The 65,204-nt window shown below is 37.0% G+C and overlaps 1 protein-coding gene across 1 annotated transcript; it reads right to left on the bottom strand.

Moving 5' to 3' along the window:
* Nucleotides 1-5,590: 5,590 nt before the first annotated feature.
* LOC140147268 (adhesion G-protein coupled receptor G7-like) lies at nt 5,591-35,148 on the bottom strand. The gene is made up of 15 exons (XM_072169047.1): nt 35,043-35,148; nt 26,180-26,305; nt 25,008-25,064; nt 20,838-21,071; nt 19,737-19,976; nt 19,298-19,414; nt 18,694-18,818; nt 18,109-18,255; nt 16,349-16,724; nt 14,975-15,144; nt 14,699-14,827; nt 9,935-10,059; nt 9,386-9,651; nt 8,924-8,990; nt 5,591-6,206 (listed from the first exon to the last, which is right to left on the bottom strand). The coding sequence occupies exons 1-15, from the start codon at nt 35,146-35,148 to the stop codon at nt 5,591-5,593; spliced, it is 2,901 nt and encodes a 966-aa protein (XP_072025148.1).
* Nucleotides 35,149-65,204: the final 30,056 nt, after the last annotated feature.

The following is a 65,204-nucleotide window of genomic DNA, read 5'->3' on the forward strand; positions in this document are numbered from 1 at the left end:
GAATGATATACAGAAGCTAGACGCTATTGCAACTATGGATCATGGTGCTTGGAGAAACATTGTAGTCGCTTGGTCCGCAGTGGAATGAAATGAAAATTGCTTACCTTCATAAAACAAGACCCACAGCACACATAACGCCCATGCTCTATGCAGGTACATGATGAATTGCAATAGATCTCTTTGTTGGGTATGTGCTACATGAAAGTATTCCCGCCAGGGAAAATGGTACGTCTAAACGGATTTCTTGGCTCCTGTCCTGTAGCAAGTCTTAATGTCGTCTGTTTTATGATACAAATGGTTTTATCACGCTAATGTTTAGACATGGTCTAAACCTGATGATCAAATGATGACATATCAAAAATACACCAAAACTAAATGCATAATCATTAAGGAAATATCAATGCTATGTTGACCACACCTGTATTTATTCGTCTACCCGAAGCTTCTAGACAGGTTGTGAAATCATTTCCAGGAGATGCGAGACGTGAAACTGACGTTATCAGTTTATCAGTTCATGCGATACATTTGTTTACACGTCATCAGCAGCCATTCATCGCGGATTTGAAAGTTAATTAATTTGCATGTTTAGAGAAATCAAGTTTCCTCGTTACTACACCTGCTTGCAGAGTTGAACTTGCCGTTATTTTGTACTTTTGTGTGTGACGTCACTTTGTAAACAGAGAAATACACAATACACGTTGCAATTGACATCATCAACAATCAGAATGAGGGGATTACTTGTTTTCAGCTTGTGGTTTTGTATTGGTCTTTTAATGACTGAACCTAGGTCTGTGTCCTCACCAACCTTCACAGTAAAAACTCCTGGTGCCTATGGTCACTATTTGAAAACAAGAATCCCATACTATAATAACTCTAGCTCTACATTTCAATTAAGACTGCTAATCTCGGGTGATGTTCAACCTAACCCAGGGCCTAATGAACACAATGTTAATGACATTGACTCTTTAATTGCAAACCCGAATTATTCTCACGGAAATAGTGGCAGAATCTCGTACACTCGAACTCAACTACTTAGCATGAACCAGGGTAGCTTACGAGTGCCCCTTGAACTTTGGCACAATCTTAGAAATTTGGGAATATCTGCTAAGAAACCCACCCATAGGGGAACCGCTGGTGGAAGAGGTTCATATGCGAGTAATCTCCATACTGGTGCTGACCATCACATAATGCCCTTTTCAGATGGTCCTGACAGTGATGCAACTCAACATACAACTGTCTCTCCCGACAGTCCCCGTCACAATTTTGAACATGAATCCAACCCTAATGCTGATATTGATCCCCCTTCTGCTGACTCCAGCATATATAAGAACCTGAAATGCAAAGGTCTGCACTTCCTGCATGTAAATGCAAGGTCCCTCCCCTTCAAGATCTTTGAAATAAGATTGGTTGCTCAACAGTATAGACCAGCAACAATTAGCATAACAGAGTCCTGGTTTGACTCTTCGATAACTGATAGTGAATGCAGAGTTGAAGGCTATGACGTACTGAGAAATGACCGCAGTCGTAATGGAGGAGGCACCTGCACTTACATCCGCAATGACATAGCTTACAATCTGCGTGAGGATCTTCAAAGAAAAGAACTGGAAGCAGTGTGGGTGGATATTCTACTGCCAAACACAAAACCCATTTTACTAGGGACAGTGTATATGCCATATAAAAGTCGAAAATTTGTTGACACTTTTGATGAGATATTATCTGAAATAAGTTCCACTCAAGAAATATATATAGTTGGAGATTTCAATATCTGCCTCCTTGATCCTAATTCTTCTGAATCATTGTGCAAAGTCTATAAAAGTTGTCTTTCAAGTGCTGGTCTAAAAAATCTTGTAAAAGAACCTACTCGTGTTACTGAGGACACAGAGTCCCTAATTGATCATGTTCTTGTTAATGATGCTAGCATGGTTTCTCGAAGTGGAGTTATCCATCTTGGTCTTAGTGACCACTTCATGACGTACTGCACTAGAAAGGCAACTAAAGTTAAATTCAACAATCACAACACTATAAAAATAAGAACTCTTAAGAACTACAATATAGACTCTTTCAGATCCCTACTTGCAAATTGTGACTGGTCTTCTATCTTGAATTGTGATAATGTTGATACTGCTTGCCAGAACTTTAAACAAATCTTTGTCAATATACTTGATCATGTTGCTCCCAAACGTCAGGTTCGAATAAAACAACGAACCGAACCCTGGGTCACTCCAAGTATTCTTGAAAGCATTAGAAAAAGGGATAACATTCGTAGAAAGTTGATAACTAAAACCCCAGGTATTGATTATCATGACTATACCACCTTTCGAAATCAAATCCAGAGGGAAGTGAAAGCTGCCAAAGCATCGTTTTTCAAGAATAAATTGGAAGAATCCATGGGAGATCAAAGAAAGCTTTGGACTCATTTGAAAAACTTGGGCTATAGCTCTAAAGCAAACTCTAAGGGTAAAATTGTTTTGGACATTGATGGTGAACTGTGTTATGATACCTTGTCTGTATGTGATTATATTAACAAATTTTTCACTTCAGTTGCTTCGGTCCTGGTTTCTAAACTTCCTGCTGGCTTGAACCAATATGACACAGCTTCAAACTCCTTTATTCAGTTCTATCAGAATAAAGGTGTCTCCCAGGGTGAATTCAATCTTAGACCAATTGATGAGAATTTTATTCTCAAGGAGCTCCGCAGTTTGAATGTTTTGAAGGGTGCGGGTTTGGATGAGTTAGACCCCAGATTTTTGAGGGATGGAGCTGTTCAAATTGCCCCCCTGATAACACATATTGTCAACCTCTCTATCAATACTGAAACTGTGCCTGAGGATTTCAAGACTGCCAGGATCACCCCTCTGTACAAAAAGAAAAGTAAACTGGATGTTGGTAACTACCGCCCAGTGAGTGTTCTAAATTGTGTTTCAAAGATCTTGGAAAAGAGTGTTTATGTACAGGTTAAGGATTATTTGACACATAAAGATCTTATTTATCAGTATCAGTCTGGTTTTAGATCAGGATTTTCAACAGAGACTTGCCTTATATACTTAACCGACTTTGTCAAATACCAAATTTCTCAAGGAAATTATGTTGGAATGATGTTACTGGATGTCCAGAAAGCATTCGATAGTGTCAACCATAGTATATTATGTGATAAGCTTGAAGCTATGGGCATCAGCTCTGGTTGGTTTCAGTCATATCTGTATAACAGAAAGCAACTTGTCTGCATTGATGGAATAAAATCATCTCTCCAAACTATAACTTGTGGCGTCCCTCAGGGTAGCCTGCTGGGCCCCTTGTTGTATTTGTGTTACAGCAACGACATGGAGATTTCAGTGCAGAACAAGTTACTACTTTATGCTGACGACAGTGTTATCATTGCATATGACAAAGACCCCAAGGCTGTTGCTGATATGCTTGGCTCTGATCTTAAATCCTGCAATCAGTGGTTAGTCGATAATAAACTGTCTCTTCACGTTGGCAAGACAGAATGTATACTCTTTGGCACCAAAGCTAAGTTAAAGAAAGTTCCTGACTTCTGTGTTGCCTATGATGGTCATGTTATCAAATCTCAGGAGAGTATCAAGTATCTTGGTGTTTCAATAAACAATACACTGTCTGGTGAAAGCATGGTTAACTCTGTCATCAAAAAGGCTTCTGGTCGCCTTAAGTTCCTCTACCGGCATTCTCACATTCTCAATCAAACTTTGCGTAAAAATCTTAGTTCTGCATTGATTCAGTGCCACATGGATTACTGTTGCACATCTTGGTATAGTGGCCTCACTCAGAACCACAAAAATAAACTGCAAATTACTCAAAATAAGGTTGCTCGTTACATCTTGAAACTTTCTCCCAGAGATCACATTGGGCAACATGAGCTAAACCTTGTGAATCTCTTGAAAATTTGTGACAGAGTTAAACAGCTGAGGCTTAACCATGTCTTTAACATCTACCATTGTCAAGGTGCACTTTATCTTAATCAGAATTTCACTAGAACATCAAGTGCTCACTCTTATGGAACCAGATCAAGTGAATCCAATTTCATTGTCTTAGGGTAAAAGGTATCGCCTCAAACACATTCTACTACAAAGCCATTTTGGACTGGAATGATCTCCCATCAAATATCAAGGGATTGCCTACCAAGTCTGCATTTAAACAAAGTGTAAAACAACATCTAGCCAGCAACTCTCTCAGTCAAGAGATGTCTGATTTCACTGTGTAGGCATTTTTTTGGTTTCCCATTTGTTCTCTCATCTTTTCTTGGGACCCCATCGGAAATAAGCTTGCCTTTTCTGCGGGCTTAATGGGTTATCCCGGCTTGTCATTTTTTTGTCCGTGTGCCTTGTTCCTAAATGGCTTTGTGGCTGATTAATTTAAGCTTTAAATAATTTGTCACATTGATGTACTTTGTAATGATTTTTCTGTCTCTATAATATGTTTTTGTATTCTAATGATATTGCCAAATAAAAAACAAACAAACAAACATTGTGGACCGACACACAAAACCTAAAAAATGTGGGCACTTTGTAGTAATTTAGTATCAACCTGTGAACACGGTGAGCCGAATACACCAGTACACCAGTATACACCAGTTATTAAACCGTTGACTTACTTTAACTGTGGAAAATATGTATTATTACACCAAACATATGAACAGGGACAATATTTTATCATTAGAAGATAAGAGCAAACGTATTTGTAGCAATAGTAACCGTTAACCTACTCAGAAACTTTTGTGAAGATTTCTGGATCTACCTTCATGTAAACATTATTCTAAGGTTTGCTTTTTTAGGGTTTAGAATCAGAGTTTGGGGTTAGGGATAGAGATATAAAAATTTCGTGATGTTTACATGAAGTTAAGATCTATTTTTCTGCTCTGTGTGCTCAGAAAAGCATCTGAACATGATTCCGTTTCAGTGGGAGTGGTCTAGTTCGTAGACACATAATCTGATTGGACAATCACATGATTTCGGGTGCCGTCTATCAGAAAAAAATGAGAAAACCTTCACTAGACTTTGATGTACTCCAAACGATAGTGCAAAAAGTTTGCATATTTTTCGCGTAATCACAATATTTCGCATTCGCGCACCTCTGACGCATTATTTCCCGCCAATTTACTAAGCTGTCTTGAGCCATGTGACTTTTTAGAGTTGAAAAGAGTGAAATAAATCAAGCAAAAATACGAATAAATATTAGCAAGTTGTATTTTATCAGTTTCAAGTGAAAGAATACATCTTAGTGTTGATAAATATCAAGAAATCTCAAATTCGGGCGTGGACGAATGTGTCTTCCTTACTATGGCCTTAAACTTAATGGTTGTAATGCGAGTAGCATTTTATTCTAAGCCGTCCCTATATAATTCGTGCAGTGTATTACGCGATTCGCTGAGCGCGAGTAGCGACCAAAGCTTTGTACGTAAATAAATCAGTAACGTCTCCCTCTGGAGTATAATGAAAAAGAAGGTTTATAAAATTGAATGCTATTCGTCAATATGAGTTGATCACAATGATATTAAAATTTAATAATTAAGAAAATGCAAAAAAATTGCACAGCAAATATATTTAAATCGAAATAATTCAAAACATTGAAAATTTTACGTTTCCTTTTCTTCGATGTTGTCATTAGCCTCATTGGGGTCAGAAGTTGAGAAAGCCCCTTCTTTCTTATGCATACCAAGCCTAAAATCATCAAGTGCCTCAGATGTTTCAAAATTATAGTTCAAACTTGACATAGGCACAGAAGCGTCAGCTGTTGAAGAACCATCTGTTGAAGAGAATCGTTTCTTTTTAGCTTCGCCGGCGTTGTCATGGTTGTAAGTTGGACGCACAATGTTCGGCATTTTCATCCATCGAAAATACGGTTTCAACGTTTTCCTCACGTCATCTGCTCTTAAGCAGAACAGCAGGAAAATGATTAACCCTTGGAATGAATTGCACAGGCAAAACAGCAGTTGAAACGTAAAAGTAGCTTCATCTATAGCAAGAAATCCAAACACCCACGTCAAACCTAGCAAGATTGATATAGCAATGGCGTTTTGTAATCTTTTGACTATATCATTCCTGTTGTTGCTCTTCACTTGGTGCGCCTTCATTCTTGGTTTCAGAATACTACGCATGATCAGGATAAAGGTAACAATGTTGTGTAACAGAATAAGGCCAATAGGAAGGAGAAGCCCGTAGTAGAGATCAGGACCAGGTGGAATAAAACAACTGAAATTACAATAAAACCAAAAATAAAATAAGGTAGTAAGCAATGTAAATGTGCACTGGTTGTTACGTATTTGCTTGTGATGCATGGTAGAAACAATGAAGACACAAATCTAAGATATCAGTACTTGAACCATTATCGGAAGCAAAACACTAAAACACTAAAACAAAAGCTGACTAGCCTAAAGTTAGTTCGGCTTAAATTGTGAAAGAATATGAGACTAAAATCATCATGTTTTGATATAGAATGCCGTGCACTCAGCTGGGCGCAGCACTTACTAGTTGCCCGTTGCGCTCGCTTAGGCCTGTGCGAATTGACTACACGATCGTATGTTGTGGTTTTCTTTTTGACTTTGGGGTTGGAAGTTGTTTTTTTAAAGCAAAGTGATCGTCCAGCACTATTTGGTGACAGACTAAATTTCAAGGATTTAAAATAAATCCTAAGAGATTGTTAGTAGGGACCAATCAAATATTCGATTTACAATTAAATCATACAGATTTACAGATTGTAATCTATAAGGTCAATTTTAAATTTAAATTTGATTCGTCCCTAATTTATTTTTAAATCCTTGCAATTTAGAGTGTACATAGGGAATGGATTTTAATCATAATCATTTGTTTTGGCATGACTGTCTTTGTTAGATGCAAGTCTAGCATGTACGCCTACATGAATAATAATACTTAATACAGTCAGAACCAATACCCCTTCTTTTGGCACCTGAAGTTTGATAGTGACGTCATATTTTGATTGTCACGTTACATCTTTTGCCGCTTTAAAACACAAGCCTAAGGGGCCGTCCATAATTGTCGCCATTTTAAGTTATACACAAAGCGTGTGTAAGAGGGGGATGGGCAACATTTTAAAAACAAAAAAAAAGGAGTGAAAGGGTATTTTCCAACATTTTATTTATACCTTAATAACCAATTAACCTAATAAATTTCAGTGGAATTGTTCAATTTGTTGTACCGTAACAAATTCTAATACGTCAAGAGTGATTTTCTATTTAATGTTTAATTCCGAGTCTATTATGCACAGCAGTTGCAAGGAGACCTTCACACCATTCTTAGTTTCATTTTGATTTATATAGTTAATACAGTGGGGTGTATGTGAGGGAGTGATTGTATTGACCATCCTCTATCAAAATATTGCAACTTTATTGACTCGCGCAGTAACAAAAACCGAACAATTTTCGCCAATTAAACCCGAACAAACTTTATACTGCTATGGGAAATGGGTTAGCAAACGATTCGCGACTTTGTAATGACGAACAAAACCAAGCAAGAAAGATCAAAACATCAAAACCGGACAGCCACTGAAAGCAGACATAAGCAATGAAGCATATAACATATTATGACATACAAACATCACATAACATAATATATATATATATTATATAACATAATATTTTTATATTATCTCGCTATAAATTGTTTTGGCTTGTTAATTTCTTTGTCATCATAGTACCCCTCCAGTAAGTATATCCATTCTAGGCTGCAGGTTGGTTATGCTGTTAATGCGTTCGCCCGTTTGCATCGTCCTTATTGCACTTTAGAACGGATTTGTTTTCTTATTTCTTGTCCATTTGTCTGTCTTTTATTTTATAGTTCTGATGAAGGCCTAGTGCCAAAAGCTTGTTGATATTAAAATCTGAACTGCAACATTCGTTGTCCTGGAAAATTTCTTTCGTCTATATATAACATAATATAAAATACATAAAACAGCGTAATTATGTTATAACAGCATGATTTATTACTCGGAGTTTCGAGCACTATCTTCAGCTGTTTTGATTAACTATATATTATAACATAATAAACTCCTCAACAAAAGTTTGGAAAGTTTTTTCAAGCATCTGTATCTCAAATTATTTGTGACATATTCATATCGTGTTGCATATCAATAGATAGCTACAATACTCCCTTTACAATGACACCCCATTTGAAACAATGGCATTTTTTACGGCTGAGTACACGCCTTGTGAATGTAGTGGGGTCTCAAACAGAATTTGCCAAATTGACCATTATCCTGTGCTCAAACAACGCTAGCCACTAACCCCAATCGCGGGTGGAAAAACCACAGGCAGCCACAATAGTCAGGCACCTTCTCCTCATGCTGCTCACCGACCTGGTTACACGTTACTGTGGGATGGCATTCCATTCTTCAACAAGGATTCATCGCAGGTCATTCAATGTGGTTGCATATGGGCGTATCTGGCACGTACAGCACGATCAAACTGGTCCCACAAGTGTTCAATCGGGTTGAAGTCTGGCCCCCGGGTCTGGCCTGATGGCAGGCCATTTTGGCTCTACTCCCGTATTCTGTAGGTAGTCGTTGACTACCGTGGCTCTGTGGGGCGAGCGGTGTCATCTTGGAGGATTGCATTAGGTGCCAGATTGTAAAGATATGGGATTGCAGCTTGCTGCACAGAATAATGGTCAATTTGGCAAATTCTGTTTGAGACCTCACTACATTCACAAGGCGTGTACTCAGCCGTAAAAATGTTATTGTTTCAAATGGGGTGTCATTGTAAAGGAGAGTATTGTAGCTATCCATTGATATGCAACACGATATGAATATGTCACAAATAATTTGAGATACAGATGCTTGAAAAAACTTTCCAAACTTTTGTTGAGGAGTTTATATATAGATAGACAGGATTTAGTGATATAGTGATAAAAAGTATGATTTTGAGAGCGGAATTAAAGAAGAAAACCACACTTACTAGTTATCACTGACATACTGATCATACCCGACACCAACCGTTATCCCTACGACCACTAAGGGGGATCCTAAGAAAGAATGAAAGAATAGGTAAAGAGTATAATGTTGAAGTTTTTTAGAACTCGTAGGATTTATTCTTACTGGGACTATAATTCGTTATGAGAAACAGGTATATACTGCGCCCCACGTGTCAGATATTGTGGCTGACGACGTCCAAGAGTAATCTGCATGAAAGCTTCCTCTAAGTAAGCCTTAAGCCTCCAGCATTGCCGCTGCGGCAAGCGGCAGGGCGTTTCAACCAATGACAAGCCTTGATTGTGTCCGTTTGTCTGCAATACGCGTGCGCCAAGCGGCAGGGTAGTATGAAACTTGCATTAGGTAAGCGATCATAGTTTGTGAGAAATAAGAATCGTAAAACAGGTATAAACTATGATTAATAAATTTAAAGATTAAAGTCTCTTACCCCACGCTATCAAGGAGGCAACTTTCATGAACCAATCTTTTTCCAGCTTCAAAATAGTCACCAATTTTGAATAGAGATGTCGAGCCTCAACGCCCATCCACATCATGGTTGATAATGTAAAGTAATGAATTAAAGCAGCAACTACAACACAGCCCACTTTAGATTTCACTGCCGTGTCTACCCCGGCGATGAAGACAACGTAGAGGAATAAAAGGGAAAAGCAGAAGTGGATCAAGATGATTCGCGCACGATTCGCTCGAAGCTTCCTGCAATAAAAATTTTATAAACTTTGTAACTGTTAATTTCAAGCTATTTTACTTTTCACAAAAAGCTGTTTTTAACGATGTAATAACAAAGCAAACTTCTCGATCGTGGCGACATCAGGATCAGCGCAGCAAGAACCGTTTTATCCAATAATGTGAAGTATTATTTTGTCACATAATACAAGACCATAAAAGAAAGGCCTAACAGACCAATCCTTCCATCGTTGAAACCGCCCATTCTTTTTTCTTTATGCTTCTCTTTGATATAATTTGCCTCTCAACTAACCTGAATCCAATGAATATAGTGAGAGTAATGACTAATCCAACCATCGAAAATGCACATCCGATGTATGTTATCCAATCTAGGGCTAACGTTTGTTTTCTAGTCAAGTCATGCCCCTTAGTGATGTCCTTGAAAGTAAACCAAGAGAAAAGAAGGCAGAATATAAGTGTCCTGCATGCGATATCTATAGCGTAAATTTGGCTAATACAGATGTTTGATGATGCTGAGGTATAGATGAAGTTAACAGTTGAATTTATCATTCGTGATACATTATACTGTACTCTATAGCTATTATCCAGATATGAGATATCTGTTACAAGCACTTTGTTCGATATCCCACCAGTTCAACTTGTGCTTAAGGGGTTGTTAGGAATGATAGGTGAGTCAGGGGTCAAAAACAACATTTTTACCTTTTTGACCTCAGCACATGTGTATGTATGATCTGCCATACAAAAATTAAAAAAACAATACCTCAAAGTATCATTTTTTAATGTTTTTGTCATAATCACGCTTTTCTACAAATTTCATCTGTTTGTACCGGGGCGTGTCTGTTGCCAGGTAGGCCTACATGACAGCATAGACACACGTTACAACCTTGAATAATAATACAGAATTGTGACGTTATATTCTTCTTAACCTATCTTAGAACTGCCTATTATTTCAATTGTTATACTGTTCTGGTTGGTTTATTGCATATACTGTAAAGAAATTATGCAATATGACGTCGAGCATGACAGAGTCATCTTCATTCAAATAAAATTCAGGTACCCGTAAGGTACCACGGAGCAATTCGCACGATAATACAATAAAACAGATGAAAGGTATGAATGGTTGTGGAATCGAATTGCAGACCTGTCCCTCTGTCACCTTAGAACTGCATCTCGTAGGCAATGGTAGGTAATAAACCAACCGGAACGGTATAACAATTGAAATAACAGCATGTCTTGGTCTCAATTCAAGATGTGCAATTTGGACACACCTACTCGTTGGCTGATTTATACTTCAACAGTTCCTCAAAGCTATATCAGAAAAGCCACTATCTCATTGAGCGTGTTTATAGTGGGAGCAGATGTGCGGTACATTGCGGTACAATTTCTACCCGGTTAGAGATTATCCGGATACTTGCCCACTATAAACACTAACAGTATATGTATGTACGGTACATCGATATCCTTCTAAACCGAAGGATATTGTTGCGAGATATTCCCACTATAAACACACCAGTATAAATTGTGTGCGGTATTACCGGAAGTGGGAGCTTCTTCATGATGCGTAGGATGCGCGCAGGACATTCAGAACGATTCTCACCCCCAAGAGTTATCAAAACAGAAGCTACATGTTCACCGCCATGATCATATTGTTGAATGGGCTGTTTATAGCTCGCGCCACAATATTTACACATTCCCCGTGTGACCGCGGGGTCATTGCAAATGTACGATAATGTTAGTTGGTATATAATTTGTGCGGTAACTGTGTCCCACTATAAACAGCAAGAGTATCGGTACATATACAAGGATTATCGTGTACGGTATACTCAAAATGCGGTATATTCACTATAAACACGCTCATAGTTCATTGGCCCGCAGTATGCGCTCGCCCCGGGGCACTCAACTTTAGAATTGATGGGTATATGTGCCTACAAGCGTCGCGAAGTAGGCGCATATCAGTACAAAACGTTGGGGTTTTTTTAATAAAAAAAAGGGTCATTATGTACAATCAAAATGAAAAAGGGGTCATTGGGTATAATATTTTGAAAACTGAAGGTGCCTGGTCATCGGGTATAGTCGGCTTCAAAGAGGGGCATATATTGACAGGCACATACCGTCACCTCTAAAGTTGATGCCCCCGGGTGCTCGCATTATATTTTGTTCATGGCTCGGCTTTTAAAACTCCCACACATCACAATAAGGCTATTGAAACGTGTATAGAATAGCTAATGATAGACCGGTCCCTGCGATTAGTCGCGGACCCGAGCGACAATATAGTAAACACATCGAGTTTATAACACAAGTGACACAAGTCGTGAATTATGGAGGGTTTCATTGAACTTCTACCAGCAAAATATGGAATAATACTAACACAAGACACCAATCGAGATGATGATACCAGCCATAATGGAAGGCTTGTATTTGACCTTCTTATGAATCCACTTTCGTGGCGAGAAGTTAAAAAGGTAATGTATATTTCAAGAAATTTGGGTTCGAAAATTCCGTATCAGCTCGTATCATCAATTCCGTAAATATGGCGTATAGAGGCACAGCTTGACAATAAACTGAACTATTTAAACGTAAAGGACGCACTGGATACACATAAATTTGTGTTTCCTTGCTGGCGGAATAGTTGCAAAACTCTTTTTGTCAAAAGTTGGACAATTTATGAATTATGATTGGCAAAATAGCGAAAGGAAATAGACTTTTCCAACCATGTAAAACTACACTGGGTTGTTGACATGGTCGACAAACATTAAGGCATATGCATGTTCCTAAAGTAGGAGGTAAGTACTATAATTAATTGTTTAAAGTGCTCAACATACCAGCAAAAAGTCATAGGGTCATCAGAGTACAGGGACTTTGTGAAATACTGGGTACAAAAAAAAAGTGCGTGAGCCGATATGCAACATCAAATATAAAAGCCGATTTACATAATTTCCCATGACCTTACAGAAGTGATCGTGCTCAAATATAAAACTATAGAGTTTGGTCCTTGATATGCACCATCCATTGTGTACTTGTGATCAATATTGCTAGGCAAACAATCACAGCAAACATGCCAAAATCCTCCCATTTCTCCTCCATTTACACACATATAAACCCATCCCTTAAGGCCCCGGTGCTCAATCTCGCCGATTAACTCTGCGGCGTCACGGAGCATTTCGATGGCTCTCCTGCGGCTTGCAGTTTCAAGCCGCAGTACGCCGACGAATTAATATAGCGTAGGCATATCCCTGGTTGCGAAATCGTGAGTAGTTATGGGCATCGAGTTCGCAACATCTTGCCATCTTTTTGTTCTGCGGTTTGTCATTCATTACTCGAAACCTTTATATTAATGTTTATTGTAGTACTTACTTGAGTTTAATCACCATGAGCAATTTGCGGATCAGTCAATATAATCCGGCAAAGAATCAACGCACTCAAGGACACTAATTTGTAAGGGTATTGTTGTCAAGTGTTATAAGCCGGTTGCGAGAAATGTAGGAGTTGGGCCGATCAAGCCGATGAATGGGTGACTGAATATGGCTTTTCATCGAGCAGACACACATTTTGTCAGTACATATCAACAGTGTTTTATTTTTCAGCATATGTGCATCGGCGTGGGTCTGCGGCTTAGGTTCCGGGCACGCCGAAGAGTTAATCGGCGAGATTGAGCATCCAGGCCTAAGCTATCAAAATATAATGACCAACGCTCTGCAGTGTCTATTGTTCTATTGTTTCATATTAGAGCGCTGACATATTGGAAGATGTTGCCGATCAATATTCATGAGAGTGTACATTCAACGTCCAGTTTGCGAAATTGGGTGAGTTGTGTTTGGTAGGTGTGAAATACATCTGACTGGGCGTTTTAATTACGCAACGAATAAAGGCATTAACATCATCGAATGGCTGCCCAGTGCTGTTATGTGTTTAGTTATTATATAGGCCTAATAATTATTATTAAATGTATTCATCATTCCTTTCTTTTCCCTTCTCTGTACTTATTCTTTCCTAGGTCTACACTTTATCACCCCGTCGCTCTCATTGTCCCCTCTCACCCTCCCTCTCTCATTCCCATCATTTTCCTTATATTTCTATTTATCTACTTGTCTTTATTATATCTTTTTATTTCTCCCTTCCTCCAGCCCTCTCTCATTCTCCATATCCCCTCCTCCCCCTCTTCCTCCCTCCTCCCTTCCCACGACTTCTCACAGAGGTGAATCTGCCCCTCCCCAACCCCCTCCCCTCTTTGGGTACGCCACTATTTCTATACTAATCTCCTTCTTAAAATAAAATTAAATGGACATTTCTCAAAAAACAACCTTTATAGGCCTATACTTATACTTACATGTAGCGATTACCATTATAGTGTAATATAGATATATGGACTGGACATGGCAGCCTTCATACATTCTAATGTGTAATCGATCAGCAAGAGCATTCAATTTATTTAAATGAAACGCCTAACGTCAGGTGGGTGGTAAAGATGATTGCATCGACAGCTAAAGCCTCCTTATAGACTTCAGACCCACACAAGCATACATTTGGGATACGTGAGTACAATGGTACCACTTTACACATGACTGCCCTTACACATGACTGTAGTGTGGTCACTTATTGATACTCGCCTGTTGTGTAGAGCGTTAATATGATGCCAGATCAGTGACCAATTTAATGGCGGAACCCTTTATTCGAAACAATGGTACCACTTTTATGAATAGCCTGTCGCAACTTCTAATCGGCATCAAACGAACAAAAGATTATATAATCTATTGCGACTCTATTTCTATATAAAAGCTCTTTGATAATGACGATCATGTGGAACAGACGAGCATGTAATGAATAATATGATATAACGTGATATCAATTACCATAAGAACTGCAAAGTTGGTAAGATGATTACACTGACACACTACTCTCTCCTTTTCTATTCAGCATCGAAGTGGTTACGTAATTCTCTTGGTTACCGGATCACGCTACTTTGGTATGCCTTCGAGTGCCATATACTTTATGTGGTGATCATTTCGATCGTGGTTCATTACTCTAGCGCGTGATCCCGTTGACATAGTAACATTACGTAACTTCGATACTGAATCCCAACAAATGTACATCCTTCAGTAGACCAATCACCAACACCATTTTGAAGCTCAAAATCCCAAAATACACACAGTGATGTGTTTGCAATGTTTTCAGTTAATTCTGGTATCTGTATATGAAAACAGTGTAATAAGTTCACACATTCGTAAGTACATCAGCATCTCTTTCAGTTTTCGATTTTTTACTGGTTCGATTTACCAAAGGCAATAAAAGTATCAAATTAACTTTGCATATTCAACATAATCATATGGGTTACCTGATAAGGGAGAAATTGAATCACGACAGGATCTTCTAAATTTGTAATATTATCTCCCAGCACATCTGCTGACACGACGGATCCAGCTATTGTTAAATTGAGCGCCTTCTTCTCCGGGGAAACAAATAGAGACGTCTCTTGATAAATCTTGAAGCTCACTTTATGACTGCCTAATAGAAGTAAAAATGTGTTTTCATGGACGTCATTTACTGACACAGTGCTACATCAGTTTAAGGCAGCTGTACACTCTCCTCAGACATGCGTGTCGTAAACTACATAACTTTGTATTAGTCACAAAAGACATATAAAATTATACCCTTTTTTTTAAAGGCAAGACATGAAAAAAAATATCTAAATACAGATTTAGTGGAAAAAATCACACCCCCACACAAATGTTTTGTTTTGTTTTGTTTTTTCTTAATCTTAAGACTCCAATCCAGAAGGTTTTTTTTAAATTCGATATTGGCCTTATTTGTTTGAGACATGGACCATATAAGGCATTAAAATGAACTTTTTAAAATTCACACACTCCAATCTGCATAAAATGATGCCTAAAATCGGAAATAGAAACAAATATTAGAAAACCCTTTCTAGAGCAGATCTTTCTCTTCACGATGATCATAATTGCTTACCTATAGATGCTATATTTTATTGAATTATCGTGTACCGGTACCTAACTCGAAATTTTACCGAGCAAATGAACATGGAAAATAATCGCCGTTGAAGTTAAGAGTCGTCACATTTTGCACTTTGATCGGGAGAATGCGCCAAATCTAGTTTTTCTCCCTCATATTACGTGAATATCGGGTATCTGGGCAAGTTTGATAGAAATCCATTAATAACTAATAACTTGCTATCAAAACGGACAAAAGAACTTGAAATAAAGGACATTTTATCAGCTAAAACGGAGCTATTCGACCACGAGGTTCTTGTGCGATCAGTGCTTCCGTTAAGTTGCGCTGCGCATGCAGATAAGTATCGCGTAGGCGTAACGTATCTGGGTGTTATTCGCATCTACGGGACGCAATGCGATGTTGCGCATGTGTACTCCTCTGGTTCAACAAAGAGTGTTTGTCCCGGGGGGCACTCGACTTTGGAAGTGACGGGGATGTGCGGAGAGCAGTTCGAAACTCGAAAGTTCGGTGAGAGCCTAGACACTTGAAAAATATGAAATTTTTGAAAAATTTTAGGAAAAAAAACTTAAAAATGGGGTCATTTAGTGAGAGATTATCAGAAATTTCCCCAAAAGTTTTGAAAAGAGGGGGTCTTATGGTGACAGGAAAACAATAAAGGGTCATTGGGTGAGAGGGAGTTCAGTAAAATAAAAAGGGGGTCATTGGGTGAGAGGTAGTATTTCGCCCTATATACATTTACCTGTCATCGACGCCGGAGACGCAAACAAGCTTTCTGGTAGTTGCAAAGTTGTTTCTATTTCTTCTGGCACATCGTTTACATTAGTCAACGTTTGTACTCTCTCCTCAGTGAGATCACCATTTTTCTTGTTCCCATCATTTTTCACTACAAACGTCAATCCGCCGATAATATCAACAGCAGATGAATTCAAAGTAAGTGCATCTACTCCAATGGTTGGATCTATAATGCGTAAGCTGACTAATTCTTGGAAAGTTAGTTCGATTTGTTGTTCCAAGGAACTAACAATACTTGAGCTAGAATTTGGCGAGTAGTTTTCTGAATCCGGACCGGCGTTCTCTAGTATGCTACCGACGGTCGCTACTACCGAAGATGTCACCTGTTTGAAAGATTTGTATAGATACGTTGATAAAATAAGTGGTATGCTAGGCACTAGAGGACACACAGGGAATACAAATAAAACTAGAGCGGTGGCTTATGTATTTGATGATCTCTACATGACCTCCGACCTCGAGCATATATTATTTATATTGTATTCTCACTTAAGTGCTGTTAATGACTTATTATGGTACCTAATGAGGGTAATTTGACCTGATAACCTCTGAATGACCTTTGACTCCTCGACCTATGATGACCTCCAGATTACATATGACTTCAACCATTGCAAATAACCTTACTTTTAAACCACTGCCTCTTGGCTATTAATAACCCTACATGATATTTGGGCTAGTGGTTCTTCTGAGAGCAGAAATGGCATTTAAAGTTTGTTCATGGAGTGACCCCTATCGGTGCCTAGGCTATATTAGTTTTGTGAGGATTGGGTCATCGGTTCTTCTTATATTATCATGACTGGTGGTCATAGCATGTAATTTAGAGCAGAAATTTCATTTTAAAGATTTTCATACACTGACCACTAATAATGTCTATGTGACATTTGACCCCTATCTTTGCACATGGCTTTTGAAGCTTGGGTCGGCGATTCTTCTGAGCATGTTAGGTGCTTGGAGAATAAATGGCATTTTAAGGATTTTCACAAAATGACTCAAGATAGCCCTAAATGACCTCTGATCCACATCTGTACTCACGTCTTGTGAATCATTATTGGCAGTGATTCTTCAATATGGTTGGTAGTCACACTGTTACGAGTCGTACTTGACTCAAGGCCAAAATCACCTTTTACCCGAACTCACACGAATGAACAACACAATTACACTGTATGATTAAGCTAACAAAATCTAAGTATGATTGGTACTTGATAACAACAATTGCATATACAATAAAATCACACAATTCTTGCAATGTTCTGGACGACTGATGTAATATATGTAATATATCCTTATTCACTTGTCCTGCGAAAATCAGCGAAGTCCATTGTACACTTGGGTTTATAAATATCCTTGCGTATGAAATCCTCACATGCCGTCGACGGAACCTTAAAGAACTCGAGGAAGAGTTATAAATTGTTTATAATGGGTGAGGTCAAATGTCATATAGAGGTCATCAAAATCAGAAGCCACCGCCTAACATTTGTGGCTCTTGTCTGGAGCCATTGATGCTCACTGTCAGCTGCTTTTTCAATGCGAAGACATATAGGCCTTTTTACAAAATTACCTCTAAGGACCACTACACGGTCTTCATTGTAAAAATGTGTACAGGCCAAAAGAAGCTGGGGTCAGTGCCCAACTTTGATTGAAATCGAAATAAGTCTGTGGCAGAAGAAGCATTTTTTAAAAATATAAAAGTATTCTCAACATTCCACATACCTCCTCGGATGGGGCTTCGACCGCGGCAATGTTTTCCAAAGTTTGAGCAATGTCATTTATATCCTCGGGTGATACTTCTTGAATGTCGTCGGTTATATTTTTAAGGGCATCTGAAACTTCCTCAACGTTATCTTCTACCACTGGAACCTGAATTCAAATTTTTTATTTTGGATACAAATTATAAACCCGATGACATATTTATTAAGTGGAGTCGATCTGACACTTATTTCTTACGGTTTATCAGGAGATAAAGATTGCGGTCCAAAGATAGCAATGACGTCATGGTTATTTGTGCTCATTTGTCGTCAGGCTTCATTGAATTGTTAGGACGTCATTGCTCTAGACAATTTCGGCGCGGGAATTTTGAATATCGCGTGTTGAGAGATGGCTGTTTTTATTCGTTTTTATGTTTAATATGACTTTGTTTTAAATAAAATCATGTGATTCGTGCTTGATAATTATTTTTCTAACGTATAAGACATAATGTTGTGATTGCCGGACACTTCCTTTAACATAATTAATATATGCTACATTTAGCTCAAATAATATACTAAACCGACAATTTCATAAAACGTTTACCCATACCTCTGGAAGATCCCCAAGATTAACCTCCTTTTTCTGCCCACAATCTATTCTTTCAACCATGCCCCATCTGGCAATGGCTTCGTTCTCATCAAAATTGCATGCTCTGTTGGCCACACCGTATCCTCCTATAAACATGATAAACAATACTTATTATTTAAAAGTTAAAATATCAAAGGTGATTTAAACCAGGGGCCACTGATCATTGACAATGGGGTATCAAGCGTGACCAAAGAAAAATGTCAAGGCAATGTACGTACGTATCATATCGTGAATAGAGAGATTGCGATATTCCAAACGCAGCACGTGGAACGTACGTTTTCACGTACGTTTTTACGTACGTTAATACGGTGTTAAATATTACTAGTCTCGGTTCCAAACTGGACTGTGCTTCATTCGTCACGAAGGAGAACAGGTCAGCTGCAATGAAGACTATAATATTTGATCTAATCTAATCTAGGTCGATTGAGGTTAAAAACTTGTTGGGTCTGACAATATTTAATTCATGACACATTTTATCTATATATGTAGTGGTAAGGAATTTAAAGATATTGACATGATATTTTTCACTAAATGTATATAATAGTTTACTCCTATTTACCCATACCTCTTTCTGTATCTAAAGGACATCGTTGGTTAGAATCTGCAACACTCCCTGCCTCTGTGGGTGGCCAGGTCAGAATTCCAAGCTCTTCATGTTCTGTCTGATCCTCTGGGCATCGACCTGATGGGAAAACAGCATAATATTATCGTTGTCATCATCATCTTGATCGTCATCACCATCATCACCATCATCACCATCATCATCATCATCATCATCATCATCATCATCACCATCATCATCATCATCATCATCATCATCATCATCATCATCATCATCATCATCATCATCATCATCATCATCATCATCAATTTCGTCACCATAGTCGTTATCATCGTCGTCGTCGTTGTTGTCATCGCCACCGTCGTTGCTATCTAGATCCAAAGATATCATGCGCCGGAGATAGATGCTGGTATTTCACCAATACCTTCTACTTTATACTCACCAATTATAATAATATTGAAAGTGCATGTTGCTTTATTGCCATAAATATCCGAAGCAAAATACGTCACCAGAGTTGTTCCGATGATAAACACGTCACTTGGGTTGTGTGTGGAGTTGGTCCATGAGATATCTCCAGAGTTGTCTGTCGGAATAGGTGGTATCCATTCAACTTGTATGGACGTTTTATTATCGGCATAATCTGTGATTTCTTCGGGACACTCTATAACTGGGGATTCGATATCTGTGGATAAAAAGTAAATACACACTAAATAATGAAGCAAACACATAAATTTCAAACAACAATCTATCCTGAGCAAAAAAGTAACAACATGTGACAAAAGCACATGGTTTCCCCACGGGTTTATAGCTCTCACCTTATGATGTAGCTCAAACCAGTATAAACCCGGGCCAGTGACCCAGCCATTGACATTAGGTTGAAAAAGAAAAGAAAAAGCGCAGTGATTTATAGTGCGCTACGCACAGGCACAACGCCTAGACGATGATCCACAAGCCTCAGCACACTTTACAAGAGGTGTGTCAAGAGGTGTGTCATTATAAGGCACTGTTATAAGACTTCATTGGCACCTACAATACAGAGGTTGTATTAACATACAACCTCTGTGTCGCCAATAGGACATTTTTCGCCAACATTATGACTGCACTGTAAGGGGTACGCGAAACCAGAATTATCCGTGGCATTAAGTAAGGCGAAGTCGATTTCGGGACTATTTGGTGGCTCTGTATACTTTGTAATGTTTTTCGGACATTGAATTATTGGGTTTTCAAAATATGTAGTAAAAATAGAACGAAGGAACACAGTTATTGTTAAACTAACATAGTGTGAGTTAGCGCCTATTATTTGCAAAATATATTGAGACAACAAATAAATAAGAAAATAAAAATGAACTTGAAACGAAAGTATGTAGCCAAACGTCTTTTTGTTTCGTTTCTTCAGTCTTTCTTCTTTTCCGATTAGCTTTCCTTTCATAATTGCCTTCTTTCATTATATCCTGCTTACTTCTCCCCCGTCTACCTTATCTTCTTCCTTTTGCCTTTCATGTCTATCTTCTTTCCTTTTGTATGTTACTCATCAATTCCTTACCAATCACAGTGATTTTGAACGAACAATTGGCCCGTTTATGCCCATATTCATCTTCGACCCAATACGTCACCGTCGTCGGTCCAATAGGAAACGCATCACCTGATTGATAATTAGATGTGACATTCAAAAGCCCGGATGTATCATTGGCTATTACGTCTGGCCACGTGATCACAGCAGTAGGCATTCCTGGATCAGTTGGTTGGTTAAGAATATCATCTGGACAGGTAATATCAACTGTTCAAGGAAAAACAAATGAAAGGCGAAGGGTTATTCGATTTAGAATTTTGGATGTTTTAAAACCATAATGTACGATCTTATAATATGAAACCTTTTTCAAACCTAATTTTTTTGGCATATTTGTGATGTTTATATATGTCACATCTTACACCTAAATGGAATCAGCCAAATTCGTTTATCAGGTTAACAGATCATTATCATAATTCGCACATTAGGTCCCCCATAGAACTCCACGTTAAACAACCAATTATTAATATTTTATTGAGTATAGAAAACAAAATTAAAATTAAATGGAAATCGTACATTATGACTATAATAATCCATTCACATAACAATAGAAATATTCTAAATATTCGAAAACAATTTACACACTGTTTGTTTGTTTGTTTAAGACCATGCGCGTATTTGGGGGGGCTTTGGGGCGCCAGGCCCCGGGGTCAAAGCAGGGGTAGCCAAAACGAAAGGGCGGTGGGAAGAAGAAGGGGTGGCAAAAAGAAGGGCGTCGGAAGAAGAAGGGGCGGCAAAAAGAATTAGTAAAGAAAAAGGGCGGAAAATGTGAAAATATTTTACTATACATCAAAATGTGTTGCTTTTGGGGCTATAGCGCCTATAAATCCTATTTTTTTACAAGATTATATTGTACTTTATTAAACCAACATACACTGCAGAAATCAAACCCTAGTTGCTGTAGTTTTGTCAAAATCCGAGATTTTGAATAAAACGCAGGAACTGTCGTTTTATTGCTACGATGGAAATGTGCGATGTTCATAACACAGTATGTACATAGCGTGCGGGACGCTTAATTTTTTTCTGCAACCATAACGGGACGTAAACATTTTATAACCCATAGGAACACATAGGAAAGGGTTAGGGTTAGGGTTAATAGGGTAAGTGGTAGGGTTAGGGTAAGGGTTAGGGTTAGGGTTAGGGTTTAATAAAATTTTGCGTCCCGTTATGGTTGCAGAAAAAAATTACGCGTGCGGGACGGTGATCTACACAACAAAGTTGTACCGTAACATGACATTGTCTTTGCTTTGCCTTAGTTGTTCGGCTCAAAAATAAAAGGAGATATATCTGACAGTAAAAGCTAGCATTTTATGGCAAAGAAATACTAATCTATTTTGTATGAAAAGTTATAATATGGCTTTAAAACTATTGGTCAAATAAATGTAAGTTGAGCTATATAGACCGTATCCTCTATCGTAGTTTTTAAATGTTATTGAAATGAAAATTTGAACATAAATGGTAAAATGACAAATCATTAACTGTATATTTCTATAGAAAATAATAATACATGCAAATTATTGAGCATATAAGGCGCAAGAAAATAGAAAATATTGGGGGATCCACTATGTGGCCGACATTAAGGGGGTGGGTTGCTGGTCTATGGCACTATGACTAAAAAACACCAAAAGCCTTCCCTTTCGGTTCTGGAGCTCCTGTGTATTAATCAAATTAACCCCTAGATTTTGAACGTTAACGACCAATGTCACAAATGTATTTGGAATTGCGATTGACAAACCCAGATCGTTCGCTTTAATTTGATTGGGGCATTTTCTGTAACTGTAATGTCAAACCCTGGTCGGACAAAAAAGGTTGAATATTTTTTCTCGTTAGCATAGATATCGGGGATGTTAGATAATATGTTTTATCAATAGAAATATGTTTTGTTTTCAAGGGGAAACATTTGCACTTCCCTAAAGCTGTATACGTAATGGTCATATAGTAAAAGGTCATCATACACGTACATAGTTCATCAATTATAAAAAAAATTATACCAGAATCATGTCAGTACATATTGACAATCAAAATATGACCTATGATAATTTCATGTAATCTTTTAGTCAATAACAAACAAACCCTGATATCATATCTCAATATTGGGGGGAATAACAAAGTTAAGCCATCATGATTTATCTAATCTGTTATTATTTGCTTTAATAATTCAAAACTAAAAATCCCGCTAAAAATGTAGCTAACGTGTTGCTCCTATATTTACATCCGTCATACATATTATGGAGATATGGAACAAATATGACAAGTACACAGTGGCTTATCAAATATGAGATTTAACTTTAACTTTCACTTTGTGAACGACATACAGTAAAAAGTAAAAAATATGCAGCTGAGATTGTCTAAGGAATATAGAGTAATTTTGCAGGAAAGTAGATTCATTTTTGACATCTTATCTTTAAGGGCTTTTAACACCCCGCGCTTTACACATTTGATCCAAGGAAAAAGCCCGGGAAAAGGTACAATATCATCATCCGAAATAAGAACTGCCGGTGTATGATGGCAGCCTTAAGGTGATTTAGTTTATTTAATAAAACGGTTTCGAATCAAATTCAATAGTAAGTCTTATATACTTACTAACTCATCATTTGGGCATAGACCAGCGTGACACAGCGGTTAAGATCTTTGACTATGGTGAAAGAGGGCCCGATTCAATTCCCATTGGAGGCAAAATCGAAATACTATCCACTCCATTACTGCATTTGAATTGTGGAATTTGTGATGAAGTAGGTAGATTTTATCAATCTAATGCTACGCACTTGAAATGTATTGAAGTCTAGTTGTTTAAGATATATAAAATGAGACAAGTTACATCTTGTAATGGTATTGCGATGTCTTGTATTATTGTATGACCTAGATTCCATCAAGAGCAGTGAGTGTATCATAATCAGGGATAATAGCTTAGCAATATCATGAGAGGAGATATCAATGTGCCTAGAAAGTGTACAACTAATGTATAATCTCAACTATTACATCAGTAAAAGAACATACAACAGATGGACAACAGCAATTACTGTATGGAGACCTATACTGGGGAGCAGGAACCGGGGAAGACAATGCAAGAGATGGAGAGATGAGATAGACCAATACTGGGCAGTATGCTTCGACTATATTTATAAATACGTTTTTATAAATACGCACGTGACCCATGGGCACGACATACCAAGACCAGCAAGCGTGGCCAAATCCTCATGCATTGACCACTATACAGAAAAGGATAGAAACTCTGTAGATAAATATCATCAAATTTAAGTATTAATTGAATAGCAAAATTATTACACATATGGGGGGATTCCGAATTTGTAATATGTTATCAAAAACAACATTTTGAAAGTATTTGACGACGGAAAAAATATTCGACGACGGAAACGTTTACAATAATTATAAATAATAATAATAAATAAATTTTGGGTTAATATAGCGCCTTTTTCCAGATCATAGAGGACTCAAAGCGCTGTAATTTAGCTGCCATGGTGAATCATCACACCAGATCGCATCAACTAGGCCGCGGCTGGTTGCAGCGCAAACCTATTATATCCGCACTTAGATTGTAACATCCACCAATTAACTGTGCAGCTCCCCAAATTCCATTGGGTGAAGGGAGTTTTTGATAACCAAACAACTTATCACCGATTTTTGAAAGCAGGAGGAAACCGGAGTTCCCGGACAAAATCACAAAGATGAACAAAATAGACAATTTTGTTGCACAGTTGTCTCATGTTGTTCTGCCTTTGCATTCAAACGCAAGACTTACTATCTACAAGCTGTTATGGTAGCGCGGATGTGGCCACGTGCGTATTTATAATGTAAAACGTATTTATAAATATAGTCGAAGCATACTGCTGGGGAACGGTAAATTGGTTTAGCAAGTCTAGAGACAGAGCTACCTGGCGGAGACATGCTGAGGCTTTCGTCCAGCAGTGGTTGATGATGAATGAATGAATATGCAAATAATGACAGCATTAATTGTACGGATATTAAATATATTTTGGGATAATATTAATACATAATAAGCATAAATATGGAAACTGGAAACTATATAACATATCTGGTGTCAGACTTGATCCCATTTAAGCTCTTACGGTTAACCTATTTGTTAATGAAGAATCACATAATACAGCGTTTTTGGTGAATACTAACCTGGAGCAATAGTAGTAGGTATAAATGCTGTAGGTAATTTGGTAGGATTTGATGGATCTGTAAAATAAAACAAAAGAAGAGTGAAATCATGCTGAAACACCCGTAAGAGCTTGTAAGTTCTGTTAAGGGGTGGGGTATGAACGTTTGGACAGTATTTATTGTGGGACATTCGAGTACATCAGACATATCGAATTGTATTCTGAATACGAGGAATGTCCTTCTGATATCAAATAATTTTCATTTTTTTTTTTTTTTTTTTTTATACACATTTTATGGCAAATGATTAAAAATTGATATTTTTGATATTTAACAGTACTCGAAGTAAACTTTATAAATCTGATGATTTATACTTGAAGTGTATGTAGTATAACAGTCCTCGAAGTAAATTTTATAAATCTAATGACATATTCTTAAAGTGTATGAAGCTGGGATGAAAAGCCGACGGTCAATTAAAAATTTTGACCTTTCGTATTGAAGATTTTTTTCCCAAAACACCCAAAAAAATTAGGTCTTTTTGGGAAAAAATCCTTATCTTCAATATGAAAGGTCAAAATTTTCAATTGATCGTCGGCTTTTCCTCCCAGCTACATACACTTTAAGAATATGTCATTAGATTTATAAAATTTACTTCGAGGACTGTTATAATATCAAAAATGTGAAAATATCAAATTTTAATAATTTGTCATAAAATTTGTATTGTATCGTGAATTTCAAAAAATGAAAATTATTTGATATCAGAAAGACATTCTTAGTATTCAGAACACAATTCGATATGTCTGATGTGCTCTCATGTCCCACAAAATATACTGTCGAAACGCTCATCCCAGATCCCTTAACATACAGGATTGTGCTACCGTAGCCACGCAACGCGTACACGAATTTTACACTAGTTTGGCTGCATTATAATTTAATTAGGCATATGAATAATTTGGCCTATGGACAAATGGGCGAGAAGCGCACTAAATTTGCCACTATTTATCCTGGGGGGTACTCAGCATATAAGGTATACGGGGATGTGTCGCTCGAATTGGTCGCTTTTTTGCAAACCCCCCACACACCCCAAAATTTCCACTGATTTAGTTAGCCATTAATGAAGTAGGCTATAGCACTGAACTATCGGTGGACCCCTACGCTTCAAATTTCAGTCGTAATGGCGGCAGTGGTGTCCTCACCTGTTGAACTCGTGGTCTGAATCTCAGATGTTGTCTGTTCGTCAGTCGTTACGTCAATGGTTACGTCATCGGTTGTCCAGGATACAGTTGTGATTTCACTTGGAATCGGCGGATATGTTGCCGCGTCTGTTGTGTTGAAAATGTTAAAACATTCATCCGAGTGGACCAAAAATAAATTTGGCACGTGCATGCCTTGTTTACATTTTACACCGGACTTTTACCCTCAAATTGTTTTGACTTTTTAATCCCTACCCTATTAAGGACTGATTATTTTTATTACCCCTTTTTAGAACACATTTTTTTATGATCCCCCTATATTTTCCATCCCCAACAGAATATTTATGAAATGATGAGTATTTATGGTTAAACAAACCAAATGATTAAATCATAGAGACGTATAACATGTATAATAATATTGTTTGAATATAAAATAAGTCATGCGGTAAAGATAACGCTATCTTGTTTATAATCAACCTTATTTTATCTTTCGCAGATACTGGACTTTCTCTGAAAAATGATTAGGCTAATATTAGATCACATGTAAACATAATGTTAAAGGGATGACATTGTGGGGATGGCCAACTGACATTTTTCGAATGTTACTGTTTTGTTTTGATTTCATTATGCAAACATAATATAAAGTGACAAATGAAAGGTGTTACAAAATTTGACACAAAAAACAGCATGATTGTGACATAGGGCTAAAATGAGGGCCAAAATGGTCGGGCAATTACATGGAGCCGTTTGGCTGAAAACAGGAGAGAAGTGTTCATCTAGCCTTCAACTTTCATTACTCCCCATTCCAGAAAAATCATACAGCACCAATGTTTTGGGATTAAAAAAATACTATCAAGTTCTGCCAAATGAAACATAGCTCAATTTATGATCATTCATTTAGTCCTAACTGGAGATAAAAGAAAAAGTTCACTATTTTACTAATTTCAAAAACATGCAGAAGTCTAAGCATTCAAAATCTTGAATAAATGCCGAAATTTTGCTCTAATTTTCACTCATTATTATGTTTGGATCCAATATTTTCACACACTTGGACTCATCAAAACATAATAATGAGAATATTTGATTAATAGATGAATAAATACACCTTCCTTTTTGCAATTTCGTGAATGTGTTTTGAACAATTATGTATGTTTCGCGAATCGCGTTTCTTCAGCAGCAGAAATCACCCATATTTCGTGAAATTTCCGACAATCATGAGTACCTGAGGATACATGAAGTGCCGGAACCGGGAGTATTAGTATGTCTCACATGCATGTGATAACAGTTTCTCTAATTTTATCATCAGCAAAATTGTACCCACCCATATCAATTCAAACTAGTTTCGCATACAAACTCTGCATTTCGATATACAAGTGACAATTGAATACATGAATACAAAACCCTCAAGTCCATACTTTCGCCAAATTGAATTAAGCATGGGAAATTATTGCTCATACTAGTACATATGACTATCATATGTATACAGGAACAACTCAAATCCACCCTCTATGTGCGTCTATTGAGCATGTAAAATCCAGTATGTATGAAATGAAAGAACAAACCAAGTCCAGGACTTGAGACTCGTCACATATCATTGAAATCCAGAATGTATTAAAGATCAACCCAATTCCAGGACTTGTAACACATTCATTGCTGGAGAGTGACTTTTGAAAAACAAAAGGTTTATGGCAGTGTGCTTATCAACATACGTACCCGTGTGCTTTATTTTGTATTATCTTACTAGTGGTACTCCCATTTCAACATTATTGTCTTTGGATGTGATTCAAAACACAACCCAAGTCCGGTATATAAAATGGCCTCCCACAAAGTTCCAGCAATGCTAATCATCATACCTAATACAGTTTAACCTACCCATTTGCATGCAAAACTTGCCCTATTGACCAGGTAAATCTAGCTGAAGGAATTAAAATGATACAGTATTTTTAGTTTTCTAAAAATCACTTTCCATGGATTTGGGTGGGTTTTGTATTCAGGTATTCAATTATTGCTTCTCAAACAGCTAAATTAAGGACACCTACGAGTAGATTAAAGATAGAAATTATTTTAGGCATTTGGTCTATATAGACAAATTCCTTACCTGCCAACAAAGCCAACAGCACACATAACACCCATACTCTATTCCGGTACATGATGAATTGCAATAGGTCTAATTGGTTGGGTATATGTGGTACGTCTTAACCGATATCTTGGCTCCTGTAGTAGGTATTGTGCTTTCTTAAAATCGCCTTAATGTCCTCGGTTAGTCTAATGATACAAACGGTTTCATCACGCTTATGTACCTGGTTTAAGCCTGACGATCAAGTGATGAGATTTACACCGAAATAAAATACATAATCATTATGAAATATCAATGCTTACCAACAGTTTAAAAGGTTGCATTCAAGTTAATATATAAGTGATTAGCACACCTGATAATGAAATATCAATGGTCTACTCTGACTGGTCACGCCTGTATTTATTCGTACTACTCTCTATTCCAGAAAAATATAGCACTACTTTTTTGGAATTAAAAAAATATTATCCTGTTTTGTCAAATGAAACTTAGCTTAAAATCCGAATTATTTAGTTAGTTCTAACTGTGCAATCAATAAAAACTAATTTCAGGTTATGAACTCTAATTTTTGGAAAACAGATTTTCTTATCTTTATAACCAATTATCAAAATTAACATTTAATTATAAATTTTTGAGGAAACTCATAGCATGCTCATACTAGCCTATACAAAGAGATTTTTGCAAAGTCTTTGAATTTTGTGATTGAAATTAACGTCAGAATTCATGCATAATTGCATATTTTTGGCCTCATTCCCCTGAATATGCCAAACTATTAAAACAGGATAATATGTTTTTAAACCAAACAAATTAGTGCTGTATTTTTGTAGTATATGCAGTAGACAGGTTGTGCAAATCATTTCCGAGAGGCACGAGATACGAAACTGACGTAATCAGTTCATGCGATACCTCTGTTTACAAAGAATCAGGTCATCACGGATTCGCACGTTGATTAAACTTTCATGTCCTCGATACTACACTTGCTTGCAGAGTTGCTAACTTGCCGTTATTTTGTACTTTTGTGTGTGACGTCACTTTGTATACAGAGAAATACGCAATACACGTTGCAACTGTGGACCGACACACAAAACCCGCAAATGTGGGCACTTTACAGTAATTTAGTATCAACCCGTGAACATGGTGAGCCGAATTACATACACTCAGTTATTAAACCGTTGATATTCAATACACCGTCCTTTAACTTTACGTTCCCATTTTAATATGCGGTTTGATTTGTGTGGCCAAACATGTACTCCCCCACCCACAATGACAATACACACCTCTATAGGAATCGGCTAGTCACTTTGGTGCTTTTGATGTGCAGTTAAAGGCACTAGCAGTTATTCGCTACATTATAATAATAATAATAATAATAATAATAATAATAATAATAATAATAATAATAATAATAATAATAATAATAATAATAATAATAATAATAATAATGATAATAATAATAATAATAATAATTGATCTGAGAGTATAATTACTGTAAACATCAATACACTAAGTGAAAACAGCCCCCCCCCCCCAGACATTTAAAAACATTGAGACAGATATTTACGACGATCAGAAAAAGTTTCCCAGTTTAGGGAATCAAAGACAAATTGAGTTGGAGTGCGCATTGGGACGCCAATGATTGCTCTACCGAGACGTTTTTGATGGCGATCCAACCTGTTCAGGAGAGTTAAGCTTGCATTTGACCAAATTAGATCACAATAATCAACTTTGGGTAAAACAACGGATGTATACAATAACTTCAGTGTGTCACAGCTAAAAACTTTTTGATACAGTAAAAGTGACATGCAAATTTTATCAATTTGGTGTTCCCAAGTTAACCGCTGGTCAAAACTAATGCCAATATACTTAAAATGTGGGACACATTCGAGGGGCTGGTCTTTGATATGAATAGTAAGAGGACCAGATGAAGCAAGTTTACGTGCAGATCCAAACAGCATAGTTTTGGTTTTAGTAACATTCAATGTAAGCCTATGTTGGTGAAGCCATTGAGCAACACTTTGCATATCAGAATTGAGAACACTATTTACTTCATCAATGTTTCTACTCGCAAAGAAAATGGCAGTATCATCGGCATAAAGGTTTATTTTGCAATTCTTGATATTGTAAATAAAAAGAGGCCCCAGGATTGACACATGGGGTACCCCAAATGTCACAGGTGCGAGTTCAGAAAGTGAATTTCCCACTTTGGTAGCCTGTTTTCTTTCACCCAAGTATGAGGAGAACCAGCGACTGCGTAGTTCCAGTCCACAAACACCAACACTCTGAAGTCTCGAGAGCAAGATAGGGTGATTGACCGTGTCAACGGCCTTTTTCAGGTCTAAAAACTTGGAACAATCTGTTGATGTTCAGGTCCAAAACCCTTTAAACAATCTGTTGATGTTCATGATCATGAGACGAAGTTGTATTTGAATTTATCTTGTCTCGTGTACAGAATTGTTATTTACACATTAATAGGGTCTATAAGTAAGATATGCAATAAATATTATTTCGAGTAAGGTTTATTCAACGAGACGCATAACAGTAAGCATATACTGTACGTAATGAAACTTTGGTAATATACAGCTCCAGATAAAGGCACAATCGGTGATTCGATAATAGAACATCTAGCAAATAAAATCACTTCCCAGCAAACACAAAATGTTTTCGACATCATTCGCAAAAGGTTATAAAAGATTGTCAGAAAACGTTTAAATGTCGGGTTATATAAAGGGTACATTAATGATATAAAACGTTTTCATAACATTAAAAAACATTTGTTGGTAATTTACTGCACAGCAAACACAAATGTTTTACAGAAAACATTTAAATGTCGGGTTATATAACGGGTATAAAAACGTTTTAATAACATTCCAAAAATATTTTTGAAAACTTGGTACAAATTATTCTAAACAAAATGTTATCTTGGGGTTAAAAATATTTTGCAAAAAATGTTAGCCCAAAATATTTACAATAACGTTTTTAAAATGTTTTCACGACCTTTATATAACCCGACATTTAAATGTTATTAAAATGTTTGGTAAAAAACGTTTTAAGAACATTTCTGTGTTTGCTGGGTGCAAATATTTATCAAAGTGTTGACAAAATATCAAAAATAGTTTACAATGACATTTCGAAAACATTTTATAAATATTTGTAGTTTGTTTTCATACAAAACGTTTTACACGATTTCATGGCCTTTATATAACCCGACATTTTAATGGTATTAAAACGTTTTTACCTAAACCAAAACACCAAATATAAAATTTAAATTATAAAATTTAAATTTATTATATTAAAACGATTTCATGACCTTTATATAACCCGACATTTTAATGGTATTAAAACGTTTTTACCTAAACCAAAACGCCAAATATAACTTATTTAAAACGTTTTAAAATCGTTTTTGTATTTGCTGGGTTAGAATCATCACTAAAATAATCATATTTCTGCATTTTTGTAGATTTATATAGAGGATTTAAGCCGAACCCGTAATTGAACAGCGCTTCACATATAATCAGCTTTACAATATCGTTGAAACGGAATAATGTTCGCAACATCATGATCATCTTGCTCTGTATTCTTAAATTATTTTTACAATTTCAACAGATTTTTTTGCATCTCAATCTATAATTCTTGTGTATTTTTTTAATGTTTTTTTTTATCAATTATTCAATTTATGTATACGTATAATGTCTTTAACATTAGCATGTCTCTTAATATTATGGTTTTTATGGTTCGATTATATATTTATGTCATTATTTATATTCTTATGTAATTCTTATGAAGTTTCTAATGTTTCTTTTATCAATATTCAATTTATGTATATACAAATCTTTTATGTCTTTTATGTCAACGTGTCTCTTAATCATGGTTTTTATGGATCGATTATATTTTTATGTAAATATCTATATTATTTTAACATGTAAAACTGTGTTTTATACGTTAAGCAGGGCCCTGCTGAAAATCAATTTTTATTGAGCAAGGTTACCCTGTTGAAATATTGTGAAATAAATAAATAAATAAATAAAAGTTTTAAGCAAATGTGCCCATCCACTACAAACTGGTCGTAAAGTCGGCATTTTCCATTTTGAGATACAATCAAACACAGTATATGGATTTCTATGTACAGTATTATTTGGAATTTGACCTTTGATGAACCATAACTTCACTTCCAGATGTCAGATGAAGCTGGTTGAGGTATCATTTTAAAGCAAAAAGTGCATTCTTTCAAAATAAACAGGGAAAAAAATTTAGATATTTATATAGCGCTTTATGCCGTAAACAGCCTCAAAGCGCTTTACATTTATTCCGCCGTTATTAGAATATGTCGGAACCACGTTTGCAGCCTACAATTGGCGCAGGGTTCATCAGTACAACGACTGTGACTACCCCTAACAGCTTCCCATTACACGTTTTAAATAAGTTATATTTTGGCTTTTGGTTATGTAAAAATGTTTTAATAACATTAAAATGTCGGGTTATATAAAGGTCATGAAAACGTTTTAAAACGTTTTGTATGAAAACACACTGCAACAATATTTTTAAAATGTTTTTAAACTGTTAATGTAAACTACTTTTGCAAACATTTTTTGCCAAATATTTTGTCAACACTTAAATAACATTATGTTAAATTATTTGCATCCAGCAAACACGGAAATGTTCTTAAAATGTTTTTTTCAAAACGTCTTAATAACATTTAAATGTCGGGTTATATAAAGGTCATGAAAATGTTTTTAAAACGTTATTGCAAATATTTTGAGCAATCATTGTTCGCAAAATATTTTTTCAACACCAAAATAACATTCTGTTTAGAATGTTTCGTATCAAGTTTTCAAAAATGTTTTTGGAATGTTATTAAAACGTTTTTATACCCTTTATATAACCCAACATTTAAACGTTTTCTGTAAAACATTTTATGTTTGCTGAGCAGTATGTTATCAAAAAAATGTTTTTTAATGTTATGAAAACGTTTTATGCCTTAATATACCCTTTATATAACCCGACATTTAAACGTTTTCTGGCAACCTTTTATAACCTTTTGCGAATGATGTCGAAAACGTTTTGTGTTTGCTGGGAAGCGAGGCAAAGCGCCTTGCCCAAGGGCGCAACAAGGTGGTGGGACGGGGACTCGAACCAACGCACGCCGAGCAAGCTCTCAGATTATGAGTCCAAGGCTGTAACCACTGAGCCACCGTGTCCTCAAGGTGGAAAATGATCTAGAGCCGACTTTACTACCACTTCGTGGTGGATGGTCACAAATGTTTTTCTTAGTACAGCAAATTATACAGCTGGAAATCGTCACACAGCAAAAAAGTTTAAAATGCTATATTAGGCCTATATGGAATATTTATCACAATCGATAAATAAGAATAATTCACTTGCTTTTGAACATTTTAAAAAACACATCTAGCAAGCTCTAGCATTTCCTCATTCTCACCTTAAGGGTGGTCTTAATAAATTGTTGGCCTTAAGAATGCTCATTTTTGGAGAAAGTCTCGGGGGGGGGGGAGTTAATTTTGTTATTAATTTTAGGATTAATTTTGTTATTAATTTTTAAAAACTAGATAAAAATGTCTAGGATCCGGTTTTTCTAAATTTATTTTTCTTATTTTGACCAAGTGTGAGAAATTTGCACCAAAAATGGCCAAAAAATGCTCAATTTTCAACAAAATAATAAAAAGCCTGATTTTCGCCCAAATTTTAATATTTTTGGTTAAGTTGGTCAAAGTTAGAAAAAATTAAAAAAACTGTTCCTAGATATTTTTATCTAGTTTCTAATAATTAATAAAAAAAAATTTGGCTCAAGAATTTTTTTGTTACGCTGACCGAAAAAAATTTGGGCCCAAAAAAAACCCGTTCTGCGGGATTTTCTCCAAAAAATGAGCACTTTGGCCCAAATTTGACCTCACAGATGAATTTATCAAGTCTTTGTCATTCTAAATATGTATACTTTGATATACTTTAGACCAACAATTTAACAGTTATGAGGCCCGAAAGTTTCCATAATTCCAGGGTTAAGATCACCCTTACTACCCTTGATTGGTCTCACAGATATACCCATTGTTATACATATATTATTTACAGATTAGTTGCTTTACCATATGGTTAAAGTTAATAACAAAAAACGAGATTAAATGTAGTTATGTTCTATAAACAATGGTCATAACATTTTGAAATCAAAATAATTCAAAACTTTGAAGTTTTTTGCTTCAGGATTCGGCCTTGTCAAAAGAGTATTTCCCCATTCAATATCACTTGTCTCCCAATTACACATACTGTTAAAATAAGCTAGTGTCCGATTCGTAGTTCTTCTTTCTCCTATATATTAGCTTATATTGATATATTAAGAATTACGGTTACCCATCATTAATCTGATCTCGTGAGTGTTTCTGTGTATCGTCGGGATTATTCATAATGCCGAATAGCATTTTATTCGAAGCCGTCCCTATACAATCCACACAGTGCCTTACCCGATTCGCTAAGCGCGAGTAGCGACAAAAGCTTTATACGTAAATAAATCGGTAAAGTAGAATTCTGGGGATGCTATTCGGCAATATGGGTTGATCACAGTGATATTAAAATTTAATAATTAAGAAAATGCAAAAAAACATTACACTACTGTAGCCAAGGTTGAATATGAGGCCCTGCAAATATATTAATGTTAAAAAAGTCACAATAATTCAAAATGTTGAAACATTTAAGTTTCATGTTGTTTGATGTTGTCATTAGCTTCTTCAGGGTAGTCAGTAGTCAGTGCCTCGGATTTTTGGAAATTATCGTTCAAATTTGACATACCCACAGAAGCGCAATCTGTTGAAGCACTCTTTGTTGAAGAGATTCGTGTACTTTCAGCTTCGCTGACGTTGTCATGATTGTAGGTTGCACGCAAAATGTCCGGCATTTTCACCCATCGGAAATACGGTTTTAACGTTTTCCTCACGTCATCTGCTCTTAAGCAGAACATCAAGAAAATTATTAGCCCTTGAAATGAATTACACAGGCAAAACAGCAGTTGAAACGTAAAAGTAGCGCCTTCTATAGCAAGAAATCCAAACACCCACGTCAAACCTAGCAAAATTGATATAGTTATAGCGTTTTGTAATCTTGCGACCATTTCATTCTTGTTTTTGTTCTTCACTTGGTGTGCCTTCATTCTCGTTTTCATAATACTACGCATGATCAGGATAAAGGTAACGATGTTGTGTAACAGAATAAGGCCAATAGGAAGGAGAAGACCGTAGTAGAGATCAGGACCAGGTGGAATAAAACAACTGAAATTATAATAAAACCAAAAATAAAATATAATCACTGGAAATACTACCGGGGACATGACACAAACGAAACAAAGTAGTATACAATGTACAGTGATTGTTATCAGTGGTGGTGGAAGCATTAAGAGGGAGGTCGGGGACGAGCATATTTTATTCCGGTTTTACTGGGACGTTTTTTGCTCGCGCGCGAAGCCTGCGAAAAAATTCAATTTCAGAACATTTTAGCTAGTTAGTTTCAAGCTATTTTACTTTTCATATTAAGATGTTTTATTAACTTATAGGTTAATAAATGTGTATCACTTGTTGGGAGTGAAATTGTACAAAATAATGCACGCGTACTGAGATGTTGATGTGTCTAATGCACGAGCCCCGAAGGGGGGGAATGCATTAGACGCATCAACATCTCAGTACAAGTGCATTATTTTGCACAATTTCTCGAGCAACAAGTGATATGGATATATTAACTTATTTCATACACAACTAAAATCCTGCGATTGTTGCTATTTTTATTACAAAATTGTCACTAAATATGTTGGAAAATGCAAGCAAATATAAATGCATCCTTTCGCAAGAAAAATGAACGTGTCCAAAAGTACTGCGCGTACTTCGCGGAGTGCGCGCCCGTGCAATTATACAATATTTATGTAATTTACTAACGTTTACTGTGATTGGTTCTCATTTCTCATTGCATGAAAAATTAATAACAAAACGAGCTCGTTCTCGTTCGTTTTATCCATCAATATGGATTTGGTCACATATAATACAAGACCGTAAAAGAAAGGCCTATTAATAAATCCGCCAATCCTTTTTTGTTCACACTTCTCCTTGATATCAATTGTCCCTTAACTCACCTGAATCCAATGAATATAGTGAGAGTAATGACTAATCCTAGCATCGAAAATGCACAACCGATGTAGGTTATCAATTCCAGGGCAAAATCTTGTACATTAGTCAAGGTTTGTCCAGTGATGTCCTTGAAAACAAACCAAGAGAAAAAAACCCAGAATATAAGTGACATACATAAAATAACTATATTTCGAGGGCTTAGAGCCAGAACCACCTATGTCCATTTGTTTTCTCAATTACATGTTACTCATTTCGGTAACAAATGGACAGTTAATTCTGCCCTCCATAAGAAAATGTAAGTGACTTTGGGGTATATGTATGGTCACTTGCGTCTAAATAACTGTCCAAGTGACCATGCATATACCCCAAAGTCACTTGCATTTATTATGAAGGGCATAATTAACCGTCCATTTGTTCTGGCTCTAAGCCCTCGATTTGATAATACAGATGTTTGATGATGCTGGTGCTATAAATAAAGTTGAACATCATTAGCGATATATAATATTGTACATTGTAGCAACATCTACCACCTTATGATCAAAATGGTGTTTGTTATAAGCTATTTGTACGATATACCCACCAGTGCAACATGAACTCGAAGTATCAAACAAATTAAGTATGCCGATCAATACAAGTGGAACAGAGGAGCATGTAATGAATAAAATGATATGACACGATATCAATTACCATAAGAACTGCAAAGTTGGTAAGATGATTACATTGACACACTACTCTGTCATTTCTACCCCAACAAATGTACATCCTTCAGTAGACCAATCACCAACACCATTTTGAAGCTTAAAATCCCAAAATACACACAGTGATGTGTTTGCAATGTTCTCAGTTATGTCTGGTATCTGTATATGAAAAACAGTATAGTCAGTTTTACTGAGAATGAAATCAATTACAGCAGCACCTCTTTCAGTGTTCCATTTTTACTGGCTCGATTTGCCAAGGCAATTAAACATAACTAAATATAGAAAACTTGTACAAAACAAAAGCAAATTACAAACAAATTATTAATAGATATAAATCAGTTTAGTTATCTTAACCAGTGTAGGATAAGTATCAAATCAACTTTGCATATTTACATAATCCTATGTATTACCTGATAAGGGAGAAATTTAATCACAACAGGATCTTTTAAACTAGTAATATCATTTCCCATAACATCTGCTGACACGACGGATCCAGCCACTGTTAAATTGAGCGCCTTCTTCTCCGGGGAAACAAATAGAGTCGTCTCTTGATAAACCTTGAAGCTCACTTTGTGACTGCCTAAGAGAAATAAATATATTACCTCAGCTACTAATTGTATTTCTACTATTATTACTGTGATAGTGCCACATCAGTTATTTAGTAGTTTTATTATTTCAGTAAATGTTAACAGAAACATATTCTGCCCTATAGCCTATACATTACCTGCCATCGACGTCGGAGACGCAAACAAGCTTTCCGGTAGTTGCAAAGTTGTTTCTATGTCTTCTGGCACATCATTCACGTTGGTCAACGTTTTTACCTTCTCCTCAGTGAGATCCCCATTTTTGTTGTTCCCATCATTTTCCACTACAAACGTCACTCCTCCGACAATGTTGGTAATACCATCAGCAGATGAGTTCAAAGTAAGTGCATGTACTCCAATTGTTGGATCTATAATGCGTAAGCTGACTAATTCCTGGAAAGTTACTTCGATTTGGTGTTCCAAGGAACTAACAATACTTGAGCTAGAATTTGGCGAGTAGTTTTCTGAATCCGGACCAGTGTTCTCTAGTATGCTACCAACGGTCGCTACTACCGAAGATGTCACCTGTTGAAAAGATTTGTACAGATAGATACGTTGATAACATAAAAGGTATGCCAGGTACTAGAGGTCACACAGAGAATACAAATATAATAGAGAAATATCTAGTTTGTAACAGTTGTGTGAGATATACAATACAACTTTCTAACGGAAATGGTTATGCCGATTGCTATTAGCTGTATCCATTTTAACAGCCGTAAGTGGGGATCCAAAGTCTGCAGAATAGGGACACAAGGCGATACTGAGAAAAATCGAATGGGTGTTTATGTTCATTCTGCCCGTTAACGTAAGTATTTTCAGCATTCCACATACCTCCTCTGATGGGGCTTCGACCGCAGCAATGTTTTCCAAAGTTTGAGCTATGTCATTTATATCCTCGGCTGATACTTCTTGAATGTCATCGGTTATATTTTTAAGTGCATCTGACACTTCCTCGACGTTATCTTCTACCACTGGAACCTGAATTCAAATTTTTATTTTGGATACAAAATAAAACCGACATATTTGTGATGCGATCAAGCAAAATCAGTCGGAACCCGGAAATATTGATTTTGAGATAGAGTAAAACAAAGGAAATATTTCCTTTTGTTTCATGTTGTTTAATTGGTCATATCTTTGGAACTGGCTGTTCAATTTCAATGGTGTTTTCTTCAAAATGCAGCTTTGTAAATGCATTTTACTATCCTATAATAAACTGAAAGTTTAATATTTCCCGTGTTCCGACTGATTTTGTTTGATCGCATCACATTTATTAACTGGAGCATATTCGATCCGACACTTGTTTCTTAAGGTTTATTAGGAGATAAGCGGTCCAAACTATGCTCTCTCATAATAGCAAAAAGATATAAAAATAACATGTTTGTTTGATATTATTTTCTTTACATCATGAAGGTACCTATTTTGGTAGGTGGTTGTAAGTACCCGTTCGTGGTAGACCGGTGATAAAATAGTATAGGAAGTGACATCAACAAAAATAAACAAACGAGGAAGCCTAAGCTTCACTAAACTAAAAGAGCACAGAAACAGCCATAGATTTTTGACACAGAAACTGTGCTAATTCGGGTATTATGAAGGAAATTACTAAAATGTCTTAAACATAATTATTATATGTTACATTTATCTCAAATAATATACTAAACCAATAAGTTTACGAAGCGTTTGCCTCTGGAAGATCCCCAAGAGTAACATTCCTTTTCTGTCCACAATCTATTCTTTCAACCAAGCCCCATCTAGCAATGGCTTCGTTCTCATCAAAATTGCATTCTCTTTCGGCCAAACCGTATCCTCCTATAAACAATATTTAAAGGTTAGACTTTAAGTTCATACGTATTGTATCAAAATCAAAGGTTATTTAAACAGACTTTCAGAAAAAATGTCATAAATTCAACCTATATAATGTTAAAGCCACTGAGGAGGATGTCCTCAATATTTTGTTCAAAATTCTGGTTTTACACTGCTGTGTACTTTATTAAACTAATATAGCCTGCAAAAGTCGAGACTTTAGGTGCTGTAGTTTTGTCAAAGTTCGAGATTGTGAATAAAAGCATGGTAACCGACGTTTAATTATGGAAATATTAGTCGAATACGTACGGGATATTCCTAATACATGTATTAAATAGTAAGGAATTTTAGGATATTGGCATGGTTTTTTAAACTAAATATAACAGTTTAGTCCTATTAAAGCCTCCAGCATACTTTCCTGCCGCTTGCCGCTGCGGCAAGCGGCAGGGCGTTTCAACCAATGACAAGCCTTTATTGTGTCCGTTTGTCTGCAAAAGGACATCGTTGGTTAGAATCTGCAAAGCTCCCTGCCTCTGTGAGTGGCCATGTCAGAATTCCAAGTTCCTCATGGTCCGTCTCATCCTCTGGGCATCGACCTGATTTGTAAACAGCATAATATCATCGTTGTCATCATCATCATCATCATTATCATCATTATCATCATCTTCATCTTCATCATCTTCATCTTCATCATCATCATCATCATCATCAATCATCATCATCATCGTCAATGTCGTCGTCGTTATCGATGAAGACGGTGATGATGCCAACGTAGATGACGACGACGATGTCGATGTTATCTAGATCCAAAGATGTCATCCGCCGGAGACTATAGCTGCTGGAATATAACGGATTCATCCTACTTAATACTCACCTATTATGATAATATTGAAAGTGCATGTTACTTTATTGCCATAAAAATCCGAAGCAAAATACGTCACCAGAGTTGTTCCGATGACAAACATATCATTTGGGCTGTGAGTGGAGTTGGTCCATGAGATATCTCCAGAGTTGTCTGTCGGAATTGGCGGTATCCACTCAACTGGTATGGACGTTTTATTATCAGCATAATCTGTGATATCTTCGGGACACTCTATAACTGGGGATTCGGTATCTATCTATTGAGGAAAATGAAATGAAAACTAACTAATGAAACAACTTCATGAATTTCAAACGACCGCTTATGCCGTTTATTCTGATTAAAAAAGCACAACTTATGACAAAGGCACATGGGACTATTCCAGAAAATTGATGCACACCCCCTATAGAGGAGTTCGGATTTCCGGACATTTTGTCCAATCATGACTGTTGGAAATCCAGACTTTTAAAGTGTCCAAAGGTAAAAATATCCGACTGAAAAATAGTTCAAAATCAGACATTCTCAATTTGAGAGCTCATTTTGGACATTTCCGTGATTTTTCCTTCATTTAATTGGATTTCCAATACTTTTCAAGTGATATTGGCGGCAACTGGAATTCCAGTCGTTTGCAGAAAGCAGACTTGGAAATCCGGACAGTTCTTTGATTGAAAATTGACTCCTCTATAGGGGGAGTGCACTTATTTTCTGGAATAACATTATAAACCAATCATAATATGGTTTCCTTAAAGGTTTATAGTTCTCACCTTTCCATCATCGAACTCTTTGGCGATATACCAAGAGGAACAAAATCACCAATGTTTAACTAAAATAGTAGTTTTTTATAATGTGGTTCAAACCAGTGACCCAACACCCAACCATTGGAATTGGGTTCAAAAGGTGTGCTATTGCAATAATTAGACACTCTAAGACTTCCATGCAGGACAGATTCACCACTCTAATTGATTACTTTTGTAATATTTACCATTTACACTGATGCGAAACTGACAGTCTGTTATGGTTGCATTGTTTGGATCGTATACTACATAAGTAACATTGGTACATCCAATAGAGAACGAATCTCCAGGTTCATGAGAAGACCACACCCATACGTCATCCTTCCCACCATACACTACGGGTTCCTCCCACGTCACTACAGCTTCTGGAGAACCTGTATCAGTCGGCACTTCTATGTCCTCCGGACAGGTAATGTTTACACCTTTTATGCGATAAAACGAAAAAAATTGAAGAACACAATGTGAACATAATTTTTTTCTTTATTATCTATGATTATTACCTTAAAAGCCTAAATTTTAAGGTCTTTTGGGAAAAGAAATATATATTTTTACTACGAAAGGTCAAGATGTTCAAGTGATGGACGGATTTTCCTTCATGCTACATATACACTTTAAGTACATATCGTTAGGTTTATAAAGTTTATCAATTATTAAAATTATAAATTAGCCATAAAATTTGTATTATATCTCAAATTTTAAAAGATCCCTTAAAAAGCCTTAATGTACGATCTTTTTTCAGAATTTACCTTTTCAAACCCGATTTTTTGGCATATTTGTAATACTTACACATGTTCTAACTTAAATCTATGAGCAAACTGTCAAATTCGCCCTATTTGTAGTAAAACGGGATGATTTCTGTTGGTCCGACATAAAATCATAATTTTTTTAGATTATGATTTTATGTCGGCCAGACGATGGTGGACTACATTATTCACTGTGGCAACAGCCAATATCGTAAACAAAACAGACAATATGACGGCAACACTGCCTGGACATTGGACGCCCCGTGCTGAGTTGTGTTTTTAGCTCTATTGGCCCCGTTAAAAAAAAAAAAATGCACAAAATATATTTCTCAGTGAATGTATAAATTTTCACATAAAATAAATATTTTGGATTCAAAATAAATGTGAAGAAAAAAAAAAAATTATAGCCGGGAGTGAGCGGGACTCGATCTCGGGACCCTATGCACCGCAGGCGAGACCCGTTACCATTAGACCAAGCGAACCGTGACACACAATGGGGGAAATTTTAGGTATATATCATAAACATACCGTGCGTTATTCATACAAAACATTCAAAAAACAGTACTTACAATGAGGTTCACTGGCGAACCTCAACGGATTTAGACTGATAAAATAGTGCTTAATAACATACGTACAGTTTTGGAATAATTTGAGACATTTTTGTGTTTACGTGTAAAACCAATGACAACGTCAAAATTCAGCCAATCTTGGCCGGCCCCCCCTGATGTCGGCCACGATCGCAAACCGTAGTCTCCTACAAAACTAGTTTGGTTACGCTCCCTACACATGTGGAGGGAGCGTAACCAAACTGGCCGCGTAGGAGACTAACTCTGAGGCCGCACTCGCTGTCCTAATCCAAATAGTGCGAGATGCTTCGAGTGATAGAGGTGAAGTTTATGATGTTGTTTCTTTGCAAATTCCCAATGTTTTCGCGTCCAAATGTATTGGGAACTTTCATAATGATTGCATATTATCACTTTGGAAGAAAAAAAAGAAAAATCTAAAAATTTAAAAAGACCGTACATTAAGGCTTTAAGGACTGAATTTGTTTGATTACCCATTTTTAGTACCCAAAATGTTTTTGGTCTCTTATATTTTCCACCCCACCGGATTTTTTTTATGAACACCCCTTCAACCAACCAAATGATTAAATCATTAAAACGTATAATATTGTTTAAATATAAGACTAAGACAATTTTCAAATATTAATGTTTTGTTTTGATTTCATGATAACATACTGTAACTATAGAAATAACAAATGAAACCAGAGGGCCTTATTTTTGCATACGAATACGGCTGTCCTGATCTTATTCTCCTCCTCTTTCTTATCTTCCTCTGTAACTATGTTCTCCATTCTATCCATCAATTTCCGGATGACCCCAAGTTTCTGGTGCAAGAGGTGCTGTGACTGGAAATTCAAATACTGGTCCGTGTGTGTTTTTTGCGGTATACCAGCAGCTTCACGGAGCCGTCTTCTTTGCGTACGATCAACGTGTCAAGGAACGGGATCTTGCCCTGGTCTTCTTCCTCGAAGGTGAATTTGATATTTCCAGTGGTATCAACGGAGTTCAGGTGGTCTGTGAGGTTTTGAGTGCTGTCTTTCTGAATTATCTCCAACACATCATACGAAGGTATAGATCACGTATACGATCCACTGCTCAAAACAAAAACATCATCACTTCCGGGAAATGTCAACAAGCCGTTTCGTGGGAAAAGCAGTAGACCAAGTCACTTGTGATCAAGCCGTCAGCCCAGATGGCGAAAGCTAAAGTAGTGAGTACTTTTTCAATGGATTTGTCAGGCAAAAATGTTTGAATTATTTATCTACAATCCTACTAATGCATCTATTTACTGGAATAGATCGTGTAGGCTTAACGGGTTATGCCATTTTAAATCGACTTTCGAAAAGTTTTTTGATACATTCATTGATTTCTCAAAAAGTAAAAATCGCAGTTTAACAAATAACGGTTCAAATGAAAGCCATTATTGGGGGCTAATTGTTGTATCACTATGATAGGCCTGACACCAATATAAACACTTGTTTCGGTGACCCAAGTTCATGGTCATTTCTGCTCACGCACTTTTTTTACAGATGGCCGGGAATTTCATATTTCGGTTTCAGCGATTGCCCGAAAAAGGTGGTATGTTTTTGAAAAGCGTTTCCGCTTGGAATGTAGATAGTTATTGTTGCTATTACTCTTCGCGATTTTAATTTATGCCCTCTTTAGCTGACAATTTTCAATGCATTTTACACAATAGATACGTCGCTTGCATAAATACCGCTATTTTTAACAGTATCGTTTTTGTTAACCAACATAACATCCAAAAGAGTTCTCAAGACTTTGATGAGACCATAGATACCAAATCGGACTACATGTGATGAACAGATTTTACACTAGAATCAAAAGAACCAGCGTAGGCCCTCTCAAAATGTACTTTTTTAAAATATCGCGTTGTGATAAAAATGACTGCCTTTTCCTTGTTTTTTATAACAAGGAAAAGCTTTACTTACCCCAAACTTCAAACGTAGTGCTGTCTCAGTGTCCGTTACTGGTTAGTATTATTCCGATTAAGCGATTTTCATGATTTAGGCCTACTTCAAAATATGGCGCTGCATTCAGTATCACACTAACGAGAAGGTTATACTAAGATGTGTAAGACTTTCTGACACTATATTCACGGTTATTCAAACTTATGACAAATTTGGCTGGTTTGCGTTGTTCAATACCATTTCACCTAGTCTTGGTACCAGCCGGTTTGTGCTCCTCCGGAGGATCAAGAGCACAAACCGGCTGGTACCGAGACTACATTTCACCCTGATGTGACAGTGACGTCACATCCGGGGTCACGTCAGTATAAAGCTGGTTTCCACAGAGGAGTAAGATATCTTACTCCTCTGTGCTGGTTTCATACTACCATGCCGGTTGCAATGAGCGGCGTGGCGCACGCGCATTGCAGACAAACGGACACAATCAAGACTTGTCATTGGTTGAAACGCTCTGCCGCTTGCCGGGTGTTCGTGATCGCGCGCCATTATCGTGATGATCGGGGATTCCTTTTTTGTGATGAAGGCACCAGCCGAAATGTCCGTTTTCCAGAATGCAATGAACATAACTCTCCCCCGGGGAGATGATGTATTTTGCGACACTCATGGCGGGAAAGAGCGAAACGAATTTTATTAGGCGCAGCATCACTCGCTGGAGTTCGATGGCGCTGGTGTAGGGGGCCTACATAAGCACGCGCTTAAAGACACCGCATAGATGCGCGAGCGAAACAGCTGTTCACAACGCGTTGACATCACTGCCACATCGGGGTGAAAAATGGTATAGGTAATAGATGACTATGAAACCTCAAACTCGCCCCTCGATAAAGGTTGGCAATTGAAGCAGGCCTCAGTTTAGCGAACTTTGTCTAGTTTAATGCGATGCGAGTGCAAGCGCCGCTCAGACTGTGAAGGTTTCTGGATACCGAATATGGGTTTAGATTAGGCCTATATCATGTCCTCTAGGTCATATAATTTATTTTTGGAAAGGAAAGTCTAATCTCGGAGCCTATTCAATTGAGAAGGGACTGGATTTTGTCATAATAATATAAAAATTAATACTTAATGCCTCGCTATTTTTTTGATATCCAGCCATAGTATTTTAATTGATTAAACTGAACATAAAGCTATATCTTTACTAGCTTCATGCACTAATTTGCAGACCCGCCCGGCCTTCTACATGTAGTGAGTACCACATTAGATTGTGTTTACAAGAAATAATAAGCGCTGCCTCCTCGAAATTTCTTATGCCATCAGCTTTGATGATTAAATATTATCTACAACTCGGCACCTGTGTTCAAGGCCTTTCTTTTATCTATTGACCTCAAAAGAAAGGATTAGAATGATCAGAATGCCGTCCCTGACCCCTTTCCACACCGTTAATAATGAGTCGGTAAGGGAACGTGCTACCGTTATACTTCAATGAGTACGTATGGCTACTACGCAGTTCAATGGCCTTATTGTGATCTGGCGGGAGTTTTAAAAGCACGGTCCCTGACTGCGTGGGCATATTTCCGGACAAGGAACAATAGAGACCAATTGCCTGGCAATGACGTCACATGTAATCCCAGTCTATAGTGTGATTAGAACATTATAGGCTGGTGGTCACTTATAGTACGATCATTACGAAAAGTCCAATGCGATTATTAATGTATTTTCTAAAATTAAAAGAACCACTTTTTAGCGGGAATTTTTGTAAGTTACACAGCTGAAGTTGTGAAAGGATTGAAAGACTACAATATTACGGCTTAAACAAGAATTTCTTTGTTTGGTCGTTATTCCTATAGACTCATCCCTTAAGGGATGTATAATGTTATGCAGTTATACAACTCAAAGCACTGCACTGAATTGTTTTATTGACTGAAAAACGGCACTTGGGTTCCTGGGCCCATAATATGTTATACAGCCTGTCTCAAAAAAATTGTGCAAGTAAAATGCGCCCTCTTTGGCAATTAGAAAATACCGTAGTGGCATGATGCTTACATCAACGTTAAGGGCACAGTCTTAGCTCTCAAACACCGTTTGTTCTGTTCAATTTACTTTTTGTAATCTCGAGATATGTTTAGTTAACAACGAAAGGGTAAAATCACAATATTGTGCCACTTTTACTAGGGAATAGGCTGTACTTGAAAATCAATGATGGCTGATGTTGATGCGCCTAATGCACTACCCCCTTCGGGGCTCGTGCATTAGGCGCATCAACATCATTATTTTGTCTAATTTCATTAATTTGTCAAATTTCATGAACTTGTCTAAGTTCATCAAACTATACGTGTGCAATTTTTGTTTGTCTTTTAACATGTCTCGAGTGACAAAGAGAACAGTATTTACCATGATAAATGCATGCACCTGTATTTAATTTTACAGCAGAATGTGAAATATTTATTTATCTTTGAATTTGTCGTATATGGAAAAAATAATCATTATACCTGTATCATGATAAAACAGTATAAACAGTAAAAACAATTTTGTATTGATGTGTAATTGATGCATTTTTTTGATTTCACGAAGGAACTCTTGATAAACTTGATGCTATCATTGATTTACATGTACAGCCCTCTTCCCTAGTAAAAGTGACATAATTGTGATTTTATCCTTTCGTTGTTAAGTAAGCATATCTCGAGATTAAAACAAGCGGCATTTGAGAGCTAAGACTACGCCCTTGACGATGATGTAAGCATTATGTCACAACGGCATTTTCTAAATGCCAAAGAGGGCGCTTTTCACTTGCACAATTTTTTTAGACAGGCTGTATATGAGGATCATAAACTCCTCAAAAAAGTTTGGAAACATTCATAAAAAGCGGTATATTTTTTTTGAAAATTTTGAATTTTTTGAAATCTATCTCTATATTGTTTCATATCAGTGAAACCATTGTTCTTTCCTGTCAACAATGACACCTCATTTGTGACGATAACGTATTCCGCGGCTGAGTAACTTTCTTTGAAAGACAAAGAGGTCTCAACGAAAATGTGCCAAATTGACCATTGTCTGCGCTCATCTCATTGCTTTGAATGAATGAATGAGTGGTTTAATACATGAATAAAAGAATGAATGGAAAGTTGTTTACAGTATATCATGTTGAATGAAAAGTGCTAGGATGGGATTAATAGTTCTACAGGTGGATTCAAATGGATCAACGCAAGTCAATCTCTCTTGTTGGTCGCTTCTTCATAGTGGTCATTTGCAAGAAAGTACTAATCAATCATGGTTCGATTATCAGATCTAGATGAGGCTCGAGCTATTGGTCAGCTCGAGGCTGGCATACCTCAGAATCAAGTTGCAGCAACTTTTATAGTTTCCCGCAGTCTGATCTCCAAGTTAAAAGCCAAGTTTCGTCAGACCGGAGATATCAAAGACAGACCCAGAAGTGATATACAAGTAGTTAAACAGCAAATTTACATAATAAATAATTGTTGAATGAATCCGTATATGGGTAATAATATTGTCCGGGGGTACCGGTTAAAGTTTTTGACAATTAATTTCCATTGGTAGGGACACTTCATTACACATGTCATGTATTATGCTGTATTCGTAAGTAACATTTCAGTATTTGTAGGTAAGAATTAGACTTTTGGTGGATATCGCAATCAAATCTTCATTTTATAAAGCACTTTGAATGTATTATTTTCTTTATGTGCGTTTATTGATACTTGAGACCCTATCATGTATATTTAATGTCGGTTCACAGTGGTTGAAAGCGGATTGAAGTAAGAAACAAAGGCACTAAAGTGACTTTAATTTGCTTAATTGCACACAAATCGCTTAAAACCGTTATTGCAGACTTGTGAAGTCCATCTTGGAGTCAGTTACGTCTTGTGGCCTTTGGTTTGAGGGCAACTATAATTAGCTTTATACTAGGGTCCACCGCTGTGTTGCCTAGATCATGAGACAATGAGAAAGTCGTTTTTGTCCATGGTATTCGTAGGTAAACTTAGCGAAAGCGTCAAAAGTTACCTTCGAATAAACCAATTTGGACACAAATTACTCAGAAACCAGAAGGTCGGTAAACGTTTAAAATGAAACACACATGACAGCTGACAAATCCAAGTATTTATCCCCTTCTAATCTTCTTCGAATCAGATTTTCTTTCAAATGAGCAGACCGTCGTCTATTTCAGCACATATTTTTCAACAATTAAGCCGTATTCAGTTTTGCATGGTGGGCATGTATGTGAATTCGCAACTTTCATTGACATATGATTTGATAGCAAACATACAGGCCTTCGTTATGTACCAATATTGGCATTGGCATGAATGGCGGTGTTTCACAATACTGTCATGATGTCAAATTGTATTCGTAGGTAACATTCGGTTACCGAAATTTACCTACGAATACTTGCTTTTATTGTTGACATCTCAGAAATATTTAAACGCAGGCTATTGAAACTTGGTAGAAATAAAGAGTTTACTATTCTCTCAGTTTGTGGAAATGACACAGCTTTTAACATGACTTGTATTCGGAGGTAATGCATATTTTTACCAAACCTACCTTTGTGCCATTTAGAATTTCTGGCAGCTAAACACAATAATAAAGATGTCCGAATGCAATGCATTTCAGTATTGGACATATCAAAGCTTGTATCAATTGCGCATTTATTAGTGATTGCCATTTTTTATATATAGATATATCTAGTGCTATGAAAAATTGTATTCGTAGGTAATGTAAAAAAATACCACTCAAAAAATTATCACAAAAAAATCATAATTATGTACAAATATGTGAAAAATTGAACAGGCAATCTTTGAATACACACCTTTCAGGAAATCAATTTAGATTCAATCCAATGACTTCTTTTCATAACTAATTTAGATGTTTTTAAAAATACTTTAAGAAATATTTTGAAAAAATGGGTAAAAATAGCATGTTTTGGGGTCTCTGTGTCTAAGTTTTTCACAGAAGGGGTCTTATTATATATGGCGCGAAGCGTATGATCAAGGCGAATAAACACAATGCAAAAACGAATGCCAATTGATTAATACTTTTAAGTTATGGCCCTGAATATGCCGTGTACACTTTTCGTTGGATTCGACCATATACTTCCTTACCATGGAATAAGGGAAACTCATGAACAATCATTCCAGAGTTTTTTTTAAATGACATTTCTAGAAATCCCAAGATGCTGGTATTCCCCAAATATATCAGAATGTAACTAGTGAATGACGTTATATGAAAATAAATCGAGGTATTTATAACACTGAATGTGTGATTTAAATTTAGTGGGGATCCAAAATTGGTATTTTTACAAAGTATATGATGAGTGTATGGTAACGGACTTACGGATGTGTTTGGATAGGTGTTGGAGTGTGAGGATGTGATGGGTGAGTGCATGCTGGTAATTTGCGTATCATAATGCATGGGTCGGCCTGAGCCTGTTACATTCTTTATGCATCTTTACTTTCTATGGTACGTACATACCATCAGTGCAAATGACACCGGCATCTTCAGGGTTTCCATCATTACAATCATGACTGCCCCATCCAAGATGGCTGCATTGGTCTAAACTGTCTTCATATCCTGAACATTGAACATTGTCGAGCCATATCGGTCCAGATCCTTGACCAAAGTAAGCTCCCCCTACTGCTTCTGCTGCACCGTATGGCAACCCAAGTTGACGACACACTACCTTGGCATCATTAGCATCCCATGAGTCATCACATACTACTCCCCATGTGTTATTAAAATGGGGCAATATTTCAACTCTTCCTTCTTTAAAGTTGCTGCCATCGACAAGTCGAACATCGCTAGCGTTGTACTCTGAAGATAATAAACAGTTCAGCATGTAATTTGAAAGTTTTCAGTGGCGTGCTTCGTAGGGGAGGGGCGGAGGGCCTAGGGCGGAGGGGCTGGGTGGAGGGGAGGGGCTGGGTGATTGCATGAAAACTCAAAGAGAAACTAGTAGCAAATGGTGGTCATAGACCACAAACCTTGTTGGTGTTGTAAAGGTAGTTGAACCCTGCAAATGTTCCAAAAATTTTCCCCTGGTCATGAGGTTTGTTTTCACCGAGTTTGAGTCCCGTATTCCTTACTGATGTCCATAAAATGCAATTCTAAGATTTGATCCCAGATGACCTTTGACCTTACCCCTGCGGAATGTTCCAAACTATTCCCCTGGTCACAAGGTTTGTTGTCCCCAAGTTTGAGCCTCGTACCCCTTACCGATGTACAGATAACGCTTTTATAAAATTTGACCCCAGATAACCTTTGAGCTGACCCTTGCAAACTGTTCCGAAATGTTACCCTGGTTATCAAGTTTATTGTCACCGAGATTGAGCCTTACAGATGTCCAGAAAATGCATTTCTAAGATTTGACCTCTTCGTGACCTTTGACCCACACGCCCAGGCACGCCACTGATGGATATGGCAAGTACATGGTGTCCCCCAAAAAAGAGGCCCCTCATTGCGCCCTCATTTTCTCTTATTTCAGAAAATTTGATCAAGTATATGTTGGTATGTAAAGAAGCCTTTACCCGTTACCTTTAATAAACCGAAACAATTATTTCAATCGGCTCATACCTTTTGAAGATATGCCCTTTTAAAGAAATGTATCTCTTTTTCACTCTGTCCACGGAGGAGGTTTGGCTACTTCAAAGATTGAAAAGTGCATATACCATGCATGAATATAAAACATTCCTCGATGATAACTTTATAAAATAATAACTTTATTTTAGAGAATGGGCTTTACCGGTGGGCTTATGGTTATGGATTTTAGTGTCATTAATTTGGGCGAAATTGATGTGGGATGGGACTTCTTTTGCTATACTTGCAATTACTTATGTTTTTCTCGGTTATTTTATGCCTTTTTGTTTTATTATGTCTCTTCGTTCTTACTTTATTGTTTCTTGTTTTCTTTTTATTGACAACATAAGTCATTTTTCTTTTGGAATAAAAGGTAGCCCTGAAAAGGGCTGTTTAGTTTGTCTTTGGTTCTTTTGAAGTGAGTTTACTGTGCTGCTCTGCCCTCTACCTGGCTGCCTCCTTGACGAATACAGGTTTCAACCCTAGTCCTCATTGCATCAATTGCGTTGCGTACCAACCTTGTGCGCCGGATACTTGCGAATATAGCAGTAATTAATACGTTGATCTTGGAATTTGCCACAAATGAAGAAATCAAGTGGTGTGAGGTCTGGTGATCTTGCAGGCCACTCCACAGCATGACCCATCCCAACCACTCTGTTTGCTATCCGTGGACAGAGTGAAAAACAGGTACTTGTCTTTAAAAGGGCATATCTTCAAAAGTTGTGAGCCGATTGAAATAATGAGGCGCAATGAGGGGCCTCTTTTTTTGGACACCCTGTATATTGCACAATAGAACTGGTTTTCGGCAGAGAAACCTGCCGATAAACTTGAAAAACCAAGTTTCTCGGTTGATAAACTTGTTTTTTCAAAACTATGACAATCGAATTCGAAAAACCTGGTTTTTCGATTGAAAACCAGGTTTATCAAAAAAAATATGACAATCAAATCAAAAACCCAAGTTTATCGATTCAATTTTCATAGTTTTTGATAAACCTGGTTTTTCAGCCGAAAAACCAAGTTTATCAAAAACCTCTGACAATCCCATTGATAAACCTGGTTTTTCGATTAAGGGTTACTTGTGAGATAAGTATAATCACGTGAAGCGACATTCCATACATGTAGATTGTTCCATATTACTGCTGTACGGTAAAATCGTTTACTTCAAAGTAACAGTTGGAACTATTTATTGCTTTTACTTTTTAGAGAGTCTGTATGTTAAGTCTTTGAGCTTAAAGAATACCAAAAATACTCAACGCCTCGCTACTTAACATTAACGCCTTGCTACGTAACTCAACGCCTCGCTTATAACATTCAAACACTCACGCATAAATATAATAGTGACTTGCCATGGTCACAGGGTTGTAATTTACCCTGTTTCTTTAATTATGTAATAAGGGAAACTCCTGAACAATCATTCCAGAGTTGGTTTAAAATGACATTTCTAGAAATCCCATGATTTATTATTACAATAAAAATATCAGAATGTAATTAGTGAATAATATCATATGAAAAACAGGTATTAATATACTGGATGTATGAATGTGATTAAATATTACAACAGTGGGAATCGCATATTGGTATTTACAAAGTGTATGATGAGTGTGGTAACGGGTGTGTTTGGATATGTGTGGGGATGGTAATGTATGTATTATAGTGCATGGGTCGGCCTGAGAACGCTGTATTCTTTCTGCACCTAACTTTCTGTGGTACATACCATCGGCGCAAATGACACCGGCATCCTCATAATGCTCACAATCATGACTGCCCCATCCAAGATGGCTGCATTGGTCTAAACTGTCTTCATATCCTGAACATTGAACATCATCTAGCCATATCGGTCCATATCCTTGACCAAAGTAAGCTCCCCCTACTGCTTCTGCTGCACCGTATGGCAAACCAAGTTGACGACACACTACCATGGCATCATTAGCATCCCAATAGTCATCACACACTGTTCCCCAGGTGTTATTAAAATCATGAAATATTTCAACTCTTCCTTCATAAGGGTTGCTGCCATTGACAAGTCGAACGTCGCTGTGCCCTGAAGATAATGAAACAGTTCAACATGTAATAGGAATGTTTTCGGTGGCGTACCTGGCGAGGGGCGGAGCGTGGAGGAGCCCCTGACAATTCAAAGAAAAGAGAAAAGAAACATTCGTTGTACCTGCTACTGTTTGACCCCAGAACTACTGAGCCATTTTTTGTAACACGGACTACACAGGGGGGGCTCACTGGGCACATTTTTGTTCTGTTGCCCTAGACAAATAGACCAGGCATGCCACTGAAGGTTCTAAGCGTAAATAAAATGACTATTTCAACCTAGCAAACGAGTAAAAAAGTTATAATATTAGAACAGTAGGAATTCTAGATTGGTATTTACAAAGTGTATGATGAGTATGTGAATGCGGTATGTTTGGATAGGTGTTGGAGTGTGACGATGTGGTAGGTGAGTGTACGCTGGTATTTGTTAATCATAACGCATGGGATGGCCTGATCCCGACCCATGCATCTGCACCTTTACTTTCTGTGGTACATACCATCGGTGCAAATGACACCGGCGTCTTCATGATGCCCACAATCATGACTTCCCCATCCAAAATGGCTGCATTGGTCTAAACTGTCTTCATATCCTGAACATTGAACATCATCTAGCCATATCGGTCCAGATCCTTGACCAAAATAAGCTCCCTCTACTGCTTCTGCTGCACCGTATGGCAAACCAAGTTGACGACACACTACCTTGGCATCACTAGTATTCCATAAATCATCACACACTGTTCCCCAGGTGTTATTAAAATCGGGCAATATTTCAACTCTTCCTTCATAAAGGTTGCTGCCATTGACAAGTCGAACGTCGCTGTGCCCTGAAGATAATGAAACAATAGGAATGTTTTCGGTGGCGTGCCTGGCGAGGGGCGGATCGTGGAGGTTCATTGGGCACATTTTTGTTCTGTTGCCCCAGACAAAAAGACCAGGCACGCCACTGAAGGTTCTAAGCGTTAGTTGTGAGATAAGTATAATCATAAGCTTTCGACAGTGTATGCATGTAGATTGTTCCTTATTACTATTGTCCGGCAAAAACGCTTACTTCACTACACCATTTGGAACTATTTTTCTTCCCGGCTTTGAGAGAGGGGGTTTAAAGATGGAAACCCGGTTGCAACATTTGATCTGGCATTAGTCGGTGGAATATTTGTCATTTCAATGGTAAAATGGTCCAAATTGAATTATTACCGTCTCATGCAAAACAAAAAATCCACCTTGGTTAAATGGGGACTTGCGAAAAATGTGTTGCAAGAAACATATTCTTTTTAGGAAATAGAAGAAACACAAAAAATATGAAATCTATGTTAAATACAAAATTATCAGAAACAAATTATGTAACGAACTTAAGTATGCCAAACAAACTTTCTTTGACAACCTCCTTGACAATGATTCTCCTAGCAAACGTTTTTGGAGTTATTGCAAGTCCAGGTCAGGTAAATCTCCAATTCCTGATAGTGCCTTTGACCGCGTTCCCCACAGTCCTCTGCCCCACAAACTCAGAGTTGTTGGTATTTCCGGTCCACTCCTCTCTTGGTTCAGGTCTTACCTGTCCAACAGGTCCTAGTTGGTTGCTATCCGTGGTGTTCTTCTCCCGTGAACCCTTTCCAGCCTCACCCCAGACCCGGTCTACGAAACCTCAATTCCCGCGCTGTTCAAGTTCCTTTCCGCCGGCTTTCACTGTCCCATAGATCATTTTATCCGTTTGCTATCTCCATCTGGAATTATCTCCCTGAGGCTATTGCCCGGGGGGCTCAATTCAATATAAATTGGATATATGTGTAGGGCTGACACTTTCACAGTAAGGGGCATTCGGGGAGAGCAAAATGTACAAAATATGGGGTCATTGGGTGAGAGCATGATTTTGGCATTTCGTGAGAGCAAAATGTACAAAATATGGCGTCATTGGGTGAGAGATGGACTGTGTGGACCTAAAGTAGGGGGTATAGGGTGCGAATATGATCTCAAAGGCTTTGAAATCTAGTTCTAAATGATTTCAAATGGCTTTGTGTTTCAAAATAAGTATCAAAACCAATGATAAAATACAAGTTGCTGTTCTAATTGAAAAATAATGATCTTTGGGTGACAGATGGAACTAAAAAAATAAGGGGTCTTTGGGTGACAGAGCATGTGTTAAATAATTATGGGGTCTTTGGGTGACAGCGATGCTGAAAAGGGGGGGGTCTTAACAGCCCTGCATACCTGTCACCTCCAAAGTTGAAGTGCCCCCGAGGGCTATTGTCAATGCTTCTTCCCTCCAGGCCTTCAAATTGGCCATTCTGTCCCACCTCTAACCAGTTCGCCGTAATTTATTTTTTGTTTTATTTTATTCTGTCTTGATTATATGTTTTTTTCTAGTAATGTTTTGATTTTAATGTAAGGGCAATCCTTCAATTTATTTCAATATTGGATATGCCTGTCCTTGTGCCAAATGTTATAAATAAATAAATACATACCATCGGTGCAAATGACACCGGCATCTTCACCATGCCCACAATTATGATTTCCCCATCCAAAATGGCTGCATTGGTCTAAATTATCTTCATATCCTGAACATTGAACATCATCCAGCCATATCGGTCCAGATCCTTAACCAAAGGTAGCATTTCCTACAGCTTTAGCAGCACCGTATGGTAATCCAAGTTGACGACACACTACCTTGGCATCATTAGCATTCCATAAGTCATCACACACTGTTCCCCAGGTGTTATTAAAATCGGGCAATATTTCAACTCTTCCTTCATAAAGGTTGCTGGAATTGACAAGTCGAACGTCGCTGTGCCCTGAAGATAATGAACCAGTTTAACATGTAATAGGAATGTTTTCGGTGGCGTGCCTGGCGAGGGGCGGAGCGTGGAGGAGCCCCTGACAATTCAAAGAATTGTTTGACGCCAGTACTACTGAGCCATTTTTTGTAACACGGACTACACAGAGGGGCTCACTGGGCACATTTTTGTTCTTATTGATATTAAGTTAAGCCATATTGTAACTTTTCGATAAAAAATGTAAATTTTTATTTCTTTTGCACAAAATATCAATTTTTGCCGTCATATATACAATGTCCCCTTTTAATTTTGAGCCGAACAACTGAGGTAAAGCACCGAAAATTGCAATTAAATTCCAACGATGTCGCCAATTAGTGACATCACTTCGTCGATTTTGCTGAGGTTGGTCCTTTGTGTTACTACATTCCCGTAGGACTACGCCATGAAGTGTTGTCAACATCGACTAATATTTTGATCGTGTGAATAAAATAACAGGATGTTACTTCATTAATGTACATCACAATCATGTAAAAATCAGAATATTGACAAAACTTTTTACATTCCTTTTATCTGAAACAAAGACTGCTAAAATAATTCTTATTTTCCACGACCTTAATAATTGGAATAAACTATCACAGTTAGTTTCTTCATTTCAATTTTATTCATGATACACATAAAAACAGATAATTGAAAAGGAACACAGTAAAGGCCAGACAGGAGGGTTGAGAAGGTACACGACCAGGCTCAAACATCCGCAGGCATATTAAACAACAGCACAATACAACAATATATAGTTATAAAGGAAAACATCATATTATATATTAGAAATGATATTGCATAAAAAGTTGTCAGGGGCCCGCCCCTGAAACAATTGCACTAAAACGATAAAATATGGTATAAAAGACGGCTTTTTTTTAAAATCGACCAGTCATAGTCATATTTTGAGTAAAATATTGAGTAGGAACATAGAATTGCACGTTGACTGGTAGTATTTGAAAATATATCAAAGACCTGTTTCATTGGTTTTTGGCTTTTTGAAACTAAGGGAAAAATGGAACTCGAGTTACACTTGTTAGAGCTTGTGATGAGGCCTCTACTGCCAATTTCAATACAAAATAACTTTGCGCCATAACCCTGTTCTTGGAAATCAGCAGTTAAACTAGCATATTTATTTTGTTTGTAAATGTGGTAAATATGTTGAAAACTATATATCCAATCACTTCTAAAAGTCAAAACCTTTTATGTCATCAAACGAAAGAGCACACTTATATTGGCCATATACTAGCTACATGAGCAATGGTTAATTCTCTATAAATTGAAAATCTTGTGCAAAAAATTACTGATTTCGCCTGTTTTGTCATACGGCTGTGAATTCAATGAACTATGACTTTGCTAAAGAGCGTTTACAAATTGATATGATTCGAGAAAAATTGAGGGCGTCTCAAATCACATATTCTGACTTGTAATTGATTGGACTTGAAACACTGGCGAGAAAGGGAAGGGGATTAGATTGAAATATGCTGGTCCTACATCTAAGGGTCTTACGTGGGACATCTGGGGCTGATACTCACTTGGTGTGAGCCAGGATGAGAACGTCGTAGTCTGTGCAATTGTCTGAGATAATGATCCTGTGGGAAAAGGTGCAGATATTTGAAAACAAATTAGATTTAGAGTAAAGTAAGCATTGATAAACTTATTAACTATGCAAATGCAAAAAGTTTTCCCCCAAAAGGATTTTCGAGCAATATTTTGAGAATACTTGAATCATAGATGAAGAATATCTATTTTTTTATAATTTGTTTTGAAAATTATCCCTTTTTTTGTATGTTTCACGAATTATCGCGTATCTTCAGCAGAAATCATCCATATTTCACGATATTTCCGACGATCATGAGTACCCGCGAATACACGAAGTGCCGGAACCGGGAGTATTGGTATGTCTCACGTGCAGTTGATAACAGTTTCTCTAATTTGAACCTCAGCAAAATTGTATCCACCCATATCAATTCAAACTAGTCCCAAAAAAAGATGCCCCTCATTGCGCCCTCTTTTTCAAGTATGTAAAGAAGCCTTTACCCGTTAGCTTTAATAAACCGAAACAATTATTTCAATCGGCTCATAACTTTTGATGATATGCCCTTTTAAAGAAATGTATCCGTTTTTCACTCTGTCCACAGATGAGGTTTGGCTACATCAAAGATTAAATAAAAAAAAGGTTAATGACTTGATTTTTTTTCATTTGGGGCAAAATCCAAAGCGACGTCTATGAGCGAGGATCACCAGCTAGCCTCCAAGATCTTCGCAACCGTATTACAGCTGCATTCGCAAGTATCCGGCGCACAACGCAATTGATGCAATGAAGACTAGGGCTGAAACCTGTATTCGTCAAGGAGGCAACCAGGTAGAGGGCAGAGCAGCACAGTAAACCCAAAAGAACCAAAGACAAACTAAACAGCCCTTTCAGGGCTACCTTTTATTCCAAAAAGAGAAAGCAAGAAACAATAAAGTAAGAAAGTAAGAAGCATAATAAAACCAAAAGGCATAAAATAACCGAGAAAAACATAAGTAATAATTGCAAGTATAGCAAAAGAAGTCCCGTCCCACATCAATTTCGCCCAAATTAATGACATTTAACAAAATCCATAAGCCCACCGGTAAAGCCCATTCCCTAAAATAAATTTTATTTTAAAGTTATCATCGAGGAATGTTTTATATTCATGCATGGTATATGTACTTTTCAATCTTTGAAGTAGCGAAACCTCCTCCGTGGACAGAGTGAAAAACGGATACATTTCTTTAAAAGGGCATATCTTCAAAGGTTATGAGCCGATTGAAATTATTGTTTCGGTTTATTAAAGCTAACGGGTAAAGGCTTCTTTACATACCAACATATGCTTGATCAACTTTTTCTGAAATAGGAGAAAAAGAGGGCGCAATGAGGGGCCTCGTTTTTTGGGACACCCTGTGCAAGTGACAATTGTTACTTCTCAAACAGCAAATTAAGCGCACATACGGGTAGATAAAAGAAATTATTTTAGGCTACCAGATTCGTCTATACAAATTGCTTACCTTCATAAAACAAGGCCAACAAAGCCAGCAGCTCACATAAGACCCATCCTCTATTCCGGTACATGATGAATTGCAAAGTATTCCCGATCAGAAACATTGGAACGTCTATTTTAAACTGATTACTTGGCTCCAGACCAGCAGCATGTATTGTATTGTACAAACGATTTCATCACGCCAATGTGCTTGAAATGTTGTATGCCTTTATTTTTTACTTTTATGTCAAGTCAAGATTGACCACACCTATATTTATTGGTCTATCATATCCAGAGACGCGAAACGTGAAACTGACGTCAGCAATTCATGTGACCTTTGTTTATATCAGGAATCAGCAGCCATTCATCGCAAATTTGAACGTTTGAACATGAACATGAATGTTTATAGAGTTATGTTTATATTGCGTGTGACGTCACTTTAAGACACGATACCTATATTTACAATGCTACGGAAAACGATACGGGACCTATACCTACTGGTATGTTATTGTACAGCGTCGTTTAATTCATACGATCGGAATATTTGTCGAACGCATACGCGATGTTCATAGCACTGTACGTACAAGGATGTTCATAACACACATTGGCGACCTCGGCGGTATAACTATATAATTTAGGGATTTTCTTCGTTTTACTTTGTTTGCTCGGCTCAGAATTAACAGGGGTCATATCTGACAGTAAAAACTAACAATTTATGGAAATACAAATACAAATAAATTTTTCACGGAACTGTTACAGTATTGGTTTAAACAGTAGACTTACTCTAACTGTGAAATATATGTATACATTACACCGAACATAATAACCGGGTACTTTATTTTATCACAGATAGCAAATGTATTTAAACATGCTAACCATTTTAAGACCACGATTTATCGAGAAAATTAAACATGGCGGTACAAGCTAGCTACTGGATGACCGTGCGTATACTAGGGGAGCCAGAAGCACCTCTTTTGCACCCCAGAACCCAACCAAGCCAACCTTTTTTAGGTTCCTGAGATAACCCCAAAACATAATCAGGATGTTCCCAAAAATACAAACTGGCCCCTAGGGTTTTTCCAAGATGGCGTCCAAAATGGCCGCCAAATGCAGATAACCACTATTTATAAATGACCATATATAAATATTATTTATGAACCAAACTATATTTTAGCTTAATTAAAGAGCCCAGCATAAACTCAAGTTGATATAAAGATAAAAGTCCAAAGAGGCAGTCTATTTTCAAAATGGCACCGAAAATAGCCGCCAAATACTAAAAAAAAAGATTATAAGTTCAAACCCAGCGGCACCAGGAGCAGGACTTTTCCGACGCTTCGGTGACGTTATCGAATATGATATCACCTGATCAGGTTGGTCTCTAGCTGTTTCCAAGAAATACATTGGAGCTAACAACATCGGCTGATGACGAGGAAGTTCCTCGAAAGCGCTCCCGGTAAGCGAAAATAAAGTAGTGTTGAAGTTTAATTTAAATTAGTTTCATTTTGATACCACTACATATGAATCTGCAATTCTATGTGATAATTAATGTTTAGAATATGCCTTAACTTTGGAATACTTTTAATGGAAAAAACTGGTTGTTTTCCTTGGGTTTGCAGTTACAATATGAAGAACGTCACTTGGGTTCAATGTTGACCTCCCCATCTTTCATCATCCACTGCGAATTATAGAGTTATGTTCTTACAGTACTGGTGTACTTGTGGCAGAGTAGAGAATTGAAGAATGGAATATTAAACAACTTCAGAAGATAGCTTTTACTGGTTTGATTTCTGAATATAATCAAAGCATAAGTACACATTTCTTGGTGTTGTATAAATCTTGATAGTGTTACGAGCTGCTTAATGACTCAAGGCCAAAAACACCTTTATCCCAAATTTTAACTATACTCATTACTTAACAAGCAGTCTTCTTTTAGGTGATCATAGAGTTCTTGCAATGTTATGTTTTGGAAGCTGATTTATATATCCTGATTCAGTGTCCTGCGAGAATCACTGCTCAGCTAAGTCCACTGTACACTTGCATTTATAATCCCATGCGTAAAATCCTTTGCGTACAAAATTCTCGCTTAGAAATGCTGCTGCTTTATCCACACTTAATTCCTTGCGTAGTTCTCCAAACACTTAACTCCTTGCGCCGTTCTCTATCTCAAAACTGGTGCTACTTTCACCTTTCACACAATTTCTTCAGGAAACAGGCATGTGTCGCATACAGTCCTTTTCCATTTACATTGACAGATGGACTATAAACACATTAGCTAGCCCAGAACAACACTACAAGCTGTGAAGAATTAAGTTTACATCTTATATACCAAGCATTGGAAAATGTGCATCATGATGCAATCTTGGAAATTCCTAAGTTTTAATTATAACATTAACCTTTCACATGACATCACTTCCTGAGGGGATTCCAATATAATGTCATCCATTATAATCCATTTCACAATCTAATGGAATTTCCCAATTGTGCAACACACTGTAAAAGGGGATTCCCAGCTATCCAAAAGTGATTCAATTTGGGACAATCAATATAACTTGATGCATACATGAGAGGGCAATCCCTCAAATGTCTCTTGAAATAGATTTTAATTGTAAACAAAGATAAATAATCAAATTAAATTACTCAGGGCACATCACAATAGTCTATGTTTATAATACGGGAACTGTTTGATATTGCAATTGAATTGAATGGGGGAGACATGGTCTAGAAGTAGAGAGGAGGTAGTGGATATTTGGGATCCTGAGATGTGCTTATTGTATGGTTTTGTGTGTAATATGCCCAACTGTTTCACCGTAGATTATTTGTTATGGCTTTATATGTCAAATTTGGTGTCAAAATAATGCACGAGGGTTTTTTTTCTGTGCAACGATATCTTTGCTGTCGCTTGCTGTATACTAGAGTTATGAACGTTTAAAATGGTATCGAGACACTCTTGGGACACGCTTGAATACATCATCGTGCTTTGAGGTTTGATGTCCTGACTCATGGTTTATTTTGTTTGGGCTAGCAGTTTCAAAGAATGTCCGCCAAGTTATAACGAACTTATTTTGATGATATTTGATTGAAAATATATAGCATTGATTCATCAATGTCGGTTTTGTGTCCATATACTGTTCCTCCTTTGATATTAATCATGTCATGACAAGATGAGACCCGTAGTTACAGGTTGGCGTTAATGGTAGAATTTAGCTTGATACCTGGTTGTAACAGTACCAAAGCAGACATGTTGATTGATAAAGCTATGAAACGTGTATATCATGATAATTAAAATAATGTAGTTGAAAATCAAAATAAATAAAGGAGACGACCCAGAGTGACATGGGGACGCATATACATGATGTATATTATTCAACTACAAAGTAGGTTATGCCTGACTACCAAAGCACACAAGTTGATTGATATAGCTATGAAACGTGTATATCATTATAATTAAAATAATGTAGATGATGTAGATTGCCACTCAATTATAGGTAAATGAATGCGTATTACTTGTTGGGAGAGAAATTCAATTGATGCACGCGCGCTGGTGTTGATGCGTCTAATGCAGGAGCCCCTCCCCCGGAGTGCACTGGACGCATCAACATCAGCGCAAGTGCATCTATTTTGTCTAATTTTCTCGTGTAATACGTTATTTTATTCATTTACCTATTTCATACACGAGAAGAAAAAAAAACACGCGATCTTTGCTGTTTTTATAACAAAATTATCACTAAAATATTGGAAAATAGAACCAAATATAAATGCATTAACCATGTTAACCCGCCCGAAAAATGGATTAATCTACACGACGCGAACGCGTGCGAAAGCAATGCGTGTAGTACACGGAGTGCGCATTATACCTATGATTATACACAATCAATGCACTCCACGTACTTTTCTAACCGCTTTTCTGATTGGCTGCTTCCATACCGCGGAATCATTACATGTTGCCTATGGGGATCGACGCTATGTCGGGTTATATAAAGGATATAAAAACGTAAAATAACATTCCAAAAACATTTGTGAACACTTGGTACAAATCATTCTAAACAGAATGTTATTTTGGGGTTGAAAAAATATTTTGCAAAAAAGTTTGCCCAAAATATTTACAATAACGTTTTTAAAATGTTTTCACGACCTTTATATAACCCGAAATTTAAATGTTATTAAAATGTTTTTAAAAAACATTTTAAGAACATTTCTGTGTTTGCTGGGTGCAAATATTTTAAAATAATGTTATTTAAGTGTTGACAAAATATTTGGCCAAAATGTTTGCAAAAATAGTTTACAATGACATTTCGAAAACATTTTAAAAATATTGTTGTAGTGTGTTTTCATACAAAACGTTTTAAAACGATTTCATGACCTTTATATAACCCGACATTTTAATGTTATTAAAACGTTTTTACCTAAACCAAAACCCAAAATATAACTTATTTAAAACGTTTTAAAAACGTTTTTGTGTTTGCTGGGTAATCTAAGGGTGCCACAACATAAACGCAGTGCGTTTAGTGGTAACCTCATCCACTGCTGCTCATACTTTGTCATATTATTTTTGTAATATGTTTGTAATTGGATGGATGAAAAATAAACTCATCCTGAAACATGCTGGCCACTGACTAGCTCATCTGTGTGGTATATTTTCTCTTATTATTTAAGTACTATCGTTCTGAAGTCCGTTAAAGTCAGTTCCTAAGTTTCGAGCACTATCTGTATGACGACGTTTGATTTAATAATAAGGTAGAACAAACTTGTACATGTTTGCTTGGAAAGAAACAAAATTAAAGCAACATAACAAAATTTTACGATGAATTATACTTATAGAGCTATGATTGATCGTAAATGTTGCCGCTTGTTTCTGTTTCAGACATTTCCATCGACGGATTCTCGATAGAAGTTGATCTTACAGAGGGAGACGCATTCAGACTAGTTTTAACACTACTACTGGTATAACTACTACTACCACCTTGTGCAATAACCTTGGGAGATTTGCAACCAAAGTATGGTCGCAATGTCTTCCTGACGTCGTCATCTCTTAAACAAAACAGAAACAATATGAGAACACCTTGCAGAGAATTACAAAGACAGAAAATTAGTTGGAAGATGAACGTTGCTCCACCAATAGCCATAAACCCAAATACCCATGTAAGTCCTAACAGGACAGATATGGTGAACGCATTCTGAAGTCGAGTTGACACTACAGCCAGTTGTTCCTTGTGGTCTTTTCCTTTAATCGAGCCTGTTCCCGATTTGAGTAGTCTGCGCATGATCAAAATGAATACTACGAAGTTATGCAGCAATATGAGTCCAATTGGTAGTAACATCCCGTAGTAGAGAGCTGGACCAGGATGAATGAAACAACTGGAAACAAGAATACGAATGAATGGTGAATGTAAAGTTTTTACCAATATTCCTCTCTTCTTATTAGTTAATCATTATTTTAGAACTTAATATTTGAGATTTTTTATTATTTCCTTTAGTGACTCATTCAACAAAAGAACTCAATTAAAAGTGCAAAAGACCCATTTCAAACAAGAAAATGTTTTTAAAACGTTATAAACGCGTTTTGGTTTTGGTCAAAACGTTTTTACAACATTTAAATATCGGGTTTTATAAAGGTCATGAAAAACGTTTTAAAAATATTTTATATGAAAAAAAAACACTACAACATGCTAAACGTGTTGTCAAAATGTAATTGCAAAATATTTGTTGGCAAACATTTCCGCAAAATATTTTGTCAACACTCAATAACATTGTGTTAGAATTTTTGTATAAAGGTTTCAGAAATGTTTTCTGTATGTTATTAAACCGTTTTGTACACTTTATATAACCTGACATATAAACCTTTTCTGTATAAAGTTTTGTGTTTGCTGGGGAGAGGGCAGCTGGAAGATCTGCTAAAATGCAATCTTAACAGATCACCAAACATATAAACCTCTCGCGTGTGCATATAACTGTGGTTGGGTTTCTTGAATGAAAAGATATTGCCATAGTGCACGATGGGAAAATCAGTCGGGAGTGGTGACTATTCGCCGATCGCACGATAACTCTGAACGAGGTTCTACCCGCAAAGTGCGTGTTGTGTATGCGTACGCCTGTCAAACACGAAGCCCCGCTTGGCCAGTTCTCCACAGAAGAACTGACTTACACCTGTTACTTTGATGACAGACAGAACAGAATTCACATGGACAAATTTTAACCTTAACTAATTCCCTAAGGAACTTGAACCAAAAGTGGGACTTCCACTTTAAGTACCGCGTACGCTTTGCAAAAGACTTCTGACACATTGCTAGAAAAGCGTGAAAACAAAAACTGCACATTTTGCGCATGCGTTTGCAGCGAATACCTCGTTTTGGTAGCAAGATGGCGGTTCCGTGCAAAGGGCGAATACCGTTCATGAGTAGACATCAAATTTCTCTTGTCTCGTTTATCGGATGAGCAAATGTAACGGTGACTTA

The sequence above is a fragment of the Amphiura filiformis genome, chromosome 3 (assembly GCF_039555335.1).
Source record: "Amphiura filiformis chromosome 3, Afil_fr2py, whole genome shotgun sequence".
NCBI classification, from domain to species: Eukaryota; Metazoa; Echinodermata; class Ophiuroidea; order Amphilepidida; family Amphiuridae; genus Amphiura; species Amphiura filiformis.

Coding starts and splice junctions, on each gene's coding strand:
- LOC140147268 (XM_072169047.1), bottom strand. CDS start 35,148: ATGCCGGACATTTTGCGTGCAACCTACAATCATGACAACGTCAGCGAA. Junction 10,060..14,698: donor GGATTCAGTATCGAAGTTAC/GTAATGTTACTA, acceptor TTTACTTTCAAG/GACATCACTAAGGGGCATGA. Junction 6,207..8,923: donor CAGTATGTCAGTGATAACTA/GTAAGTGTGGTT, acceptor TTGTAATTTCAG/TTGTTTTATTCCACCTGGTC.